This window comes from Colius striatus, chromosome 27, assembly GCF_028858725.1.
Source record: "Colius striatus isolate bColStr4 chromosome 27, bColStr4.1.hap1, whole genome shotgun sequence".
In the NCBI taxonomy this organism is placed as follows: Eukaryota; Metazoa; Chordata; class Aves; order Coliiformes; family Coliidae; genus Colius; species Colius striatus.
In genome coordinates this window covers 636837-707062 of record NC_084785.1, presented here as the reverse complement: position 1 = coordinate 707062, position 70226 = coordinate 636837, and the positions used below count along the sequence as shown (strand labels likewise).

Sequence of the window (70226 nt, the reverse complement as noted above, 5' to 3'; positions counted from 1 at the left end):
GTCCAGCTCTGCAGGTGCTCTTGCAGCAAGGTTTGACTCTGCTCCTGAACATCTGTACTGCAGAATCCCTTGCAGAGCACTTGCTGTCATCACATCCATCCACCAGCAAAACTTCAACATGTTTGGAACCTGATCTGTTCCAAAGCTAAATGCATGATGAACTGAGCAAAGGCGTCAGTGGAGGGGTCTGTAGCCACAGACGTTTTTGCTGCCCAGGGCTTGTATAAAGTGAGCCAATAACCCTTTTATTGTGGGTTATTTTTTTGGCTGCTTCAGCACCTGGAGAGTGAGGGGATAGCTGTCTTTTGTCTTCAGCTGGGCCTCCTTTCAGTCTTGTTTAACCTCTTGAAGCTTAAAATTCAGCGAGCTACAATAAGCATTATTTACAGAGGGGGCTGTATTGGCAAACTGGAGGGGATCTGTGTTTGGCAGCTCTGAAGGATGAAGAGCAACAGACCTCTGCATTTCTTCAAGAGCTCCTCCAGCCCTCTGAAGAGCACCCATTCTGCATTCTGTTGCCATTGCTATAGTAACTTTCTGCCTCCTGATTTTGTTATGAATGGCAATGGGAAAAGCCTCCGTGCAGGCTCCAGCTGATACCCTGCTGTTTCCAACATCCTCAAGGCTTGCTTTCCTTTTTAACCCGTGTGTGGATGGTGCTTTTTAGCTGAGAGTTCCTTTGTGAGCCTGCATTTTCTTCCTTTTGTGTCTGTGCATTCAACAACACACCATATGTCTGTTGCTCACAAAGAGGAGAAATTTGCAGCGAGCAGCTTTATCCAGGCAAAGCTCTTTGGAGGAGGCAGTGCTGGCTGTTTTGGGGAGGTGGCAGTTTATGGTGGTGCTTTAATGAGATGAATGAAAGCCAGTGGGGTTCAGCAGCCACCAGTGCTGGGCTCTGAAGGCTGACTTTGTCTTCTTTATCACGATCCAGGCATCCCCTCTCCAGACACAATACAGCTCTTTTCCTTCTGCCAGCACAGTCTCCCTCTGGGACTTGCTGCTACCATGGCAAACAGCAGAAAGCTGGGGTGAATCTACTCTTTAACCAGTTGTGGGCAGCAGCTCAATGTTGTTGCTGCCATTTACCAAGTGTGTAGGTGAATCCCACGTGTGCTTGCTCAGGTTGAAGGAGGGGAAAGAGCTGAGGAAGCTGGTGTTGCTGGCAAATTAACAAGGTTTGTCCAGAACCATACCAAGATGATGTGACTGACCTTGAGAATGACCTGGTGCTAAAGGCTGTACATACACAGCTAGCTACCAAAAGAAGGAGAATGGGGGGAGACAGAGGTGAGAGACAGACTGAATCATTACCTCCATTGAGGAGATGGGTTTCCAGAGACAAAGTTTCTTGTGTGCTCAATCAGGAGTCAAACCAGCTCCCCAACTTAATTATTGTTCCTAGAGACAGTGGGAACCATTTCTTCCCAGCACCCTGCACTTTATCCTCAGCATCTGTTTATCCCCTTCTGCTGCCCAAGCTGCTGTTGAAATACTTTTCCACATTTGCCTTAACTTGGATTTTGCAGCTGCTTGTTGAAGTTCTGGGCTGTGGATGTATTTTAGGCTCACAGGATCTGTCCTACCTTGAATTAAAAGAGAGGGTTTCTTTAAAACATCATGTGCTTTCAAGTCCTGCTCTTCCCAACTGACTGGACTCCCATGGGTGTCCAGGTGATGAGTGTGCTCTTTGTGCTAAGTTGTGGACACGCTCTTGTTAGAAAATAAGTGTTTTCCTGAGTGGTACCATTTCTCAAAGCTGCTTTTTGAGATGCTGATGGGTGAGTGTGGAATGCAGCTGCTCAAGTTCATTTTGCTACTGTGGGGTTGTTTTTGTTTTTTAATCTCCACATCTGAAATAATTTTCTACTCACTGGGGAATTCATGCATCTATCATCTTTGCAGGTAATTAGTGCTGTTGCCATTTAATAGGCACAGGTGAATGCCCAAGGTCACAAAGGCAGTTGCAGAGCCAAGTGAGGAGCCTGAGTTTCCACCCCCACCCTGGTATAGCAGACAACTGACTGCTGCTCCTCTTGAGGGCAGCTGGAAGAGAGAAGTGAGAGTGCTAAAGCAAGCTGGGTTGCATGTTAAGATTCACTCAAGTAGGTGTATTTGTTTTGCTGTGGTACCTAGCCAGAGAAGCCTTGCAGATTGCAGTCCTCTGCCTCACATTTGCACACATTAGCAAAGCAAACAGGGAATTGCAAAGCAGCCAGTGCATCTTTCACCCTGTAGTGCTAATTTGTTGGCTTCTGTTTGGCAAAGAACATAGGGAGCAATTTGAGGAAGAGTGTTTATTTGGTTTTCCTCTGTAAGACTGGAAAAACTGATCCAGGTTAAAAACTAATGGGGCACTGTTGGGCCTGGGGAGGATTCTGCCACATTCTGAGGCTTAGACTTCCAAGTGTGGAGGATGGAGTCCTGCAAAACACCTGAATGGCAGCTTTAATCTCACTGGGAGAATTGCTCTGATACCCTTGAGCCCATCACATGAGCTGGTTGTTTGCACAGATCAGTCAAGAAGGAGATGTAGATGTGATCCATTTTCTTTTACATATCAGAATTGAAGCTACTGAAGAGTAACATGTTTCTTCCTTAGAGCATTGCTGTCATAGTTTGATACTGAAACCATTCTTGTTGTTTGCAAATGTTCTTCCACTTGCAGCAGGGCAGTGTTGGAATCCCTGGGGCATTCCCTGGCTCTGTGTGTCTTCCTGATGTCAGCTCAGCTGAACTGGCTTGAGTCTGGGCATTGGCCATGCTAGAGGTTTGTAGCAGCTACAGTGTGAGGCCTTTGTGAATATTCTTTGTCCAAGTGTGTGCAGTGAGTACCAACCCCATCTATTGAGCCATGCTTAAGATGGATTTGAACACTTCATTAAAGTACTGGAGAGAGAAATTCTTTCTTTCTTTAAAGGGTTAAAAGACTCCTGCTGTTCCTTGGCAAGCTGCTGCTCTTCATTTTAAAATGTCTTTCCATGCAAACATTTCCTTTGATCCTATGAGAGCCACAACCCAACCTTTAAAAAACCCAACCTGTGCTACATTTTGATTCACTGAAGTTTGCTTAACAAATTGTTTGGTGTTGACCTCAGGATCCCAGCATGCAAGAGGGAGGAAAGGCTGCTTTGCACAGTGTAGCACAGAGCCTGACCTCCTGGTACTGCTCTTTTGGTAGCCTTAGCAGTACCCTGCAGTTTGGCTCCATTCCACCAGTCTGTGTGGATGATTCTCAGTATTTCCCTGCCCATGCTGGAGGGTATGCAACTTGTACTCCTGAAACACCAGAACCAAGTGTATGTGGATGTTCAAGCAGCAGCCCTTACTGCTTAAAGGAGAGAATGTATTTCACTGGTGGGGGAAACACTCAGCTGGTGTGTCACTCCTCATCCTGCCCAGGCCAAGTGGACTGTGACACTGGCATATGTCTCTGGTTGTGCAGGGATACCCTGGCAGAGGAGGATGAGAGGTCTCCCTGTGCTGGTGACACATTACTGTGCCTTTTTAAAGGAGCAGCTGGCAGCCCTCTGATTAGTATGCTACAGATGGCAGCAAGAGGCAAAGGGCCTCTCCCATCCCTTCACTGGAACACCCTCCACGCTGTCACCTCCCTCCCTAATCCAAGGGAACCCACTGCTGCTCGCTGGGGTTTCCCATCCTGACAGCTGAGGCTGCAAAGCCCTGAGCTGCAATGGGGCTGAAATGCAGCCCAAGTGCTCTGAGCCTGCTGCACTCCTGGGGATGATGGTTTTGTCAGGAGTGCCTTCTGCATGCTGTGGGGAGGAAAGGCATAGTCCACTCAGGAGTTAATTCTCTGGGAGGCACACAGATTTATGGAATAAAAGCTTGTAATGCAGTTTAATAAGATTAGATTTATTTAATAAGTGCAAGATGAGGACGTTGGTTCGTGGTAGCAGCAACTGCAGTGCCCCTGGACCTAATGGCTTCTACAGGGCAGCACAGAGAGCTCTGCTTTTTCCACTGCCTTTCTCACCACTGCTGTTATTCCTGCTTTTTGCCTGCCCCTGCCTAGAAAGAAGGGCACAAAAACTATGGAGACAGAGTGAACAGAGCAGTGGTAGTGGCTCAGAGGGCTGAGTACAGCCAGACAAGAGCCTGGACCAGTATATTCCTCCTGCTCCACGTGACAGGCTGCCTGTGCAGTTTTAGGTGGGTCATTTGAATTTCTATGCCTCATTTCCCCTGTGTACAGTGAGGCTGATAATGCTGCCTTTGTCTGTCCTGTCTATTTAAAGTGTAATGAGATGAGATTTTCCCAAATGACAGATGATTTTCGGTGCTTGGTGTGAGTGCTGAGCCCAAGGGGCTGCAGAAGGGACTGAACTCTCTCCTGCTGGGCACTGTGGGTTGGTGAGCTTTGTCAAGCTGTGTCAGCAAAATGAAGACACTGAGCAGTACAGAGACAGGCTGGGGCAGGTTTCTGCTTGAAGCTTTCTTTTCAGTTCAGCAACACCAATGAGTGTTTAACAGTAGTGTTGGTTCTCCCAGACATCACACTGGGGAGAAGAGGAGCCTTGGTGAAGACAAGGAAGAAAAGGGAAGTTTTCTTCTTGCTTCTCAAGTCATGGGGTTTGCTGACCTGATTCAGGTTTTACTGTGATATTTCCAGCATGGATTTTTTTGTTTAACTATTTGTCCTTAACTATTTCTCCTCTTCTTTCTGCCATTGAACCAAACCCCAGTTCAGCCTCTCCCTTGAAGTGCTGATCATCAAGAAAATCTTTGCTTGACACCTTTGGAAGAGACTGTGTCCTTTGTGTGTGTTTGTAATATTACACAGCACATGACAGACCACAATGGTAATCTGGAGCTTTAATCTGCTTCACTTGGAATTGTTGCACTACTTGGAAATGGATTTGTATCCCCTGGTTTTGCAGCTGGAGATGGTGTCAACCTGGCACAATGGCCCAGCTTAGCCATCACATTCATCAGCTTTCTGGTGTAGAGAGTCTCTCCTCTGTACTGTTGTCTCTGGTTGTCACCTTTGTTGCACAATAAAGCACAACAGTCTATTTACTTTTATCAATGGACTTCCCTTTTCTGTCTCCTTGGGTTCACCAGTCCTGCAGCTATTCCCAGGATGAGCATCATGCACACAAGCAGTGGCAGCCTCTCCAAAGGGTTCAGTATTTAAGACAAAAGTTCTAGCACAGCTGCTGATTTCATTAAGATCCACGAGTGTCCTGTGACATTTGGAAGCCTTGCAGTAAGTTGTGCAGCTGGATTAGGGCTGAGCATTGAGGTATGCATGTGTGTGAATGTGATTAACAGTGGATTCAGAGCTATGTTCTGAATGCCTACCTGTGTTTAAAATAGGGTCTAAAACCACCACCAAACACAGAGCCCACGAGGTGAAGCTGCTTAATGCAGATTAAGAGTGAAATGCTTTTATGCTATGAGCTGGCAGAGCTTTCACCCAATGATGCTGATAAACATGGGCACAAGGAGCACCTTCTGAACTCACCTGGGCATTTCCAATCCCCCATCCCTTCTTTACCTGGATGCTGGATGTGCCCTCCCTCTCTTTCAAGTTGTGTAGCTCAGATCTCTGCAGTGAAGAGTCCTGAGTCTCTGCTAAGGGAGAGAGGGAACATTTCTGAAGTTGTAAATAATCTCCAGCCCACCAATCAATAACTATTTCCTATTGAGTCCCAGTTCCATGGAGGTTTTAATGGTAGTAAGCCAACAGCTGCCATATTTTAGAGAGGTGTTCAGAGGAAATGTTAATATTTAATGATGCCTTTTTGTGGTTAGATGGATGAGTTGTCTTAATGACACTGTCTGGAAGAAGCATACCTCAGTGCTCAGCCCTAATCCAGATGCACAACTTACTGCAAGGCTTCCAAATGTCACAAGGCACTTGTGGATCTTAATGAAATCAGCAGCTGTGCTGGAACTTTTGTCTTAAATACTGAACCCTTTGGAGAGGTTGCCACTGCTTGTGTGCATGATGCTCATCCTGGGAATAGCTGCAGGATGTCTGATTCCAGGGCAGGCTGGTGCCTTTCATGTTTTATGAAGACTGAATTAGGAGAGATTTGGAAGGCCACTCCCTCTGCAAGTCAATGGGAGTTGTGTGTCCAATTTCCATTTCTGCCTTTGGAAAATCCCTTTCTAATTGACTAAATATTTGTACTATTGGCTGTGGGGAGAGAGGCACAATGTGGCTTTCAAACCATCTGTTTTCAGGGACTAAAACCTCGACTGGCAGGAATTCACCAGGGCTGGTTTACATTGGTTGAGGTTGCTGAGGACAAAACCATAAAGGGAAAGGGAAGCACAGGATAAGCAGAAATAAAAAGGACCATGGAAATAAATGAGCTTTGTTTCAGCCTTTCACTGGACATGACTCATTTATCAAAAGACTTTCTTCTGGTCTTTAATGTTTCTGAAATAATGTGTCTCATCTTGGAGTGCTCAATGCCAAGACAAGCTGTCAACCACTCCAGCAATTATCATATCCCAAAGGGAACCTGGTTAATGATTTCTCTTTCAGTTTTTGTGCTGTGCCAATTCCAGCCCAATGGAGCATTCCAGGATTTGGCTGGATTCTTAATGGTCAAGGAATATTCTGGAAATGCAGTTATTCACTGCCACCTCTTGATACTGAGCCTGCACCTTAGGAAAGGGAAATGCCAGGGTCAGATGCAGGGATCAGCAATCACTAAGGCAACAACCAGAGAGAGAAAAGATGGCTTTGCTGGCTTGTGATCAGGCAGGGGAATTCACAGGTGACTGGCACATGCAACAAGCTGCTGTTGTTAAGGGCTGCATACTTTTGTAAGCACTGCTGGTTGCTGACATCAGCACAAGCTATCCCAAGCCTGAGCATCACAGGCTATCCCAAGCCTGAGCATCCCAGGCTATCCCAAGCCTGAGTATCACAAGCTATCCCAAGCCTGAGCATCCTTGAAATTTGGTTATGGGTTTGTATTCAGTTTTGTTCAGCTTCTCTTGGAAAATCACTTGGCCAGTGTATGTGTGAGTTGTCACTGGATCTCTGTTCTTAGCCCCATGATCCCAGGCATCATGAAGATTTTCCTCTGCCTTCAGTCACAGCAATTAGCCAACTTCACCATGGAGTCTCCTCTCAGTGGACCCAGCTGAAAACAGGGTGTTGACTTAATTCTGAGGAACAAAACTATTGTGACCCAAAGGGACTTGATTGCCCTTGACTTAAAAGTGTCTGCCATTTCAGTTGAAATGACTCCTGGCTGTCCATGTCAGCTGTGCTGCAGCTACCATAAGCACATGCTTGGGCACCTACTTCATTTCTGTGAGTGACCTGTGCTGTCATTCCTTTTACTAATGGCAATTTAATGGCAGAATATGCTGCTGTGATTTCTTTCTGGGTTCTTAATCTTCAAATAATGAACAAAAATCTGGATTTGCAGCAATTGCCTCGCCTTAGGATGGGTAGGCAAAGAAAGCAACAGAAAGCTTATACTGCATTGCTTCTAATTCAAATCAGGTTTGGTTGTTCAGCCTTAGTCTGCATGTGTAAGGAAGGAGCTGTGGCAATGGAATGTAGTAAAGCATCATTCATCTTTTTATGCATGAGGGCTCAGTTGGCACATCTTGACCTGACAGAACAGGAGTGTTGTAGGAATTTCCAATAGGAGATCAGAAATCACTAGAGCCATTGATGCAGTGCAGCTTAGCAAAGGAGTTCTGTGCTCCAGAGGTGGGTTATTTTAGGCAAGCCACAGATACCAGAGCACTGTAGCACAGAGGGAATATTACTATGTAAGTAGACACACCTGATTTTCCACTTGTTCCATGAGGAGCCTGCCTACTTCACATCTTTGTGCTCACATTTCCCCCCTTATACCCATGGAAAATGGTGGGTTTTTTGCTAAATCATCCCTGTGAAACCCTCGTGCTCTCCATGGGGTCCTTTTTATTGTCTTTGCCAGGGTAAATCCCCAGGCAGGGACTGTCTTTTGTCATGTGGTACTGACTGCAGTGCTTAAGGTAGTGAGTACTTGTGTCACTCAGGACTTTTGTGCAGTAGCATAAAAGAATCTTAAATTAAGCCAGTTCTGCCAGGGCTTTCTCTGCAGTTTCAGGCAGGCTGTGCAAGCTCTCTATTCATCCCTTTCCTTTTTTGCTGTGTTGAGATATTACTACTCAAAGTCACTTGCCCAGAAGTGTCCAGAGTGTGATGATCAGGAAACCTGGTGATGTGATTCCACTCAGTTTCCTCTCTTTATTCTATGGTGTGTGGGTACTATGATCAAATGAGCTAGTTTCTCATGTCTTGCTAAACCTGTGGGTTTATCTGCTGGAAGTGTCCAAGTGAGTTACTCTACTCTGTATCACTGGAATACTGCAAGAACCAAGGAATAGTCATCACAGGAATACGAAATCTGCTGCATGGAGGCTCAAGGTCACCTGTGTGACTCCAGCTGACCTGATTCATTTCTCAGGTTGTCTTATGTGGCTCTTTGCTGTTTGTTGGGCTAAATATGATCTGTTATCTGAGGAATTTTTTGTATCAGTGCTGGGTTTATGCAATCCAGAGGAGGGTCAGTGTCAGAGGAAATACTTGGAGATGGCCATTCAACATGTGATTGTTGTCCATGTTCTGAGGGTTCATTGGCAAAACAGAGACAGATCTGTATGGTGGGAAACCTGGCAGTGACCTTTATCAGGTCTGAAACCTCGGGAAGTTGCAGTCTTGTCTGCAGGACTTCATTCTTGTCCCAGTCACTTCCCAGCCTCAAGGCCAACTTGCTGGCAGATCATTCTCTTTACATCTCTCCACAGAGGCCCATGTCTGTGGCCATCTCAGCATCTTCCAAGGATGTGCCAAGTGATGAAGGAGCTTTAATTGAGGCCGTCCCTGAAAGCCACTGTGTACATTTCTGCACAGTGCAGAACTGTGATTCTATGAACATGTCAACACAATTGCTTCAAGGCTTTTTAGCTTGCTGGAGCCTCTGTCAGCTCTCCCTGCAGCTTCTGGGCACTGCCTGATCAGTAATGCTGGGACTATTAATATTTATAAACCTTAAATAATACAGGACTTCAGTGTACCTGAGAGACCATATGCTGGCCTCCAATCCCCAACAAAACACCTGAGATCAGTGTGGCTACAACCCTGGCTGATCCATGGTTATGGTCCCAGAAGGGGAAGGAGGTGGAGCCTTTCCCCTGGAGGGCTTCTGCCTTGGGATTGCTCCCTCCTTCATTAGTTACCAGAGCACATCATCCTCATCCTTCCAGGGCCAAGCTGCAGCCTTCTTTCTTTCCTTGCAGTCTGGTGTCTTTTATCACTGTGCTGTGCATTTATCACAGGGCTTTGCTTGGTTGTGACCTTGGTTTGGTGTGTTTTTCCACCTTATAGTTAAAAATGCATTGATTTGGGTGTGGTTTGCAGAGAGAGGCCTCTGAGGTTTTATTCATTGCTGATTTCTTTCTTTTGGTGGGTTTTTGGCCTGAATCTTATGAAGGTACTTGGTAACCATTTGAACACAGGTGCCACTAAATTAACACTTAATGTATGCATGTGCAAAGATGCATTTCAATGAATAATGCATACTAATAAGCAGCTTGGCCATTGGGTTTGGTTCAGAGTGATGTTGCATATGGATTAGCCTGAAGGAGCTGGCATGGTGGTGTTAATAACGTGTGGATCAGGTGGAGACAGCCACTCTCACCCTATTGTGTGCCACACCACTTTACCTCTGTGATAGAAACGTCTCTCTTCCCACGTCCACAGCCTCAGCTGGGCTTGCAGAGCCATTCACTGAGTGAAACCTCTTCCTAAAGAGTGACTAAGGCAACCTGCCCTCCTCAGTGCCAGCCGCTGGAGCGGGGCTTTAGCTACAAACCCGAGGGGATAAGTTACAAATCGATGAATGAAATCCTGACACACACAGCCAGGAGGAGCAGGAGGGGATGTTAGAGCCCAGCACCTCATGCACGAGGCAAAAGGAGGCTGAGGAGGAGGGGGGAGTTGTGAGAGATCCCCCCTATTCCCCCCTCAGCCTGGCAGTCGGCCCTGAGACAGCCCCCCTTCAGCTTTGGGGTTGGCTTTAATCCCTGAAGCCTGGCTCTGACCCTCCGGTGGGTGCCGGCAGCCCGTGGTGCTGAAGGGACAGCGGCGGCAGCCGCGGCACGGCCCTGGGGGGCTGGTCCGGCCTCGGACCCTCGGACCCTCTGCACCCCCGGCTCCTGCTCCCCCAGCTCCTGCCCCACCGGCTCCTGCACCCCCGGCTCTTGCACCCCCGGCTCCTGCCCCACCAGCTCCTGCACCCCCGGCTCCTGCACCCCGGCTCCTGCACCCCGGCTCCTGCCCCCCCGGCTCCTGCCCCCCCGGCTCCTGCCCCACCAGCTCCTGCACCCCCGGCTCCTGCCCCCCGGCTCCTGCCCCCCCAGCTCCTGCACCCCCGGCTCCTGCACCCCGGCTCCTGCACCCCGGCTCCTGCCCCCCCGGCTCCTGCACCCCGGTCCCCACCGCAGGGATGCGGTCAGCATCGGCAAGAGCGAGGAGGCAAAGACTCCGTCTCCTCCTCTAGGAGCCCGTCTCCAGCCGCAGCCGCCTTCGGCTGCCTCCCCTGATCCCCCGCAGGGAGGGACTGGGGGCTGCTGGCGTTGCAGAGGCTTAATTGACTTGCAAGGTCACTAATTTCGGCTCCCGGAGGTAAGTCCTGGTTAACGGCTCGTTTTCCTCCCTGCCTTGATTCCCACACCCCTCTCCCATCTGTCCCTCTCTCTCATTCTCTCTCCAGTGCCATCAATCAGCCCTTTTCCCCCCTGCAGAGGGTCTGCCCGAGTCACGGCACCAGCGATGCCCCAAAACCCCAGAAAGATGAGTCAGCACTTTGCCTCCCACTGTCCCCACTGACCCAGCCGCGATCCCGTCTGCTCCCCGCCCTCCGGCTCCGTCGCTTGGAGAAAAGTGAGGAACAATAGGATTCCCGGAGCCCTTCCCGGCTCCACCATTGCGGGGCCAGGGGGGAAGGGGGGGTGGGAGGGAGAAGCAAAGCTCCTTTCTCCCCTGCCTCGGGAACACGCCTCCGGAGCAGCCCGGGGTGAAGGGGGATGCTCGGTCCCCACGAGCCTCCCTGCGACTTGTAGCAGGAGCAGCGTGCTGGGGAAGGGGAGGGGGAAGGGTGTGCGTGAGGTGGGGGCTGCTGCTCCAACCTGATCCAGTCCATTTGCCAATCCAGCACCCGCATCACTTCCGGAGCAGTTTCTCAGCTTCTGCTGCAGAGCGACCACGGAGCTTTTTTTTTTCTTCCCCTGTATTTTTTTTCCCCTCTCCTTTTCCCTCCCTCCCCATCTGGCTGCTGGGAACTTGAAACCTCCTCCCTTGATTGCAGCAGGATCTGCCCCAACCTTCCCTCAACTTTGCACTGCATCAAAGAAATCAGAGCGAGCCACAGGCTATATTGTACTGATGGGGGCAGGGGATCTGCCAGGCACAGCCCCTCGCAATTGATGCTGCCGTGTCTCTAGGACCCAGAGCCTTCTCTCTTTTTTTTCCCCTCTTCTTTCCCCCCCTCCCTTCTCTTTCCGTGTGTGTGCGTGAGTGTGTGTGTGAAGGATCCTCTCGGTTACCGCTGTTACTATTTTCCCCTTAGCAGGGAGACCACACAAGCCATGGCTGAGAAGAAGCAGTCTGGCCGGCAAGGCGAGGAAGAAGAAGTGCCAGCCTTCTTCAAAAACCTGGGCTCAGGCAGTCCCAAGCCACGACAGAAATTCTGTGGCATGTTCTGCCCCGTGGAAGGTTCCCTGGAGAACAAGACCATCGACTTCGACTCCCTGTCAGTGGGCCGTGGATCTAACAAAGTGGTGGCGAAGCAGAAGGACGTTGCCCACCTGGGTCCGGATGCTCAGTCCGTCTATTCCAGGCAGAGCGGGAAGGGAGGGGAACCATCTGTTGATTTTGGGAGAAAGGTGGAGATCAGGAGTGCCACTGGGAAGGAGGCGCTGCAGAACCTGAATGACAAGGTGGGTGCACATTTGTCTGCGCGTGTGTGTGTGTGAGATGCGCCTGGAGCACGCAGCGGGCTGCGGAGGGGATTTATCCTTTCCACCCTGCAGTCCCCTGCTTCTCTGTCACTCGTGTGTGTGTGGCAGCCAATGTCTTCCTCTCAGCAGCAGCATCTCTACTAGAGCCTTCTTGCCAGCCCTCTAATGTTATCCGTGTGCTCTCTGCAGGTGTGTGTGTATGTGCACAGGGAGGAGGGCAGAAGAAGAAAGGAGCCCCCCGCACCCACAAACACCCTCCTTTTGCCCGCCCTGCCTTCCCATTTGGTGATAGAAACCCACTTTTTCCTGTTTCTTAGGCGATTCCCTTCAGCACAACGGTAGCAGAATGCCCCACCCTGCTTGTGAATGCAGCTCATGGGAACAGGAATGCAATTGTTAGCAAAAGAGCATCAGTGAGCCTCCACCTAAGGGGATCAAATCCCTGCAGGCTTCTTCCAAGGAAAACTCTTACCCCTTCCTCCCAGGGGAGGACAGACTCCAGAGTGACCCCTGGGAGCTGTATTTCAGTACCAATTTTGATCAAGGCCTCTGGCTACAGTGGGATTTTTTGCTTCAGGAAGATCTGGGACTTTTACAAGAACGTGGCATTCTCTTAGAAACCCACTGAACTCCTCCCAGTCTTTTAAGACTCCTGAAGCTATTTCCTCACCCTATATAGCTGCCATGGTGTAATAAAGCCTGTCCTTTTCCTGAGGCAAAACCCACTCAGCTCCTAGGTCTGGCTGACCATGCACACTGGCTTTCCTTGGTAAATAGATGTAAGCAGCTTTACTCAGAGCTGAGCCGTGAAATACTCTGTGTTCCTCACACAATGCTGGCTCCTCTGCATGGGCTGGAAGAGCAGAAATGAATGAAGCACCAACCAGCAAACTCATGAACTTCTAGCACACTGGGAAAGAGCTTCTGTGAGCAGTCCTCCAGTGAGTTTACAGAGGAGCTTTTCTTCTGGAAAGTGTTTCTAGGATGTGCCTCCTGATTTTTGCTAGTGGCACAGATTTTATAGATAGAGCAGAAGTCTGCCTGGAATTTCTAATATGGGCTTGTTCAGCACTTTCTCCTGCTTTCAGAAACATGAAATAGCAACTAAGAGCATTACTGGGGGCTCATCCTCCCCAGATCACACCCTGTTCTGCTTCTTCCTCCTTACAGTAACCTAAGGGGTTCATCCAGCTGTGTTTACCTGGGTGAACAACTGCTGTTCATGGTGAGATCACAAAGGCAGGCCTTGATTTTCAGCCTTTAGTTGGGAGTGGGATATGCTCCACGCCACTTCAAACCAGACCTACCAAACCCAAACAGAAGTTTACCACTAGGAATGCCAATGGTTGCATTTGACTGTGTTGAAGTGCCTCTCATGGAGTGACTTCCCATGGTTAATTAGTCTCGTTGGCTTAAGCAAGGTGCATCTGGGGAATAGGGGCTGTGCACCTTTTCAGGTTTGCAGCTCAGGATGTTTTCAGAACTGATTTCAGACAATTGGATGCAGTGATGTCCTGCAGCACATACATACAAACAGGCAAGATATTAGTTGTGAGAAGATGAGTTATTTGGGGATTGAAGGCTGCCAGTGTATTTATAAACTGTGAGTGCAACGTGGTGAAAAGCCCAAAGTCCACACAAAATACCAATCCCATCTTTTTAAAAGTGGTGGCTTTTAGTTCCATGTTTAAAGCTTTGTGCTAACTGTGGGTATGAAATGATGGGGTAGTGCACAAAACAGTTGTTTCTCATCAGCTTTCCATAACACTGATGCCAATGGATTGTGCAGTGAGGGGTTGTGAGCACTTGGGTAAGTGCAGTCTTTTATGATAAATGCCTTGCTGTGGGTTGGCACTTCATTGCAGGAGTGTTTTAGCTTTGATGGTTTCCCATCTGACTGCATCTATGGCTTGGATCAATGGTGAAGTCCTCAGCAGGTGCAATGGGCTGTTACTTCAGTGTAGTTAATAGAAATGCATTTATGATGATAATCAAAGATCAATGTGTTAAAGGACATTGCAGGAAATGGCATTAAAGGAAACAGCATGCAAGTCATGGCAGAGAGGGGCTAAAAGTCTTCTGAAGTTCTGCAACTGGCCCATTATTTTCAAACCTGTGTCTGCAGTGTTGAACACATCTGAAACAGCTTCTCCCTGGCTAGGCTGGGCTCTGCTTCTGTGTTCTAGGAATCTCAGCTCTAGTGGAAAGGAGCAGTGAGCTCATGTATAACTTGCATGAATTACTTCACAATAGGCTACAAATCTTACTCCTCCTTTTCCTTTAGCTTGAGGCTGCCAGTAGTTGCAGTTCTTATCCATGCACATAACAATCTGCATACAGGATGGTCCAGGCTCTGCTTCAGCAACCAAAGGGCCATTGTGGGAGCTGATGGCAATGGCTGCTGATCAACTGGAGGCAATGGAGATAGGTGGAAGTATTTTAGCCAGTGCCTAGATCCAAAGTGGGTTTAAAAATCATCCTTTCTGTACAGAAAGATCTTGTATTAATCTCCAATGAATTAACACAGCAAGACAGACAAGCTCTTTTCTTTCCCTTTTCTGAATTCGTGACTGTCCAGAGGATAAAAAAAGGAATGGAATTATTCCCCATTAAATTGCAATATATTGTTCTGCAGACACAGATAAGGGTAATCAAATGTCTTTGTGTCTGTCCTGTCTGGGGTATTCTATAGGCATCTATCATGGCCTTGCTTTATTGCCTCTGGGCTGTGCTGCCTCATAATTCAGGGCTAAGATCGTCTCTAGAGGCACCAGGAAGGCTCTCTATCTTAGTTTAAGCAGCTCTTTACAGTTATTCCTCTGGAGGCAGTGTGACCTATTCAACAGGTCTGCAACTCAGCAGATCTGAGGAAAGCTGTCAGGCCTTGGACAATCAACTCTGCTTCTATTTCCCATCTTCAACTTTGGCATCCTTCCAATGCAGACTGCTAATGCTTTGTCCTGGTAGCTACTTGTTCAGTGTCTGAGCTCTGCTTTGTGCTTGGGGGCTTTCCTGACCTCAGCTGGGCCATCACTGCAGTCTAACAAGAATATCATGTTCAAACCCAGGATTTCTTGAATGAGACAATAAACACTTGGCCTGGCTTTTGTGAGTTGCTTGTTTGACCTGGGTCATTTCTCTGTGTGTAGTTCCCAGATTTCCCCTGGGTATCATTGGTATTCCTTCTGTCTGTTGACATTCTTTGGGAAAGAAACAATCTTTTAGGGAATATCTCTAGGGAGAAATCTCTAGGGAAAAGCAAGGTTTGGTTGCAAGAAGGATGAGCAAGCCTGGGGCTTGCTTTAATCTAGTTTGCATGGAGAGCCTGAGTTGGAGCTGAGACACTTCACCATGAGTATGAGCCCTGGGATCCCAGATCTCAGCTGAAGTTGCTCACTGAGGTTCCCTTTGTCATCTTGTTGTTACTCCAGTGATTCAGGTGGCTCCCCTGTGCAACAAAATCCCACTTTTTTTTTGCATCCCTTAGAACCAGTTCATGGATCTTTGGCAAGTGGAGTGCCCTGGGTGTAAACCACTGGTCTAAACCAACACATCTATATCCTCTCGTGACAATCATCCCCAACGAGTAAACAGACTGGGAAAATATTTCTCTTTTAGAATGGACAGGATGAGGAACCACTTGCAAAACACAGTGTCAGGGAACTTTGGTCACGACTGGACTTTCTGCTTAAACCTCAAATCTCTCAGGATCATGATGGTTCATTCCTGGAAAGAAACAATGAGTAACGAGACATTGTTGAGAGCTCAAATAATCACAGACTCTGGAACGTAAACAGAACTGTTGTGTGAAACAAAGGAGCTGTTCCAGACAGCTGGAAATGCAGTTCTGAGTTTAATTTGTTGTAATGCTGCCTTTTCTCTAGCCCTCTTTCAACAATCATTGCTTGTAAAACAATCATACAAGAGGATGGATGTTCTTCCAGTGGATTGCAGTGGTTTGTGTGACCTGCTGGAATAAACCACATGTAGAGGAACTACCAATAATGAGCACAAAATGCCATGATTATATGTAGTTCTTCAGGTCTGCCTGATATCTTTTACCTGCAGGACCATGCCTAGCTCCACACATCACTTGTCAGTCCCATGACACATTAAATCTGTGTCTGTCTTTTGTGGTGTTGTTGCAAAGCTGGGAAATGCCATCGGCAGCAAAGCTCCTGTGGATAGATGTGTGTTCTGCAGGAGCTCTCTTACCCTAAAATGGGGCAGCATCTAGCAGCAGCACTGTAGCAAATCTACCAAACCTCAAACTTCTCTACTGTAAGATTCACACAGATGTGCAAAGTCCTGTTCTCTGGCCACCTCTCAGAGTGCTGGAATGAGTCTGAGGAGAAAAAGAGTCAGAATGTCATGTTCTTGTTGTCTGGAGTAATGATTGTCCTGTGCATCAAAGGTGGGCAGAGCTGGCTGACACAAGCAATAACAGCAATTGCTGGGAGCCTGATGCATTGCCCTGTAGGTTTTTGGGGACGAAAGGAGTCTAATGTCAAGAAACAGTGCAAATCACTGTGACAACAGCCATTTCCTAGACCCTACCTATGGTTCCCAGGGGCCTGGAGATGCTAAACTCTTCCCAGTAGAGCAATGACAGCGATACCCAGATGTCCCATGCCTTTGCTCCAGAAATGCTCTACTAACTGGTTCAGGCCACAGCACAAGAGTAGGTTTGTAAGCTGCTCAGAGCCTATTTTTTGCCCTGTATTGTGCTCCCCATGACAGTGACCCTACCTAGAGCCCTGAAGAGGGCTGTCTCTTTCCTTACAACATGATGTGATAGCAAATGAGCTGTGGAGCAGCGTGTTTGAGGACAATTAAGATTGTAGTGCATCTGAGATGCTCAAGACCTTTCCTCTAAGAAACACACTCTAACAGTAACAGTCTTCTTAGAAGGTTATTTCTGAACCTTCTCAAGGTTTCCTGGGACTTTAAAAGGAACAAAATCAATTGGAAAGTTAATTTTAATGTGCAGATCAAATGTACATTTCTATTGACCTGTTTGTGTGGCTACAAAGTGATTCTCCTCCTCATAGCCTAAAACAGCCAGTTCAGGAACAGTGAGACTGTTTCTCTGAGAAGCTGTGTGATTTTTACCTCCTCATAGTAACACTTTTGACCTCTGTGGTTGTTTCCATATCATGACAGTTTATTATCTTACAGGACACAATGAAACAAACCCACTGACAAGAGTAATTCCCCTCTGTAATTTAATGTGCAGTGATTAATAATGGACAGTTCCTTCAGCACCTTTTGGGATGGATAGATGTGCTCCTTCTGCCATGTATCAGCCTCTATTTAATGCCCCTAACACTTCATAAGATGCAGGGGGTTGCTGGATCAGTGGCAAACTCCTTTCAAGTGGCTGAGGCTCAGAGCTGATGCAGTGATTGGCATTAGGGCCTGATCAGTGAACTCATGAAATCTCTTTTGGGCCCTGTCCTGCTGCCTCTGATGGCAGTACCAAGAGCCTCAAGGACTTTGGCAGGGGGTCATTCCTCAACAGGGAGTGGGGATTATTAACATCTAACAAGCCTAAAGGGAAATCTAGAGCTTGTTGATGCTGCAGTGTTAGAGTTTCTGATGCTTCACATCCATCTCTGATCCCTCTTTTCATTACCTTTAAACATTTCTATTTCTACTTGCAAGTTTTATCATTCCATAGTAAAATGTCCCTGTGGATAAACCTCTAAGAATTCAGTAGGAGTAAAAGCAGTGTTGGAGGTCACTGAACTTCTGTGGAGTTTGTTGCAATTACACTAATATTCCATTGAGAAAGAGACTCTTCATGGTTGGGGTTTTCCCCCCCCCCTAGTCATCCAGTAACTCCACAGTGGGAACAAAATGTCTTGCTCAGTGCATTATGGTAGCCCACAGGATCTGTAAAGTTAAGATTCAGAGCTGATGTAAATTGACTTTTTCACTGATGCCTGTGATGATTTACTTCAGCATAGATTATCACTGCACAGAGATTCTTGTGCCATTTTCCCTCTAGACCTTTCCAGAAGACAAATTTAGACATAGGCATTCCTTTAACATGAAATGCTACAGAGCCTGCTGCAAACAGCCTGCACAAGATGTGCTACAGCAGCTGAAATCTGTGCAGAAATGGCTGACAACAGCCTTGTGAATCCACTGGCCCATATAATCCCTGACTAACCTAAGCCTAAAGAAGGGCTGGAGATACTTGGCCAGCGTAGATCACGGCTGGGGTAGAGGCTGGCAGTGCAAATGAGGGTAAATGCTGCATTTGGTGCATTTCCTCCCCTCTTCTGCCACTTGGGGAGTGTTGTCAGGGTCTTCAGAAGTGCTGATGTAGCAGAGTTGAGGATATTTATGTGCTTTTACCGTTCCTCCACTGCTGATGTGGTTTGGCTGCAGCATCTTTGCTGGGCCTATTGTAGTGGCTGCAGGCAGGGAGATGAGTTGGGCTCCTTCATCACTTTCCTTCATTAATGTTTGGCAAGGAAGGTTTGGCAGTGCTTGTTCTCTGTAGCACCTTCTAATTTTAGCCTGCCCAGCTTGCCCTGTGCATTAATGGACCTACAGAAAACAAACTGCATCCCCTCACTTCCCGTAGCAGCTTGGCAGGTAATGGCACTGGAGACAAACCTGCAGGGATTCCAGAAGCAGGTTCAACTCTCCTGTTCTCATCTAGGACCCAACTCCTGCCCCTGACACTTCCTACATAGTTATCTTTCTTCATGTAGCTTACAGGGGGAATTTATGGAGACATTACAGCTCTGCCAGAGGAAGGAACCAGCTCCTGTAAAGAAGAATGCAGGTGTACATCTCGGTGTTTTCTGAGTCTCTTCCCCACTTGTTCTCACCCCAACATTGTGGCCAGCACTAAACCACATCCCTCAGCACCTCAGCTCCACAGCTTTGCAATCTCTCCAGGGATGGGCACTCAGTTCTGATCCTTTGGGGAGACACTAAACCACATGGAAGGTTTTAAAAGCTGGTGCTGTGTAGATGCTGAATATTCAACAGCCATGTTTTTCAGCTCTTTAATATCTTCATTTATTTTATTCTGTACTTACTTAGGTTCTTGCAACATGGTGATGGGAAGGAAAAGCTAAGTGTCATCTGAAGATCCCTTATTCCTTTCTGAACCTAGTCACCCCTGGATGCAAGGTCTGGAATGTATCCCAAGTTCAAGAGCTGCTGTTCTGAATTAGGCCCACGTGCAGGAAGGATTGCCTTTGAACTCTTTGAAATGGCTGTCTTTGAGCAGATGAGAATAGGTTTAGAAAGACTAGCCTGCTGATGACATCATCTCCTTAACCATGATTCTATTTCTTCTAACCAGTACTGCTGGTCCACAATTTTTAGGGGAATGGCCAGAAAGGTGAGGGAGGTGAATGGGTGCTGGAGCTGGATGCTTTCCTGCAGCCCTGTTTGTGGTTGTTGCAGCTGCCAGGGCAGAATCTTGAAGTGATGTGTGGAGTTAACACTCAGCTCAGCTTTGGGTTCTCTCTCTCAAACTCTTAGGTAGTGTTTGCTTCCTCTTTGATCACTGAAGACAGTCTCTTACCTGGCAAGCAAAGGCAAGAAGCCATTTAGATATCAAATTGAGGAGGAAAGCTAGCATTAAAGGGAAAAAGGGAACAGTTGCACTGGCTAAATTTAGAGATCTGATGTAGATGCTTCCTCCCATGTTCTGAGCAAAAATATGCTGAGGTTTCAAAACTTCTTCCAGCACAGATCAGAGAGGGGCAGGAAAACTCATTTAGTGTTGTCTATTCTAATGATTAAATGAAAATAAAACCCTACAGGCTAACAAATTAATCATTTTGCTGCTGTCATAGTGAGCCACTTCTTCATTTGCTCCTAATTGGATACTGATTGGCATATTAGCTGCTTAAATGTTGCCTGATGCCCTACCTGTACACAGGACAAGCTTTTTTACTCTTTTCCTTGGAGCCTCTTGTGAACTAACCCACACCAAAGCTCCTGACAGTCATTTGTTGGGGCAGATGTTGCCTTTAGAATGACTTACTGTTGGAATATCCTCAAGGTTTTCATTTCTTATGGGCTGTGCTCAGTGTGTTGCACAGAACTACACAGGTACGTAAGGATCACCATGTTTTGTGCTAGGAGAAGCTTGCAGCTTGTTTTGTGTGGTGTGAAGTTCACTCATGGTTGAGGGAAGAAGGTAAGTCTTTGTTGGTCATGAATTGTCTGTCCTAGCCTTTGATCAACGAGTGAATTTGTGCTGTTTGAGTTCACCAAAGGGTGATTGGTCCCTTCCCCCAGAGCAACTGGTGCAAGAAGGACTGGTGTAACCAGATGTATTTGGAATGCTTGTCCCACGCTCTGGCCAGGAGTCACATCTGTAAATAACGAGGGAATAATGCTGCCATTGAATGCATTTCTTTCCTGGAAGTACCAGCTTATGGACTTGAGGGACTGTGAATTTGCTGACTCCAGGTGTGACTGAAACATTGCAGTTTGCAACACTGGAAGAGTAAGAACTGGCCAGAGTGACTCGGAGAGGACCACCCTGCCTGTGTGTGCTCTTGAGCCCACATCTCCCTGGCACTAAACCCCCAGGTCAGTGATCCCAGGAGCTGGGGCTCGGAGCCGGGATGTGCTTTCCCCACGGGGACGTGCGGAAGGCACCGGCAGAACGTGCTGCCAAATCCAAGGGCGCCAGGAGTGCCTTCCAACCTTATTTACCCCCTCCTCCGTTTCCTAACGCTTCCGAGCAGCTCTGCGCGGGTGACACCGACAAGGGAGGCTGGGACAAAGAAGACGGAGGGCAGAAAGTTCTTCAGTGCCCAGGGCAGCCTCCCGTTCTCTCTACCCTCTCCCCTGCTGCGGGGCTCGCACCTCGCCGGGGGCAGCCCAGGGCCGGGGGGATGTCGTTTGTCTGAGCCTCAGATCCCGCAGGTGCTGAGCAGGAGGGGTTCATCCACCCTCCTGAGCCCCAGCCCACTGATCCCCCCGCCGGTGCCTCCGCTTTATCCTTCACCCCCTGAACCCCGATTTCCTCCCCGGTGCCTCCGCTTTATCCCTCACCCCCTGAACCCCGATCCCCCCAATCTCCCCGCCGGTGGCTCCGTTTTTCCGCAGCGGGGTGTGTGAGGGGGTGTGTGAGGTATGTGGGGTGTGTGAGGGGGTGTGGGGTGTGTGAGGGGGTGTGGGGGGTGTGAGGGCGTGTGTGGGGTGTGTGAGGGGTTGTGGGGGTGTGTGTGAGGGGGGTGTGGGGGTGTGTGTGGGGTCTGTGGGGGTGTGTGTGGGGGTGTGTGAGTGTGTGAGGGGTGTTTGTGGGGTGTGTGAGGGGGTGTGGGGTCTGTGGGAGTGTGTGAGGAGGTGTGGGGGTGTGTGAGGGGGTGTGGGGGTGTGTGGGGTCTGTGGGGGTGTGTGTGAGGGGATGTGTGGGGTCTGTGGGAGTGTGTGTGAGGGGGTGTGGGGTCTGTGGGGGTGTGTGTGAGGGGGTGTGGGGTCTGTGGGGGTGTGTGAGGGGGTGTGTGGGGTCTGTGGGAGTGTGTGAGGGGGTGTGGAGTCTGTGGGTGTGTGTGAGGAGGTGTGGGGGTGTGTGAGGGGATGTGTGGGGTGTGTGAGGGGGTGTGTGGGGTCTGTGGGAGTGTGTGAGGGGGTCTGTGGGGTGTGTGAGGGGGTGTGGGGTCTGTGGGAGTGTGTGTGGGGTCTGTGGGGGTGTGTGTGAGGGGGTGTGGGGTCTGTGGGAGTGTGTGGGGGTGTGTGGGGTCTGTGGGGATGGGTGGGGGGGTCTGTGGGGGTGTGTGTGAGGGGGTGTGTGGGGTCTGTGGGGATGTGTGGGGTCTGTGGGGGTGTGTGTGGGTGTGTGTGTGGGGGGTGTGGGGGTCTGTGGGGGTGTGTGTGAGGGGGTGTGTGGGGTCTGTGGGTGTGTGTGAGGTGTGTGTGGGGGGTGCCCAGCAGGGCGGTGCCCCCTGTGTGCTCCCACCCCCCCCACTGCAGGACCCGTCGCAGCGCTCCCTGACGTCTCCCCTGCGCCACTTTGCATATCGCCGCCGTCTCCTCTCCCCATTGGCCGGCTCCCTCCGCCTCATTTGCATCCCCGCCAAGCTCTCAGCCAATAGCGCCCCGAGCTTTACCAACCCCCCCCCATCCACCTCCGCCAGCGGGAGCGGGCCGGGAGCGGCTGGTCTGCGCAGGCGCGGCTGGCGCCCGGCTCCGCCGTTGTTGCTGGCGGCGCTGTCCCCGCCCCTGGGCGCGCGCGGGGCTGGGCCGGGGCCGCGCTCAGGGAAGAAAGGGCTGAGGCGCGGGGCGGGAGCTGCTCCCCGCTCCTGCCGACACCAGCGCTCGCCTTCCCCGCCGTGACACCCTTCCCCCTTCCCCGCCCTCCCCCGGCTTCCCCTCCTGCCTCGCGCTCGCATCCCGTTTGGGCTCGGGGAGGGCGATCTTCGTTTTATCCCGTTTTTAATCCTTTGATTTGTTGTTTCCCCCGCGGAGGGGAGGCGGGGGGAAGACAATAGCGATCCGCCAAGCACACGCGCGCACACAAAGAGCGTTTGTTACATTAACCCGTCGGGGGAGTGATTTCCCAAGATGTCTTATCAGGGGAAGAAAAATATCCCGCGGATCACGGTGAGTGGGGTGCGGGGGAACGAGGAGCGGGGAAGGGGGAGGGGAGCGCGGGGATGGAGCCCTTTGTGTGGCGGGAGGGCGATGGCAGAGGTTTGTGGCAGGATAATCAGATCAGGGGCTAATGCAGCGCTTCCTGTGCTGCAGCGCGACGGGGCGGCGCGGGGGGGAGCGGGGACGGGGGGGTCGGGATGCGGGAGTGGGGTTCAGCGGGTGTCACCGGCCCCCGGAGAGCACCGGGGTTCGGCGGTGCCTCCGACGCAGGGGTTCCCCCTGCCCGACCCCGAGATGGGGCTGGGGATAGGGATGGAGCCCCGTTTCCAGCCAGCACCATCCTGCTGCAGCCCGGCGAAGGGCGGCTCCGGGATGAGGAGGGGTCGGCCCGAGCGCCCTGCCCCGGCGGCTGGCGCTGGGGATGGAGCCCGGGTTCCTTTTCTTCTCTAAGAAGCTTCTCGCAACGCGGGCGTTTGGGTCCGCTCCTCGATGCAGTCCTGGGGGAAAACGGGCAGGAGCCGTTATATAAACCCATCCCTCGGTTTCCTTATTGTGGGAGCGGATTTAGGGCAGGTACGGCAGATGCGAGGATGCTAACTTTTCGTTACGTAAGGCAGGGTATTCTTCGCATCTAACGGGGCTGTTGCAGCCATTAATTCTTTTGACAGGGAGTTTTTCATTACTGGCAGCGGTTCCTTGTCCCAGACACACCCATCCGAGCTCTCCTTCCTCAGCCTGGGAGGCAGAAAAGTGAGCTGTGAAACGGAGCTGTGAAGCGTGACATTTGTGCGGGGCTGTGCTGGATGTTTAGGGAACGCAGGGGATGCACAAGATTGTTGTGTGATACATGGAGCATCCTCTCTTTTTTGGGAGGGGGTGAAGTAGTTTGCCTCCCACAGTGTGATGGTAGAGAGTTGAGAAGATGCCCGTGTCTAAAGAGCGATGGAGGCTGCAGCTGAATCGCTGTCACGGGCCAGTGGTGTGACGCATTTTTCTTATGACTGAATGCTCTGATTTATGTTGGGTGCACCCAATGCAATTCCCTTGTAAAGACAAGGGACAGAAAAAAACCCCAAACCTCAGATTCAGGTCTTATTAGCTGTTATATAAACCCAGAATCGATCTACAGAGGTGAATGCTTGAAGAGGAAGGATAATCAATGTCCAGCTGCCCTGTTTTGACAACACCCATAGGGTAAATATACACAGATTTAGCTACAAGGTTGCAAACTGCGTGTGCTTTTGTCTCCAAGGTGCTTGAAAGGAGCGAGAGGGATTCACACAGCTTTCAGTCTACCCTGCAGCCGCAGCAGGAGATGTGTTTACTCCAGAAGCAGTCAGAGCAGCATTAAAATGGTCCAGGCTGCATCTTTTTCTTGCTTGCCTATATATATTTTTGTTTGTCTATTTGTTTCTTTCCTAATTGGTGCCTGCTGCATTAGGACTTGGGCTGTCAGCGACCTCGATGGCCAAACTAGCTGATTTCAGTTGTAGCTGGCCTGTTTAATTGCACAAGGAGCCTGCACTAGAGGTGGGCATAAATACTGCAGTGTTTCTGGAAATGGTAAACACGTAGGAAAGTTTGCTGTAGAGGCTGGCATTGAAGCACAAGTGGGTTTTTCAAGCCCCAAGTTAATTCATTCTGGCTCTTTGGCATTCTCAGCAGATCCTAAATGTAAATCTTGGGGGTTTCTTCCTTTGTTTTTGACATTGGTGGCATTATTCAGGGAAACTCTCCATTGCATAGGTAGGAGGAGGGGGAAGGGGGGAAAAAAAGGAGGGGCAAGGACAACATTTCATAGGTGTTTAGCAGTTACATGGTGTAAATCAGTATCTGATGCAATTCGTGTAGCCCCTTCGGTGTTCAAAGCGCCTTGTCAGCTTGTGTCAGATGAGAATCGGCTGCTCCAACTCTTTGACTTGATCCTGAGCTCTTTGGGGAAATGCCTGGTTCTTCTGGTGCACCACTGGGACCCCAGCTCCAAATAAGAGCTCAGAGCACCACTGTCACTGTCCCATATAGTTCAGGTCCTGCGTTCTGCCCCTTCTTGCCTTCAACATTTAGCTTCGCCAGCCTGGCTCTGTGGTTCTGCTGGAGCTTTGTTCTCTTGCAAAGACCTTTTTGTGAGGAGGAAGGACAATCAGAGCAAGTGCAGATGTGAGGGCCAAGGTATAGTTTAAACTGCACCCTGCATAATGTATGTGTGCTTTGCTTTCATAGATGCATCTGTAGGTAGGGAATGAAGGAGCCAGAGGAGCATAGCGGTCAGTTGTAACTCTCCTCCTCATCCAGAGCTCTGCAGTATGTTTCACTGCTGCAAGAAAAGACGTGGGGTTGACCTAAAATCTTGCAAAAGCGAGATGTAACCTGGGCTGCAATGAAAGCACATTGCCTGATGGCTGCCTGGCTCTAATTACCTTTCTGTTCCTGCCAAATTGCCTTCTAATGGGAGGAAATGTTCATAGCCGTTTTGGAGATCCTTCTCTCCATTTGCTACTACGTGCTGCTTTCAGTCTCATTATGCAGTAGTGCTCTGGAAGGGCAGTAAAACTATCCACCGCATCAAAACATCACAAAGTTGGACAAAATGAGTTTGTTTGTGTTGTGTAACCCGTGGCAACAGACTTCTGGTCCATTTCCCTGACAGCACTTGACTCACAGTTGGCCAAGTAGTGGCTCCAGTGTGGGGGTGCGTATAGGAAAGAGGCAGAAGAAATAGAGGTGACGGTTATTGTACATCCCTGAAAGCATTACTGAATGCTTTGGCTGGAGGTGATGGTGGCAAACTGCAGGGCTGAGTGAAGCTGCCAAGTAGACAAGCCATCCCCCTTTTCCTTTCTGACTGTTTTTGTGGATCATTAACGTGATGAAAGGACTTGCAGATGAAATAAAAAGACGTTCTCTTTCCAGTTGGAAGTGCAGCGCTTGACTTGTGTCTTCTGAATAATGCAGAGGTAGCTTCCATCTCTGCTCTCTCCTCTCTGAAGTGACACTGCAGACTGTCAGCTTTCTCACAGAGTAATTCTGCATTGTTGTGTTCTTCTCTGTTGCAGAGTGATCGTCTTTTGATCAAAGGTGGCAAAATAGTTAATGACGACCAGTCTTTTTATGCAGACATTTACATGGAAGATGGGTTGATAAAGTAAGTGGAGCCTAATGCTGTTTTGTGATTGCAAATGTACTGCAGGTTAGCCAAGGGATAACTGGGGTCTCAGTCAGCTGTATTAAATTGCAATGGAAAGATGAAGATTTCACATATACCCTGATGTTTGATGGAAGGACCTTGAAAGCAAAGTGTTGGGTTAAAGAAATGGATGGACCAAAACCTCAGTGTTACTAAAGGATGGGTCAGAGGAGATGCTTACATGTGCTTAATTTCAGCCATGTGACTAGCCCCACGCTGAGATGACACATGTGTTTGAAGTTATCTGTCTTGTAACATGTACTGAGTTATGACTTAAGATATTCTAGTCCAGATTTCAACATCCTGATAAAGTTAATTCTGGTTTAGGGCAGGAGGGTGGGCTTAGGGGACCTCTTCATGCCTCTTGCAGCACTGTCTTCTGTGATGCAGAGCTCAAAACGATCCTGTAGTTTAGAGATTAAGGTTCAGACCTCTTTCCAGCATGCTTCTGTGTTTTTAATCCTGAAACATGCATGTCTGGCATGTTAAATATATTACAGATTTATTTGGAAAATTACCCTTTGGAAAAAGAAAACGGATGAGCCAAAGGTTACAAACAAGGAATTTTCCTGTTCTGGCTAAATGGTCAGCACATGTGCTTTGCTAATCAGGGTTAAAAGTGAAAGGAGCCAGCCAAAGACAGCTAATTAATTGCAATGTGCAATCCACTATTGCACTTTTCAAAAGCCATCTGTGAAGATCCAGACTGGAGAGACCTTTGAGGGTCTCATCAGGAGCCTGGTAACCGGTACGTGCATGGGTTTGTTCCTGTGCAAGGGTTGCATAATATTTATGCATGGAAGGACAAGTAGCCACTAGAGAGGCAAAAATTCTTCCAGTGCTCCCAAAACAATCCTTCAAACATCTGAATTGCTGTTGGATATCTGGAATCAAGTGTTGAACTGCCACTTGGCAGCCCCAGTAAAGCTGCTCACCAGGCTCTTGGTGTGTTTGGTGCAGCCATCATCTAATGACCTACATTGGTCCCTTCTCCAGCTTCCTGCCTGTGTGGCTCCTTCTTTTTCCTTCCTCTTAAGTCTAATATTGCCCCAAGGTCCTGAAGTAATTGCACACTTTGCTCTCAATTATGCAACTGTAACTGCTTCAAGGGGAAGAATACAATATTATCAGCTATCTAATGATCTTGTAGGTTGCTTTATATGGAAAGAAGAAAACACTAGCCTGGTTAAGTAGCACAAGGGTGTATGTTTACAGGCTGTTTAACTTGTTTGTGTCTGACTTGCTGTTTGAAACCTATTTACCCAGGCAAATAGGAGAGAACCTGATTGTGCCAGGGGGAGTGAAAACTATCGAAGCCCACGGCAGGATGGTCATTCCTGGGGGGATCGACGTGCACACCCGCTTCCAGATGCCCGAGCAGGGGATGACGTCTGCTGATGACTTCTTCCAAGGGACCAAGGCTGCACTGGCTGGAGGCACCACCATGATCAGTAAGCTGGTTGTTTTTTCTCTTCCAAGACAGTTTTATTTTCCTTTTTCTCTGATAAATGCAGAGCTGTGCGAGCCACGTGATGCTTGGGAGCAGGTACCAGCAGCGGGAGGCTTCTGATACCTGTCCAGGTTACTGAGAGCAGCTTGTGTAGGGGTGGGAAAAGGAGTGGAAAAGCAAGACCTCAGGATTTCCACATCTTGCAGCTGTCAGTCATTTCACTCTCATCATCTCTGTTGGCAGTGTTTACCTTGCTACTTTGTCAGATTCTTGAGTCTTTGACCTCTGACTGCAGTATGAGTACCAGATTCTCCACATTCCTGTGCCTCAATTCCTTACTCCACGATGTCTGTGGGTCTGTGTCCATCATGTAATTCCCCCTCAGAAGCCTGATGCTGGTGTACTTAATGTGTCTTTGAAAACTGGGCCACTTCTTTAAGGATTTGCCCATGCCCAGTTGCATACTCAGCTTCAGTGCCAGGATTTCTGTCAGCATTCTTCCTTTTCAGCTCATATCCTCTTTTGGAGGAAGAGAGAAATTGGGAAATGAAAGTATCTCAAAATAACAGGACAGACAGACTGACTGTTCTGCTGACACCAGGATTAGACACTCATCTTTGTGTCTGGCTCTAAAATGCCTCCTGAATGACTCCCAGGCTATCTGTCCCAGCTTGTGTTGGCTACAGATGCTTGGCCTGTCAGAGCCAGGATCTCAAAACTTCGTAAGTGAGACATTGTTAACCTTGTTTGAGCTAGAGAAAAAGCAAAAACCCTCTGCTGCAGTGCAGCTGATCATGTGTGAAGTGTAACACGGCGTCCTGGAGTCTGTTGCCACTTATGGAATCAGAGATAAAGGTGTAAAGTGAGACAGCAGCTGAGCATCTTGCATTCTTTGATGTACTGTGAGGTGCTGCTGCCTCATGGGAGGGGGGTTAAGGTGCAGAGAAATCAAAGAGCCCAGTTCAGAACGGGTGACTAGTGTCTATTGTCCAACTCATGGATATAAGGAGATCTTAGGCACAGCCAGGAATCAGCCTGACTCTCCACAGTTCAAACTCCTTAAGGACTAGAACATCCTCATCTCATGGCTATGAGCAGTCTTTGGTCCCTGCCCTGGTGGGCAGACTCAGATTGATTGGCACGAGCAGGAGCCAATGGTCCAGGCACAGCTAGACTGTGTTTCAGAAACAAGTCTTTCTGCACCTTGACCTTGTAAAGAGACTGTGTCTGGCCTATGAACTTGGCCTAGTGCTACAAATAAATAACTTTACAATAACCCAGAAGATTATTTTGCACTGTTGCCACTCCAGAGTGTGAAGTTTGGGTGTGAAGGTAACCTCACACATACGGAGAACGTGAAGTGGGAGCGTGGCTGTGGCTGGGCTCACTGTGCATACCAGTACCCAGTTTGTCTTCACATCTTAGCTGTCAGTATAAATTAATAACACTGAGATGGTATTTTCTTTCCAGCTTCAGTTCATTGACTTTATTTCATTCCTTTGTTATTAGTACACCTGGTTCTCACTTGAATTATCATTTTGTTCTTCCTTGTTAAGTCGAATTAGATCAAAGTAACATTCTCTGTCATCTGCACCTGACCTTGCAGCAGCATTATTTACCCCAGTGGCCCTTTATAATTTAAGCAGGAGTTGCTTTGGTAAAATTTTCCAAAGCAGCCCTTTATTTGGTTGCCCAATTTCAACTCTGCAGAGCCTCATACTTGAGAAGTGCTCGGGCCTCCCTGTATATGTGTGCACATCTGTTACCTTTCTGACTTACAGTATCTGCACACCTCATTAATACTGTTTGTAACACATCTCTGAGTTAGGGAAGCTGGAGGAGAGTCACCCACTTTCTAAACTTCTCATTTTACAGCTGAGAAAAAATGAGCACAATGTAGATTATGACCTTGGGCAAACCATGTAGAGGAGACTGGGGGCTAAACTGGAACCTTCCCAAGTGTCTTGGATTGGGATATGAAAACACACGACTATCTCTGCAAAACCCATCTGCTGAAGTGTAGCAGCGAGGATTGCACAGCTTAGGATGATGGAGAGACATTTCTGATGGGTGGCTATCAGCAACTGCAGCTGATCTGGGGAAAGCAGGATAAAGAATCCAAGACTTCAAAGCTTCAGAGGCTCTGCTGTGTGTCAGCTCAGCTGTTCCCCTCTTAGCAAAAGTGTACCATTTGCAGAAGTGTTTTTGCACAGTGAAGCACACAGAGCTGCCCTGGTGAACGTGCCCCTGGTGGGTGGCCTTTGGTTTTGCCCAGAGCAGGTGGGAGTTGTGGTTGATGGCAGCATTTTAGCTTTCATGATAAATCAGACAACATTTAGTGAACTGGATTCATACTATCAAAACCAAATAGCTTCTGATTTATTTGCCTTTTTTACAGGCTGCAAATGTTTCTGCTGGTCTGTGTTTTAAATAATGTGCCTGGGACTTTGCAAAAGAGAATATGCTCCTCTCATGGAAATGTGTCTAGTTTTAGGCCTCCATTCTTTGGGCTTTTGTGGAAAAGCCAGCCCCATGGATGTGAGCTTTGTGGGGGAGGGGGAAAAAAGAAAGCCAGCCATGATTCCTCAGTTGTGCTTTAAGCAACCTTTGTGTTATTTATTTACAAATACCTTTATCTGTCTTTCCCTTTTATACATAACCCTCATTTTGGGCAGGACAACAAGTTAGTTGGCTTCATGCTTCAATTTGTTTCATGTTTTCATGCAGCAGGGGACCTGAGGGCTGTTTACTTTATAATCATTGTAGGCACATATTTGTTTCATGTACATTTTTCAGTGAGATGAAATCAAGGCCCTTGGATAGGTTGCTATGGATTGCTGGCTTTCTGAAAGCTATGGGTGAAATGCTGGCTTTGCTGAGGTATGGGAGAGGTTTATCACTGACCCCAGCTGTGCCAGGGCTTCACCTCGTGTGCCTGGTTTGGTTTGTGAACTTCATTTTTCAGCTCGGATCAAATTCAACGTTGCTGCTTTAATTCTCATGGCAAACACCTCCAAGGGAAGCACCCAGGAGTTCAAGGATGTAACCTATTGTTTCCAAGCCCTGTTCTCATTGATTTCTGTTACTCTTTAAAGTAAATTCATTAGTGTCAGAGACAGGAGAATCTGACTCTCAACTGGTATCACACAAAGCAGCCTCATTGTCAGTGGAGATTTATCCTAGTGGGAAGCAGATCTGCCTCCAATCCAGTGCTTCCCAACTCATCCCCTGGCCAGCAGGAATGAGATGATGATGTGAATTAGCCCTTTTCTGCTCTGCATCACCCATGTTCCCACAGTGCTCTCCAGCCCTTGCTTTCCTGAGCCCTCCTCTCAGTTGCTTCACTCAGGAGTTAGGGCTGATTGCTTTTTCTAGCTGCTCATTGCACAGAAGCCATCTGAACAGGAATTCCAGCTATGATCCTTCTGTCTCTACCCTCTTCAGTGCCAAAAGCAAGACTCCAGCTGACTTTGCTAACATGTGAAACAATACAGTTGGATTTGGTGTGCAGAGTCCTGGAGAGGTGAAATGGCATCTTGGGATGTGATTGTTTGGATTTCTGAAAGAGCAGTTTGCACTGTGCTTTCTCTGTCCCTACCTTAGAGCAGTGTTAGTGTGGGGATGAACAGCACCATGTATGACATTACTTGGGGAAAAGACTTGGATTAGTGCCCTAATCTCCCCTCTCTTCCATGGAAAGAGAAGAGTCCTTCCAGAGTTTTGGAAAAGGACCCTGAAGTTGCTCTTTACAAGAAGCTCTTTCTTATCCATGGGGTCTATGAGCTGAAGATGGGGTATTTTGAGCCCCTCTTGTCCTAACTTCAGGTAGTTTGATGCCCTGGGATATCAGTCAGTCCCTGGAGCTGTTAAGGAAGACATTACTGCTCAGAACAGGGTGGTCTCTCCAAATCTTGTGATGGTTTGGTTGCTTATAAACAGTGACGGGTGAAGTCTTCATCAAAATCAACGGTAACACTCCTCCTGGTTTCAGCAGAGCCAAGATTGCCTTTCTCTGCTCCTAACCCTTCTGAAGGGATGAAGCTAAGCTGTCTATATTTACTGGCTCTTTGATCCTCTGGCCTGTTTAATGTCCTAGTGAGAACTGCATCTATCCAGGCCAGCTCCCACACACGTTTCAGCCCCCCCTCTCCCCAAGACTCTGCTTCTTCCTGGGTATCTGCTGTCCTTGAGTGAAATCACTTGCTGACATTGCCTGTGTTGACTCAGTCAACCACTGTTATAATCATAGAGAGAAATTACAGTGTGAGAAATTATAGCTCTTTCTGGCTTGCTGACTTGGAAGCCTTTTGAACTCAACTAGCAGTTATCCTAATAACATGCAGAATGTACACTAGGGATGTGAGCCTTTGTATCTTGGGAGGCTCAGAACATGAAGGGGACTTCACATGGGCTGCAGTCTGCTTCCTAATGCTTTACCCTGCTATTAAAGACAGAGCTCATGTGCAAGGATGGCAGAGGTTTTCAGGAGCTTGTCAGCTGCTCAGCTACCACTACATTTGTAGTGAGTTGACACCAGGTCATGCTGAAGATCACCACCTTGCTCAAAGGGTTTCCAGTCTAGCATACTTGCTCACCTCTTGGTTTTTGAACTGGATGTGACTTGAGAGAATGGAATTACCTCAAAGGAGATCAGAGACTGAAATTGCAATGGTGTGAGCTTAGAGTAGGGTTTAGAAAAGGGCAAGGACAGCTTGGCATGGGATGGTATTTAGACCCACCTGTGAAGACTAGATCATATTCTGCCCTACTAGGTGCTGCTGTTTTATATTATCAGGGTTAATCTTACCCTGGTAGAGAGCAAGAGTCGAAATGGTGTGTGAAGGAGGAGGATGGAAACAGAGGCACAGAAGGAGGTGACAACAGTGGTCATGCAGTAACTTGTGGCTGAGCTGGAAGTATAAACCCAAGTGTTTTGAGTCCAAGGGCTGTGACCACAGAGCTGCAGTGTCTCATCAAGCCTCTGTGGCTGTGTGTACACAGCACTGCATTGTTCTGCAGACACCAGCCTGGATTTTGTTTCTTGTTGCACCCAGTAGCAGAGATAAAAGAGGAACTGTGCAGCTGGGGATTGGCACTGCAGACAGGCTGCCTTGGGGTGGATGGGGGTGTCTGTTTTGCTTTCTGGCAGCTGCTGGTGGTTCTTCTGCAGCAAAGAAGTGTTTCATTTTCTGTAAATATAATGAAGATGTCCACTTGCTTGTGTAAAAGATGGGTAGAAGCTTCCTTCAGCTCTGTTACTAAGATTGTGACATCACCACACAGGAGTGGAGAGCCCCTCCAGCCTTTTCTCTCCCCAGCTCCCCTTGGTGCCTTTTGTAGCCCCAGGCTCTCAGCCTCTGCACTGATTCATGCTAAATCTTGTTTGCTTGACTGACTCCCAGCTTCCTGCTGCTGTGTCTGTTGCCTTCATTCAGTAAACCATTAATGAGAAAGTGGGTCCATAAACAGAGATAGGCACTCCCCTGTTGTGAGCTTCTCTTCTCGAGCTTTTAAACCCCTCTAAGTCCATTAGGCATCTCTGCCTGCAGCAGTGTGTGCAGCTGCTGGAGGGATGCAACTTGCCTTGCTGAGGCTGGCCCTGCTTCCAGCCATCCCTGCCATGCTGCCTTTCCCCTGGAGGGGATCACCTCTGTTGTTCTGATGAGGTTTCCAAAGGGATCTGGTTGGAAGGGAGTGGAGTGAATCTGCAAGCCCTTGATGTCTCTGGTCAGTTAGCACAGAAGGAAACAGCTGTTGAGTCCTTGGCATATGTTGTATGTTATTGTGTGCATTTCCCCCCCAACCCCCCCACCCTTTGGGCTGCAACTGTTGTTTGTCAACTGCTTGCCACTGAGAGAATGGGCTCCTGTGAGGAACAGATGAGGATTTCAGGAGGTGTGTAGCTTTGCCTGAGGTTCTGCAGGAGGCTGGTGGTTGTGACAGTGTCTTTAGCCCTGGCTGTCAGATATTCAGGCTGCTGACTGCCCACCAGCTGGGCCATCTTTCCTTCTCAGTGCTTAGGAGTAAAATCAGCAGTGTCTGGTTTTGGGCTGCAGCCCTGTGAAATCACTGCAGTGATTTCACTTGTATGTAAGCCAATCAGTAGATTTTGCCCTGTTTTCCCATCTTCTGCTTCCCCAGAGCTCTGGCTCCTGGCTCTCACTCCTCTCCCAGCCTTCTGCCTCTTTGGCAATACTGATTTTTTTTGAAGAGCAGGTGAGCAGGGCCTTTGCTCCCCTTCTGTTTTGCCCCATTTTGCTCTGGACCCTTTCCACCCCTGTGCCTGTGAAGGAAGGAGTGGATGAAGGCTGCCCCACACATGCTGGAGCCTGGAGACTCTGGCTTAGTTGTGAGCAAATGAGTGTTGAAATGGCAACACCACTGACAGTGCCTCAGTCTTCCTGCAGATGTGACTGACCTAGATTTTTCCATGCATCCAGAAACAGGGATTTAGCCCTCACTCAGGAGAAATAACTATTGCTCTCTGTGTATGCAATAGCACTTAATACCTCTTATTCCATGGGATGGTTGGGATGAGGAGTGCTGCTTTCCCCCTGCATGGACAGGAGCTCATATTCTTTGGTTTGAAGAGCTGCTGTTCAGTGCTTTCTTTCACGTGTCCAATGCTCATCCCCAAGTCCCATGGACCACACACAGGAGAAGTAAAGAGCTAATAAATCTCACCAGTGTGTTGTGTCTTATGGCCCCTTACATCAATGGAAAGCACATTTGAAGGGTACAGGTGTAACTGTTGGATCCTCCAGCTGAATCCTGTCTACTGTAGATGGAAAAGCAATCTTCAAAGTGCCATTACCCAGCTCCATGAGTGTAACTGTTAATAACATCATTAACTGTCTGGGATAGGTTTGCAGGGCACATGTATTAGACCTTGCTAGATAGCCTGTCTTAATCACCTTCAAGTTGAGACAAGGTCTTAAAGGAAAGAGCAGCAAACAGTGCCTCCAGCTCTTTCCTTGGCTTGTTTTTCTGGGCATAGCTTTTTCCCTTCCTATCCGTGTTCAATCCCTTGGCTTCTTTTAACTTGCTGTGAGCTTGACTCAGCAGAAACTGTCCTTGTCAGACAGGAACTTTTCACTTTCCACATTAGGAATTAGCTTTGCATGTCAGGGGAAGGAAGCAAGTGATACCTGTAAGAAGTGATGGCCAAATGCAATGTTTCTCACTTGGGGTGGATTTGGGCAAGCGCTGTCTGTAGAGTGGATTTTGACATCTTGTGTCAGTGGAGCCCTTTCCATCTGCAGCCACTCAGTTCCCAGACCCCATCTGTTTCTTAGAAGCTGAATCTTTTTTAAAGATCTTTCTGGTGAGAGGGAGAAATGTTGAAGGAATACAAATTAGCTTGTCCTGTCTGGTGTACTTCAATCATGCTTATAAATTGCCAGTTGTTACCAGCTTGTGGCTGTGCCTTCCTCTTTGCACAACCATGGAGGCCATGTGCATTTGAAAGGAATGCAGGGATGGGCATTTAAAGAGTTATGGCTTCTGGGAAAGCTCTTTTCTTCCCTTGATACACTACACTTAGTGTTAAGACTACCTCTGTGACAATGAGGATGTCATTTAATTTCTCCATGCTAGTTGCTAGCTGTCTGTAAAGGGAGGTGCCTTTGTTGCTAAGAGGTTGTGAGCTTTAACTGTAATTGGTGAAGTTTGTCTAGACCCTCATTGAGTACAAAGTGATGACTTTTATGTCGAGCTGCCTGAGATCCTGCTGTGTGAAACCCTGGGTGACACCTAGCAATGAGATGGCCTCTGTCCCTCCAAGCTGGGCTCTGTGCAGGTGCAGACATCCAGCCTCACACCCCTGTGTGAGAGAGACACAAAGTGAAACCTGTGTGCATCGAGTGCTTTTGGCTTCCAGGATCCTTCAAGCATATTTTCAGCAATAGGAGGAACCATCAGACTTAGACATACAAATATGAACTGGGAAACCTCTGGATGAGTTTTAAAGCCCATCAAAGGAGGCCATGCTTTTGGAAGTTCCCCTTCCTGACTGCTTGGAGGGCAGATTCTCACCAGATTGCTTTGTTCCTGAAAGCAGTTACATATGTGCAGGGTGGATATTTTTGGAATCTGGAAGACTTGTTGGTGTTTTACATATGAATGAAATCCCCTGGCACAGCCCACAGGCAAGTGAGCTGGTAAAGGAGTTCCTTGGGATTGAGCCTGTATTATTACACAGCACTGCTTTTGTGCAGAGGAGGAGGAAGGTTCCCAAAAGCATAGCCCAGCAAGAGAGTGTAACCCAATATTGCTTCAAAAATCTCATTTCAGAAATGCTTCTCAGTTGAAGATACTTCCCAGCAGACTCCTCTTTATTTCAGATAGACTTTCTCAGGGATCAGTGTCCAAAGGGAAATGTTGGTGTCTAAAGAACTTCTCAGGCTGATGTCCAGAGGCTCTTTATCCATTGTGAACTGAACAAGTTGAGAGGCCAGGCAGAGCTGTTTCAGACCTGAGGGAAAGAAATTCAGCAGTTAGGTGCTGTGTCACAGAGTTCTCCATTTAAACTGAGGATGATCTACTTTGGGCCTCCTACAGATTATTATTATAGCAATCTCAGTAGCTATTTTTGCAGGCAGTATTAGTCTTACAAAGTTGATAGGAAGCTAGCAGATGGCTCAGTGTAGTCAGAAAATTGAGCACTTGATCTCAGTCCTACAGTAGGTTCATGAGCAAATGGATTCTGCTCCACCTCCACATCAGATCCCACCAGTTTCTCTACGAACACATGGACATTTAAGTCTGATTGAGCCTTTGCTTTCTTGTCTCTAGTTCTGTTTGATAAGACATGAGTGGTTTAACTGAGAAGAGACTGGGGACTCAGTGGCTTAACCAGAAGTGGAGGTGGTTTGATGGTGGTTGATGGCTCTGGCAGCCTGAGGTGACTGGTTGGGTCTTTTCCAACTGGAATGATTCCATGATGAAGACCCTTTTCCTCAAACCATGATGTCATTTTGTCACAGCTACAAGAAGAGGAAGTGTCTGGTCCTTGTCCAGTGAGGGGAGATGTTTATATGGAAAAGAGATGGAAGGAAAGGACAGCTTCACCAAGCAGAGGGGTTTTTTTTCCCCTCATCATTTCCCTCACAAGCTATTAAAGGTGAAAAAAAAAAGCCATTCTCCTTGCACTTGGTTTATTTTGTTGGGGAAAAAATGTATCTTTCTAGTCCTGGAAGCACAAAGCACTCTCAGAACCATCACAAATTCCCACTGTAAAAATTGCTCTTCTGCAGTTGTGTTCCTCTTCATCTCCAGTGGCCCCCTGAGACAACCACGGGCAGCGAAAGGAAGCTGAGGAGCCAAAATCTGCTCTTGGCGACAGTGAAGCAACTCCAGAATTGTTCCAGCTTCCTGGCTAGTGGAAAAAGCCCTTTGGGCAGGGTATCTCTCCAGTGACCTGGGAGGGACAGAACTGCCTTATAGCACTTGCTCCTTTGTCCTCTTGTTTCTGATCAAACGTTTGCCCCTTGCATGTGTCATTTCAGTTGTGTTTCGCCTTGACTTGAAATCCATGGCTACAAACAGAGGTTTTCTCATTCCCTCAAGGTTTACAGGCCAATTTATATGGGAGTCTTTGAAGTCCTATGTAGTTTTTCTTTTCTGTGGGCTTCAAGTGTGGAGGATGCCTAAAAGAAAGAATAAATCTTGGAATCACTTAAATAGCTCTTTTGAACTTGACTCTCAGTCTCCTTTTTCATGGTGACCTCCTGAGATAGAAGCATGGATTGGATATATAATAAACCTGTACTGGAAAGAAGCCCTTTTTTGATCTTAATATGTAGCCATCCCAGCTGTTGAAGAGAGTTATTAATTACTGTTTGGCCACACAGACCCCTATTCTTTACATTTGTGTCCAGCTGGCATTAAATTATTCATCATATTTTGGATCTAAAAGGCTACAAAGACAAGTGAAGTATCTGTATGACATCAGTGAGGGAATAACAGAACATTGCAGTCTGAAAATGTAATCAGTGTAGCAGGGATATGTCCCATTCTTCTGAGCCTGGGCCAGCTTCTGATTCCCTGCATGGAGTGTAATAAACTGGATCAAACCTGACAGCCAACACCATACGATGTCATTTAGCCTGCCCTTCCTTCTGCCAGTTTGGCAGAGACAGCCAAGTGAACAGTCCCTGTGCAGTTGTGTTAGCACAGTAAATGCTGTTCTGGGCAGTGGTGATACTCTTTAGAATCACCCCTTTAGTTCACTGTCTTAGGGGGAAAAAAACCCCCCACAACAGCAATAAAATGAGGTGCAAATAAATGCCCAGTGGTGTGCAGAGCTGCAGTCTGCTTGCTGCATCCCAGGATGTTAAGAACATTCTTCATTTGACTTTGCATTCCCTTCCAGTGTACCAACCTCAGTATGTCAGGGAGGTGGGATGGCAACCTTCAAAGCCAGCTTGTAGTTATCCTTTCTTGTCCCAGATCAAAGATATGACCTGGGGCGTGGTTTAGAGGAAGAACTATGTATGAAATCAGAATGTAGGAGATGTGGGGCTCTTTCAGGTTGCTTGATTTGGGGTGTTTATGTTCAGAAGAAGTGCTGAGATCTCTTCCTAGCCTAAGCTGACACAGCACTGGTGAGCTGGCAGTTATGGTTCAGTACTTCAAGCAGAAGTCTTGTTGCTGGGAGGCTTGAACAACTTTGTTACTGGACAAGGCTGCTTTTGGTAGCTCAATATCTTGACACATAAGGATTATAATGATACATAACCCATAGTAGAAGGAATGATGGTATTTTACTAGCTGAGAGTTTGAAGTCTCTGGATGAAATAAGGTCTATGACTATGGGATAATCCTCTGTGAAGCTTCTTGGGTCAGACAAGGGCTTGACTTCCAGTTCCCGTGTATTGATTTTCTTCCAGTGGCTTTCATTGCACTGCTCCCAGTTCACACCAGTGCCAGGAGAATACTCCAGCAGCCTTAGACTAGCAACAACCTCAGCCTTCTAAGCAGGAAGCTGTGCAATTACCAGGGCTGAATTGAATTACAACCTCTCAATAAAATGGCTTGTGACAGAACACACGAGTCTATAAAGTCACCAGATTTCATCCCAGGCAGTTACTGTGAAGATTAAGCAGTATTAAAAAGACAGATGTGTTTATAGTGATCAGGCTGCTATTTCAAGTTTTGGGTAGGGGAAATCAGCTTGCTAACAGCTAAGGATAAATGTGAAGGATTTTCACCTTATAAACTCCTCTTCAACAATAGGCACATTGAATGCTGGTGGGAGCAGGACACAATGTGTAAAGCTGCACTTTATAACAGCAACTGGGAAGCTGCATTCATGGCTTTATTACATACACAGTTTTTGTAACATCTGACCCAAATCCACGTTTATATGGCCTGTATCAAGTAGTTTTTCTCTCTCCTGGTAGTGGTGTTCATTAGCTGAAGACCAAGAAGAATTTCTTGCATGCTTTAGATGACACGTAATTAAACCAGCTGGAAAAAAAACCCCTTTACAGGGGAAAGCTGGAACTGAGGGCTATTAATAGAAGCTCCAGGAAGCCAAAGCTTGCTCAAATGAGGCAGGATGCAAAAAAGGAAAAAATGGAGCATGCCACAATAGCAGGAAGCTGTAAAACCCATTAATCCCCACCCATCCAGAGAGGAGAGTGGAGTTTGCAAGGCAAGGCTAATAGCTGGATTCAGCTCTCCCACTGAAGCAATAATTTCTCCTGAGCTTAGTCAGAGGTCAAAAATATGAAGGCATGCCTCTTCAGCTGCATGGTTTTTTGAGAACTTCAAAGTGCCAGAGAGAGGTTGGATGGGATCTGTTATGGCTTCAACCTCCAAGCATCCTGCAGGCTGGTGGTTAAGTTCCCTGTCTTCTGTGTGATCCCTGTGCCCATGCAGAACAGCCACTGCCCTTCTCAAACTGGGCACTTGTTCAGGGCCTGAATGGGAGCTGCAGTTACCCCCCCTGCTTCAGAAGAGCTCTTAAGGATCAGAAAGCCACAGTGTATCCAAGTGGGTAAAAGGAAGCCAAGATGTGATGCAACATTTCATAAAGCCACTGTCCAAAGCCCAGATGAGCCCTGTTTCATATGTGCTGTGCCACTGCTCAGTTCTCTACCCTGCTTAGATTTTTTCATGCTTATATTCAAACAATACTACTTTCTTTTCACCATACTTGGAAAGTTCCCTTTAAATCAGTTCCTCTTAAGTTTTTGCCTTCCCCTTTGGTTTAATGCCCAGTGCCTGATGCACTGGTGGTTGTTCTCTCTCCCCCACAGCACTCAGCCATTTCAGCTCACTGGACACACAACATTTCAGTGTGGCTGAATGCCAGCTCTGCTATATTAAAGCTTCACAGATAAGCTAACGGGGGTTAGTGTTGCTGTCTCACTTCAGCTTATTGTCTGCCTTTAATCTTGAGCTGATTAATCTGTCCAAAGAGGAACGAAGGATCATGAGCAAGACAGGCAGAGAAACATGGCTGATGGGTGAGTGGGAGCTGAGATACTTGGAAGTGAGAGCAGATGCACCTTGTGAGCAATGTGAAACTGTGTATGATGACAGGAGAGCAAAACCAGACACATTGCAGAGGTCATTAAGAGTCTTAGTGATTGTGATGGTGGTGTGTGGGGATGCAGGTGCTCAAATCCTTCTGAAGAGAGGTGAGCACTTGGTTTGTCTGGGGAAAAAGATAAACAGACCATTGAGTTAATCTGGAGTCTCATCAGTGTTTTACCAAGCATCTGTTTTTTCCCTTGGCAATACACAGAGTCCTTTAAATGGATTGTTTTGTAGAAAGCAGTGCCTTTGCTGATGTAAATGGACTTGCTTGCTTCCAAGCCACAGGCTGCAGCACTTTGGATTCTGCATCTCAGAAGGTTAAAAGGTAAATGACAGAATGTTTTCTGTTCATAGCTGAGAAACCACTGCAATCCCAACCTTGGCTTTGCCATGGAGCTTGCTGAGAGTGTTATGTTAAAGAAAGAGAAACAGTAGGGTTAGGCCTGAAATTCACTGTGATTCAGGGAGCTACTACAAGGACCACAAGCTATGTACTTCCTCCTCTGAAGCTTTCAGTACTGATGAAGTGATACTTACATGATCTTTTCTTTCTCACTCTTCCGTTTGGTTTCTGTTTTTGGAGCCAGCTTTGAGCTTCACTGAGCTGGCAACTTCCTTTTCAGACCTCAGCAGCTGACATCACTTGTACAGCCATAACTGACAACAGGAAGAAAACATCTGGGCTTGGAAGCAAGAAGAGATCAAGGCTGTAGTGGTCTAAGAGAATAAAGGGGTGACAACAGTCTGTGTTGCAACAGTTTGTCTTGAGTGCGTCCTGCAGACGTGAGGCTGCTCCGGGCATTAAACATTCCTGGGTTCTGAGATGAAGGAATGAAAGATGGGACAGTAAGCTGTTGGCTTCCCCAGAGAGCACTGGTTCAGGGAGGTCAGGACAGCACACTGCTTTTCTCATGGGAAGGCTCCAGGGTCATGTCCCCAGCTGGGTTTGCTGCGTGCTCCACTGCGGCAGGAGACCTTGTGTCTGAGGTCGTGTAGCGGGTGGTACCCAAGGGTCATCTTGGGAACCTGGGAACACAGTGGATGGAGCTTCCATCAGCTGCTTTGTACTGCTCTGAAGCACAGGAACCCTAAAGAAAAAGCTTTTTGTTTGACTCAGTTCTTGAGCTGTGCCTGAGGACTAGCAGGAGAACTTCCTCTGAGCTATGTGTGGGCGATTTCTGTCCATCCCAACAGGCAGAAGTGGTTGCAACACTCAGTTCTTCAGCAGGCAAAGAATCAACCTTGCCCTGCTCCAACCCCTCAGTGTCCCTGTGGCAGTGAGTGAGGGGCCCAGCACTGAGCACAGCCCTGGAGCTGCAGCCTCCCCAGGGCCCAGCACAGGGGCACAATCCTGCCCTGGGGCTGCTGCCACCCCACTGCTGAGCCCAGCCAGGCTGCCACTGCCCTTCTTGCCCCCCTGGGCATGCTGCTGGCTCCTGTTCAGCTGCTGTTAATCAACAGCCCCAAGTCCTTGGTCCCCAGGAATATAACAAAGCAGTTGATCAGTAATTTTTGCCTGTCAGGAAGCTGCCATGGAAACAAGCTCTGTTGTGTTTTGATGGGGTTGATGGGTGATTTGGCTATTGGTGAGCTCAAGGGAGCTGCTCTGAGGTATGTCAGCAGCACAGCTTCCATATGAGATACTCCTAATGCCTAGAACTGACTTTCATGCACATATGCACCACTACCTTCATCCCTTATCCTTATTGTAACCAGCTGTGGTTTGACTTTGTCAGAGATCTGATAGAGCTCCCTTACCCCCTCTCCCACTCCCTCCACAAACTCCCATTAGTCATATTTGGGCAGTGCATGAAATAAATTGGTGATAAAGCTCTGATCCCAGACCCCAGAGTCATTCCTGGGGGCTCTGTGTTGGGAAGACTCCACTCTCTTAACCCCTTGGTGCCTTCAGGCAGGTTTTCCTAATGCCCATGAGCCCTGTGACATCTTGGGGTTGACAAAGCTCTTAGGTAGAGGTGGATTTATTAATTACAGTGATGTGTTAGAGATTAAATGGGCTTTTTTTTTGCTGCTTAATTAATCAGTGGGCTGAGGATGACAGCTCTTGTGTTGAGGCACTGGCCAGTGGTGAAAACCTGGGTTTTCTCTGTATCCCATTGGTAATGCTGAGAGAATGTTATTTTCCCCCTTGTTGTTCATACTACTTAAGCTAAAGATTAACTTTGGCAGAGAGACAAAGGGCTATGCACTGGCCAAGGAACAATTCAGTCTGGAAGTTAGTGGAAGATTTCTGACCACTGGGGAGGAGGAGATCATGGAACAGAAATGGGTTGATTTTTGAACAGAGCAGGACTTGCATCATCTGGTTAAATTTGGGTTGCTTTTCCCAAGGGTGCTGAAAAGCACATCTTTGTTCCGAATGGCAGTCACCAGGCAAGTTTCAGAGCTTTCAGTCATAGCATGGATTTCTCTGATGGGCAGGACACTGCTGCCTGAGCAGATGAATGCCACCAGCCACTCCTGAAGCCCTCAAGCCACTGCTGATCAAAGCTGCAGCTGCACTGCCCCTGTATCAGCAAAGAGCTGCACATCACAGTCCTGACTCGTTACCCCATCTCTGGAAGGTGCTCTGAGTTGGGATGAGTAGCCCAAAGCAGCTGGGATCCATGTGTGGGGTCCTGGCTTGTCACTGCCTAGGTGCCAGCAGTAATACATCTTTGCACTCTTTGGACACCTCTCCTGGCACATCCAGAGGCACAGACAAAGGCCTGAAGGAGGTGCTGAGCACTGAAAGCTGCTGACTGATGCTCACAGTGGGTCTGGCCTGTGTCATTGTTTATTTGCCACCAAACAGGGCAGTGAGGTTTATAGAGCTCTGGGCAGTGGTTTGTGTTTGCTGCCCCAGGAGTTTCATTTACTCTATTCACAAACAATTGCAGTAAACAGGCTGCAGTAATCCAACTGTTCCCTTCAGCTTCTGCTCCATAATCAGCTTCCTGGACATGGAGCTTTAGAAACCAAACATTTCAGAGGAAGGCAAGTGTCTTGTGGTTTTTTTGCAGCCTCTGCAAAGCATGCTTTCTGTCTTGGACATGCAGGAAAGCTGCTGCACCAGCCATTTACCAATGCTTTGGTTGTCTTTCCCAGTTGACCATGTGGTTCCTGAGCCAGGGACCAGTTTGCTGACAGCGTTTGACCAGTGGAGAGAATGGGCAGACAGCAAATCCTGCTGTGACTACTCTCTGCACGTGGATATCACCGAGTGGCATAAAGGTGTCCAGGAGGAGATGGAAGCTCTGGTTAAAGACCATGGTAAGTTCACTTACTGAAAGTTCAGGGAAGCCTTTCCCCTCTTTGTTTCCTTAGACTGGCTTTTGTGATGTATTTTACTGTTACATCCCCATGTAGCTGTTTTGGGCCCACTGTTAACTTGGCCCATCTGTCTCCTCGTGAAGGTTTGGACAGTCACTGCTGTAGGGGGCTGAAAGAGTTGGCACATGCTGGTGTCACTGCAATGGGTTAGGTGGGTGAGCACTGGTCTTGCAGAGATGAATCTCTCCTGCTGCCATGCAGAGGAGCACGTTTGCTCAGTGCAGCCCATTTGGTTTTCATCAGTGCAGGTAGGTGATAGCTTCAGCCATTGTAAACAGGGGGAGAGTATGGGCCAGAAGGAACAATCCAGCCCTGGCTGCTAAAAGAAGAGCTGAATAAAATGACCTCATAGGTTTATCCCCCTTTTTAATTTCCTTGACTGGAGTGATTCCTGTAGTTCAAAAGACCAACCTTTTACATCCTGAGTGCTTTCCCACACCTGCTGGCTAAGAGCTTTTACTGGTTCAGAAGGCAGGAGAGCAAAAGCTGAGGAGCACTCTCTGTGCCTTGCTCAGTGCAAACAAGGTGGAGTGTGCTTACAGACACAGGTTTCCCATCACCCTGGCAGGAGGGAGTTGGGGGATCAGGCAGCCAGTCTCTGCTTTTGTATGTGAGATGCATTTTGCTTGTTTGTTCTTTTTTACTTAACCTCCTACAGTGCTGAATGCACAGAATTATCCTTACTTCAGCATTAAGTGGAAGCCTAAGGGTTTAGCTGTCCCCATGGCTGGAGGGCAGACTCCTCAGTTCTCATCACTGTGCTAATAAATGCCACATGGCTGGGGGTGTGTGGGAGTGTGTGTGTGTGTGTGTGTGTACACATTTCACAGCAGCTCCAAGGAGGTTGTCTGCCCATCATTACTGCTTGCTTGGGGGGCTGATTGAGGGGGACCTCTTCTCTCTACAAGAAACACATAGAGTGTTCTGCAGCTTTATCTGTGGCTGCAATTGATATGTGAATGATAACTCCTTTGCTCTCTTTCTACCAGGTGTGAACTCCTTCCTGGTTTACATGGCTTTCAAAGATCGTTTTCAGCTCACTGATTCTCAGGTAGGAAGGCTTGATGTTCACTGCCTCTGGCCCTGCAAGCTGGCCATTAGTCACACAGAAGGGTTTCAGTGCACTACATTGGGATCTGACATTCTCTTCTGGGTTCAGTCTTTATGTGTGTAACACTACCTACAATTTGCAACAATCCCCAAGAGCTCTGGGCTGAAGGTTATTTTTTAAGTAAGAAAAACCCAACCAACAGCAAACCCTGAAAGGCTTGGCTGGGGAAAGCAATGGCAAACCCCTCATTTGGAGACATCTGAGGTTTTCTCCCAGCTCCTTTGGTGTGGATGCAGTGGCAGTTTTATAAATCACTGCTTCATGCACAGGGCAGGACAGTTAGATCCCTGGCACAACCACTCTCAGTGTTTGGGAGCTGAAACTGAGCCTGGTGCAGGAGTGGGTTTCTGGATGAGGGGTGAGTGACTTACAAAGGAATTGCCCTTCTGGTTGTTATTCTGGTGCTACATTTGGGTGCATTTAATTGTTGAGATGGGCACTTTGTATTTCTAAATGTGGTGGGAGGAGAGGAATGCCTGGGAGTCATCTGGAACAGTGTAGGAGGCAGTGGTGTATGGCACTTATCTCTAATGACTCTGGTCAGCATTTTAATGAGTCCTGGATTGCTCAGCCTGAACCCTCACAGATTTGTTGCTGGAGTGGAGAATCACACTCCTATCCCAGGCAGTAGGAGAAGGGAGTGCAGGTTCTAATCACTCTCCTGTCCCAGGCAGTAGGAGAAGGGAGTGCAGGTTCTAATCACTCTCCTGTCCCAGGCAGTAGGAGGAGGGAGTGCAGGTTCTCCATGAAAATCAAATGTAAGGGTTTTCTTTCTCTGCCAGGCACCAGTAAAAGGGGCATGAAACTGGTACAAATCAGCCCTTTAAAATCACTCCAGCTGTAGGCCTGGGCAGTTGTTTCTTCCTCATATATGGTATAAATGCCAAACCTGACTTGTGAATAGTTCTTTGTACCCAACTGTACAGATCAGGAGATGCAGTTGTAGGCAGGAAAATGGACCATACCCATCCATCAAACCGCATCTTCTGCTTCTGCACTTCCTAATCTCTCACTTCCATTCTGCAAAATGCTGTAGGCTGATTCTGGAGGATGTACTTCAAAACAGGAGTGTACCTGAGTGTACATTCAGGGTGTATTGCATTGTTTTCTGCCTTTCAGATCTATGAGGTGCTGAGTGTAATCCGGGACATCGGTGCCACAGCTCAAGTGCACGCTGAGAACGGTGACATCATTGCTGAGGTATCTGATGTTTACTCTGTGGCTTATTCACTTCTGGGAGTTTGAGGCTTTGAAATTCCAAATTCCTTCTTTGCAAACATCACCAGGACTTCTAAAAGCATGGCATAGCTGTATCAAAGATGCAGGCAGAGCTGTACATCAGATCTTATCCCCTTCACTGCCACTGATAAAACAGCTTCCGTGGCAGCTTTCAGTTTGTGGTGGGTATCAGCCCTCTCAGCCTTTCTCCCCATAAGTGAAAGACCCAGTGTGATGATCACTGGGAACAATTAAATGTTCTGTGGTAACTAAACCCAGAGGGAGCAGGAAGAGAAGAAGCTTCAGCATGTGGGCTGCTGATGTTTGGGATCTGTTCATCCTTCAAACAGCAGTAAAGCAAATAAGTAGATAATGTATTTGGATTTAATCTGATCTCCACATTGGTGTTGCAGAGGATTTCTGCATTGTCTGCCTGGGGAAGAGCCTACCTGAGGCTTTGAGCCCAGTTGCTTGCAGCTGCAGGATGGGTTTTTTTCAGGAGATACTTTTTTGCCACATCTTAGAGAGAATGTTACAGATGCAAATGGTAGTGAAAGTTGAGGGATCATGAACCCAGCCTGGAGCAAATGAAAAGAGAAAGTTTCCCTGACCTCCTGTGAACAAATCAGCAAGGGTTTTGTGAGCTCTGGTTATTCTCAACAGGGGAAGCTGGCTGAGACTCTGGTTGTCAGGCCCTTATGTAAAGCCCCATGTGATCATTAGCACAGATGGCTGGGATGTCACTGGTACCTCTTTCCAACAGCTGTATTTGCTGCAGGGACAAAAAATGCATCTTGCTTTACATTTTTTCCCTGCTCTTTTTTTTCCCTCTGTGCCTCAGGAGCAGCAGAGGATCCTGGAACTGGGGATCACAGGCCCTGAAGGGCACGTGTTGAGCAGACCTGAAGAGGTGAGGCTTTTGCATTTACTCCCTCAGTTTATATCATTCCTGCCTTGCCATTGATTAGTTCAGACTAGGATGGATGTGATGGTTAATTCATGCTGGGGTGACTGTGAGCTTCTGTGGTGGCCACGGCAGTGCTGGGTTAATGGTTGGGCTCAATGATCTTAAAGGTCTTTTCCAACCTCCAAGGATTCTGTGTGGGGCAAGGGAAGAGACTAAGACACTTCCAGGGACTAAGTAGTGACTACTCCCTTCTAGAGACTAATTGTGTACTTGTGAGGTATTGAGGAACCCTCTCAGCTTCTGTACTGGAGGAGACATGTGCATGGAGCAAGTCATCCACATTTGGTTCACCCTCTGGAAAAGCCCATCTCTCTCTTGGTGTTCATTCAGAGGCTCTGCTCACACATCAGCTATCTAAAGTGAAGTGGGATGTGTTTGAAGCACAGAGCCCATGGTAAGCACTCAAAACATGTCCTCTGAATCAGCAGAAACGTTTAGGATATCCCCAACCCCTCTCATTCTGTCTTAGGCACTTCCATGACCATCATATTTGGTCATTGGATGAACAGTTCAGAGATGGTGGGGTTTTTTTACATCAAGGTGTACCAAGCTTACACCAAATGGTTTGCTGAAGGCACAGAAATGATGTACCAGAGAGAGGGGCTCATTTTCAGGTCTTAGCCCAGCACTTCAACATAATGAACCTCCATTCTCCCCCACTGATTTCTCTAGGGCCAAGCACCCCAATCCCTCCAACTCCATCTAAGTCTTTAAATCTCAAGAGTAAGAAAGAACCTTAAAACTTCCCTTTTTGGGTTTGTTCCCACTGCATTCTTTGTTTCCAGTCTTTCAAGTCTCTTTAAGCCAACACCTCACTGTGGCATTCTGGGTTTAAGTCCATCTGTTATGTACAAGCAGTTCTTTCTGTTCCTGCAAGATATTGGGACTTTGCTGACTGCCAGATGTGGCAGCTGGAAGCTGGGGCTGTGAGGTCATCCACACATGCCCCTCGTGCTCCCTCTCTATTTCCTCCCCTCTGTTCAGACAAGCAGCATCCAGGGACATTTCAGTAGGAACATAAATCATTCAGTTGCCTCACGCAGAACAAAGTCTCTCAGCTTGGGCAGAATGTGAATCCTCACAGAATTTGTGTTTGCCTCCAGGAGCTGGGGGGGTTTTTTTTTGCCTTCCTGAAAGCTGTGAGTGGACACTTGCACTGACCTTCCCACCCACCCATCCCCACATAGTTATTTTGTTTTTGTACATAGCTTTTGGCTTGCATCAGGAGAGCAGGAACAGATGCTGATGTGACACTTGGGGGTCATCTGTAGAGCACCCCTGAACTTCTGCTGAATTCAAAGGAGCTGCTCCTTACCTTACAGGAACTGGCCATCAAACTGGCCAAGTCTTGTCTGGCTACTTCAAAGCTCATCCTTGTCAGAGTGGGAGTTTAATGTGTGAGCTGTGTGGTTCCTTGGCTTGGCTGGTCTGTTCCATCTGTGCACGAGTGTGTTCTTTCTCAAGGAAGGCTGCCTGAGGACACGTGTCTGCCTCAAGTGAGGATCACTAAAGCCTCTTAGCAGCCTCACTGGGCAGCCTCTGTGCAGCTGAACTCAGCTGTGCTGTCTGCCCAGACTGGAAGTGTTTGGTCCAAAGTTCTCCACCTTGAAAGTCAGAGGAAACTGAGCAGGAAACGATGTCATCTGCTTCCCTCCCTCCTTTTCTCCAGCACAACAGTAACTTTGTGTGTGCAAAAACATACAACTCCCTTTAAGCTGGCTGATGATGAAGGCCAAATTCTGAGGGTGGCAGCAGATCCATAACCCCTGTTGACTTCAGGAGTGGATGTTTCTTGGGATGCTGGTCAACACTAGAAGTGGCTTTTCACGCTGCCCCTTGCTGTGGGTAAAGCCTGTCCTGAGGACTTTGTGACAGTTCTCATCTTACTGAGAAGCTGCTTAATTCAAACCTCCCATCTACAGCACACTCTCAGGAGTTGCTGAACAAGTCTAAAATATCTGTTACATCAAAACTCCCACCCAAATCAGCGAGTCTTACGTCAGAGTGAAGCATCTGTGGCGTGGCCACGTGTGTTTGTGTCTGTCTCGAGGTCTACACCCCTCCTGAATTCCCAGCTTGAGCAGAAGGCATGAATTAAGGCTTAAGTTTCACTGCTGACTCACAGGTTTAACTTACTCACCTCAATAACCTGAGTTGAGCCAAGGTGATGGTATTCAGCATGTTGTCCCAGCCACCAAAGGTCACCTTAATTAAGGTCAGCATCACCCGTTGCTTGCTGCAAAACTCCCCCCTGCCAGCTCAGATCATTCTGGGAGGACTTTTCGAGGGATCCATCTTTTTCTGGCTCTTTTTTTATGGTTTAGCCACAAAAATGCTGAAAGCTCAGGCAGTCCAAGTGCTCCAGGAAATGTCTATGTCTGTCCTTTTTGTTTTTTTCCAAGAGAACTGCTGTGCTAGGGCTTCTGCTGCATCCTGGTAATTGCAAACATTCCCTTCTGGACTAGTTGTTGGGTTATTGTTATGTGCCTGTCACCATAGCATCTGGGCACAAGGCATGAATTCAGCAGCCTTGTTCTCTTCCATGAAGAAGAATATTCTTCCCCTGAGCAGTTGCTCAAAGGCTTTTTGGTCAAAAGTCTGGAGAGGAGTGTTGTCTTATCCCAGCTTTGCAAGTGGGGAAAGCAAGGCATAGTGTGGAGATGTGGCAGAGCTGTGTGCAGACCTGCTCTAAGTGGGCAGTTTACAAGCTGCTGCCCTTGCCTGGAAGCATTCTGAGTTCTCTCCTTGTCTCTCAGGAGGGACAAGTATGCTTTTCTTGGCTCTTCCTTTCAGCCTCCATCTTCCCTGCAAGTGCTGCTGGCTGTGGCATACTCCAGTCAAATGTCCTGGAGTAAACACCCTCCCTTGCAGCCTTTTCCATTTCTGTGAGGCAGCTGGGATACAAAAATCTCCTCTTCTGTACATCACTGTGCCTGAGGAGTGTTAGTCACAAGCCCTGGCTTGGTGGTGGGCTAAGGCTTTAACCCTTTTGGCACTGGAGACCAACCTACTGGGTCTGGGGGCCTAGTTTTCTTTAAAAACTCCCATTTGTTGTTGTGATGGTGGTTTTGAGCAACCCAGCTGCAAGCAGAGTGCTGTTACAAGTGTGAGCAGGGCTGTTCTGGGCACTTGCACATCAGTCTGGCAAATACACAGTTTCCAAAGCTGATGGGTCCCTAATCTCAGGTACTTCTTTTAGTGGAGCAAGCACAGTGTCAGGAACCAGCAGTCATTGTGTCCTGAGTCTGGGACAAGTGATGCTTTACAGCTCTTGGACCTGCACTAAGTCACTGCAGAGCATTTTCCAAAGTGCTGAGCCTGTGCCAGTCCCACTGGAGAACCTGGGAGGTGCTGGTAACCTCTTGCATTTGGGAATCAGGTGGCTGGTTGCTCTGGGTTTCAGTTTCCTCTGTTGTTCCCTTGGGAAGTGTCTGTGGTGTGAGAGGCTCAGTTCTCCATGGCAGTTGGCACTATGAGCATTACCCTGCTGGTAAATCTGTCATCTGGACTGTGTGATCCCTGAAAGGCTGCAGAGTGATGATGCTCATTCTGAGCCTGTAGTTACAAGGTGACCCTCAGGCTTGCTGAGGTTATCTCTCTACACATACAAGAAAACAAGTAGTTGATTTATGGGGTGCTTCACACTCTTGTCAGTTCCCAAGCCAGATATTGTGGTGGAGGGTACCATTAGGAGGCTTGTTTGCAACCATGGCTTACCAGAGTGTGTGGCTGCAGCGTCTCTTCCACATGGGCTGGGACATGAATAGTTTTGTTGAGTCAGCGTTTAGTTGCTTGTTTTTTTGTCTAGATTAAAGAAGGGGCTTAATCATTCTGGCCTTGAGCAGCTGGGGTGTTGTTTTAGGGCTGTAGTCTGCTTGCAGAGAAACTTTGAAGCAGCCTGGGAGCAAAGGGAGTAATGAGAGGGGGCTGCAGCTTGGTGTCACTTTAATGATCGTGATTACACTGGACATTTTCCTGGCTTGGGCTTGGAGAGGTGGAAAGTCTCTCACAGCCCTGTGAAAGCAGAGGCTGAGACCCTCTGGAGGGGAGAGATGTTGGTGGCATGTGGGATGTTACTAACATGCTGCTGGCTTTGTTTCTCAGGTGGAGGCAGAGGCTGTGAACCGGGCAATCACCATCGCCAACCAAACCAACTGTCCCCTTTATATCACCAAGGTGATGAGCAAAAGCGCTGCCGATGTCATTGCTCAAGCCAGGAAAAAGGGTAAGTTATTTCCCTTGGATGGAAGTGCCCCATTAGCTCATGGAGTTCAACTCCTTGCCAGCATAAGCTTCATCCCTCCTGGTTTCTTTTTCCAGTGTTATCATCCAGGCTCCTTTTTAAAAGGTCCCAAGCAACCGTTTCTGTCTCATCTCCCACAGTGTTCAGTGGCTGTGTCAGTGACAAGAGCTGCTTCTCCTGTTCAGCCCAGAGCCTCTCTTCACATCCTACCACATTGAGCCATGTACCTTCACATTATCACAGAGTAATTCCACACTGTCTCCATTTAATGAGTCCCTCTGGAGACTGCAAGCTGTGTCCTCCTACCGTGGCCTTTCCTTGGTGCTTTCTGCTGAGCTGCTCCCTCTCATCTGAAGTGCTTCCAGGGGTCCTGATGGACATCTTGACTCACAAGCCCTGTTGGACTTAGTTGGAGTAGCCAAAGAGATTACCAGCCCCAGCTATCCACTGTGCTCCTTGCCTGTGAAATAGATCCTACTCATGTGTTGTCACAGCCTGGCATCTGAACAGGAATTGGGATCAACAGCCTGGGGATTGTGATTGCCTCTGGTAACTCTGCCTGAGGATGCTGCAAGAAGCAGGACTCAGATGTCTCATGCTGCTGCCTTGTGTCCTCCCTGAGGGCCTGCCCTGAATGATGCAGTAGCTCCTCCTGAGTCCTCACCCTGCTGTCTTGCCCCTGAGCAGCAAGAGTTACAAAGCACAGTGAGTGCCTGTCTCCCTGCTTGCTTCTGTGACTAAACCCCTTCATTGCTATTTAAAGCAGCTCTGGGTGGGTGAGTAAGCAGGATGGATGGTTTCCCCCTTTCTTTCCTCAGAAGGCTTGGATTTAATTTTTTTGCAGTCTAAATAAGCCTGAGTGGATACACAAATGACATCACTTTCCATCTGGGTGTGTGGTGGGAAGAGCTGATTTCCTACCACACCAACAGATTGGTGTTTGTGTATTGGCTCAGAAGGATTTTGGTCCCATGATTCCTGTTAAATGAGTTTAGAGTTGGTGAGGACTGATTCTCAAGGCATCTCTCTCTGTTCATGGCGTGGAAGCAGTTCAAGCTGTTAGGGATAAACCTTCCTGTGCTAGCTCCATTAGTGGGGATCATACTGAAATGAGAAGATGTGTTGACATGGCAAAGTGGCTGCATGTTGTATTACCCCAGAAAACAACTTGGTGTCATTGTGCAACTCAATCCTTTAAGCCAGGGAAGCATCTGCTCCTTTTTCTAGGCGAAGCACTAGAGTTAGATGCACCACAGAGATGACACATCAACAAAAACACCTTCTTTCTCTGCTCACTGGTCCCTGAGACCACTTGGTGGCAAGCAGAGAGAGGCATTGGGATGAGGGACTGTGCACTTTTATCACAGCATTTATAAGACACAGCCTGACTTGAGTGACTGTTGCTCTGCCTGTGAAAGGTTCTGGGATTGTCTCAGGTGCCTGACCCACAGAAGTCACTTGCCTTTGCCTCCTGAGGGAACTGGCACACACAGTGTTCATTCAGATTGTGTTTTCTCCTTATAAGGAGAGTTTGGGGTGCACATGGCACACCATTCTCTGTTCCTTTATTCCAGTAATGCAGTGGAAGTGCTGTGCAGTTAACCAACAGGGGAACCCAGGAGGGCCACACACACTAGCCTTGCCCTCCCAACCAGCAGAGGAAGCATAACTGAAACACTATCCAAGGCAAAAACTAAAGGGAATTGATTTGCTAGATGGAAAAGAACGAGTGTTGTTTAAAGCCAGATGTTCCCAGTGGCATTTGTATGGAGGAGACTCCCTGGAGACTCTGTCGTTGGCAGATCTGGGAGCTCAAAACATTGCTCCCTGCAGAACAATCCTCCCAATGTCCTGGCCCACAACAGGCCTCCCTTTAATAGCCAGTGTGTGTTTTGCCTTGTTCTGATTTCATAACCCTATTTGTGGCTGTGTTTGGTGAGCAGATCTGTGAGGCTACCAGCTTGCATTGCTTTTGAAGTTGCAGCATCTTGCATGTGCTTGGTGTGCAGATGGTGCTGGTGCATTCCAGCTTGCAAAGCATCGTGGCCATAAGGATCTGCTGTTCCTTCATGTGGTTCCAAAAATGTTAATGAAGAGGAAGGATGCACTGGTGGTTAGTGCCCTGGACAAAGTCAGAAGATCCAATTTCATTTCCTAGTTGTGCCACAGATTTACTCTGTAGCCTTAGGGGAATCACTCAGTTTCCCTGAGCTGCATTTGTGAACCAGAAGCACCGAGGCACCCCGTGGGATGGGCTTGCTCTGGAGGCAGGAAACCTCCCTGCTAGGAGTTTTCTCTGCTTCATGCACAGAGCCTGTTCCATGAAGCCCAGCCTTGCTACATCTTTAATGCACACACATTGGTGAAAGTATTGCACCTTTTTTTTGCTGTTCTGCTTCTTCCACATCCTTTCTAGACCAAGCTGGATCTCCTCACGCTCTTACACTTCCCCTTAAGCCTCTTTCATAAGGTGCTTGGCCCAAGATGCAACACAATGAATCTTTACAGTAACCCTTTCAAGCACAATTAATCTCTGCCATCCTCAGCAGCTGGGTAAAGGCATTGTGCATGTTTTGCTGCTCCAGGCTCTTACCAGTAAGGATATCTTTGTTATTAACTCAGATGTTTAATTGTTTGGACACTTAGTCTGAGGGACTGATGTTTGGAAGATGCTTGGTGTTTGCTTAGGCATTTCAAGCTGGCATGTAGAATTCAGAGCTGGCTTGGGAAAACCTGCCCCATGTAACATAAAGCAGCATATGAGGAGCATGGAAGAGGCTGGGACTTGGATGTGCCTGATCATCTGGTTATGCAGGCCAGTGAATTCAATCCAGTGTTGTGTGTCTGTGATCTGTTCTTAAGAGGAAGCACCAAGTTGCTGGTGTAACTTACCCACCTTGTCCTTTTCCAGAAGGATGCTTTATGCCTGGAAGCCAGGCTGGAGATGCTTATTGCTTGGTGCTCACAGGGGATTCATCTATGTTCCTGTCCTGTAGGCACTGTGGTGTATGGAGAGCCCATCACAGCCAGCTTGGGTACCGATGGGTCTCATTACTGGAGCAAGAACTGGGCTAAAGCAGCAGCTTTTGTTACATCCCCACCACTGAGTCCTGACCCAACCACTCCTGATTTTCTCAACTCACTACTGTCCTGGTGAGTAGAGGTCTTTGTGTTCATACAACATGTGCTTCCTCATGAGACAAGCGGGTGATAAGAGTAGTAGCTGTTGTTGCCAGCAAGCAAAAGGCTGGTTTACCTTTAGGAGTAAACCTGTGACAGTAAAACATCTGACCTGCCTATCATTGTCTTCTCCAGTGGAGACCTCCAAGTTACTGGCAGTGCCCACTGCACCTTCAACACTGCTCAGAAAGCTGTTGGGAAGGACAACTTTACCTTGATCCCTGAAGGAACCAACGGGACTGAAGAGAGGATGTCCATCATCTGGGATAAGGCTGTGGTATGTCACATGTGTCTTAGGATTGGGCTGCAATGAGCCAGGGCTGCAAGAGCTGCAGCAGCGTGTTCCAAACCCTCCAGATGCTCATTATGGTCCTTCCACGTGAGGTTTTTACCCCTGGAAGAGACCACTGGGAATGTGTTGTGCTGTCAGCTGTCTGCTTTTCAGAGCACCTGGTTAACACTGGGACTCCTCTCTTTCCCCAGGTGACTGGTAAGATGGATGAGAACCAGTTTGTGGCTGTGACCAGCACAAATGCAGCTAAAATCTTCAACCTGTACCCACGGAAGGGCCGTATTGCAGTGGGCTCAGATGCTGATCTGGTTATCTGGGATCCTGACAGTGTCAAGACAATCTCTGCCAAGACTCATAACATAGTAAGGATACTTTCTGTGATGTGAGCTCTGCTGCTCATTTCCTCCCCTTTTCCTTCAATGCTAGACTCTGTTGCCAAGATCTAGAGCTTATGACAGTGCAGGGCTTTGTCTTCTCCATGCCTCAAGCCCTCTCTGGCCTTACACCCAGCACAGCTCAGCTGTGTGAACAGAAGGGAAGGCACTTGAGTCTAAGTCTGTAATCACATGAATACCCAGAGATTCCCCTTGGAGCAAAGAGATTGTCTGCTCTGTCTGAGTGTTGGATGCTTAGATCTGAGCACACAGAAAGCTCTTTTAAATCTTCTAAAATACCAAAAGGCCTCTTATCACAGTGTGTCATTTGTGGCTCCCTGGCAGGGGGGAATGTGAACTGCTCCCTTTAAAGTGGAGTCAGTGAAGCTTGTCAGCTCTTGGACACCTTCCCTGGAGATCTGATCCAGATCAGTGGGTCTGAATGGGTTTACACTACCTCCTCTGGCACATGGGTGTGGAGTCAGACATGATTTTACTGGTGACCATCTCAAAGTCAGTTGGCACAGGGAGGCACAAGGCAGCACCCAGGCTAACCAGACCTTCCCCTTATCTCTGCTGTGGCTTTGTGGTGGCACTGTTAGAGACACTGTTTGCTTGTGGCCCAGATTTTATACCTGTCTCCTGCAGTGAAAAAGCTGTTCCACCCTCTGGGAAACTGCAGCATGATCCCACTGCAAAGGGCTGGTTGGAGTCTCCCTGTGACATCTGAGCACTGTCTCAGAGAAAGCAGCCACTGTTTGCCTGTGTGATGACTCCTTTCAGTGCTGGCCATGAACCTATGGAACATTTCCCTGGGAAAAAACCACCCGACCCTCCTTGTTCTTTTTTTCTGTGAATGCTTTCATTCACTCTGGAGCAGAATCTTCTTCCACACTGGGAGCCCTTGGCACATTCACAAAGGAACTTGGGGGTGATTTTTGGAAAGGTTTGGTTCACTTCCCTGTGGCTGTCAGGATTGGTCACAGATGACTTGGGTTCATCCTGCCTCTGCTTAGACTTCTAACAGAGGCATCCAGAGTCAGAAGTCTGGTCACCTCAGTCACCTTAGAGGTGCTTCCAGATTCATCCAAGTCTGGAGAAGAACAACTTAGAGGAAGGACCCCGGGGACATCCCACTGCCAGGTGCCAAATGTAGTGGTCTGAACATGAGTGTGTGCTTATGAGAGAGCTGGAAGTGGTTTGCTGGATGGAGTGTTTAAAGTCAGTGCCATTTCATGGCAGTTCTCTTGAGGAATGGAATGGAATGGAACCCTTTACATTTCCTAGCACAAAACTCAGAGAGTATGTTTTGGGGATATCTTCCAGTACAATCAGGACTGACTCCATGATTTTGCCACAGATCTGGGTTAGGCTGAAGAAGAGCCAGATTCACTGTGGAGCAACCAGTCAAATAGCTTCTATGCTAAGGACTGCAGATCCCCCTGAAGCACTTGCAGCATGTAAGAGGGCTCAGCTCTCAAGGTTCCATTATTGCCAAGGGCTGCATCTTCACCTTGTGCCAAGGTTCTGGAGGGGGAAAGGCTCCCCTTTGCCAGTGGTTTGTTTAAAGCTTGAAGGGCTATCTAAGAAATCACAGTTGTTTTTCTTTCCTACACATCCAGCTCTAACCTCTTCCCCTGGCATTGCATCATCTGGCATTACACCTGCCAGGCTGCTCAGTTTGGGTCTCACACTGCACGTGTGCCTTGTGCCAGAGGAGGAACTGATACGAGGGATGCCTTCAGAGCCAAGGCATCCTGGTTTGGTCAAGTATACAACAAAAGCTCCTTTGAGAGTCAGGCAGAGTGGTTGCTGTGACACAGGGAGATGTGGGGATTGTGTGGCAGCAGAGGATTGGTACTTTTTTAAATGTTAGAGCAACGTACAGATGTTTTCCAAGAATTCACACTGCTCTTACCACTGTCTGGCAAGGAAACACCAGGAGCGGGAGGGGGACAGGGTGTTGTTCTTGGAGCCAGCCTGACTCATAAGCTTCTAACCAAGCCTTCTCCTTTTATTTCTCAGTCTGGACCCAGTTCAGTGTCAGTTTAACCACCATCTGAGCTATTTGTGCATCTGCAGGCAAGCCTACCCCTACTTAGAACACACTTCAAGAGCAAACTCCATTATTAACCCAGGAAAAAAGAGTTGGATTTGTCTCAGAGATGCTCACTAGAGTAACAGTCCCCACATAACACAGTGGTAGTGCATCTCATCCCAGGATGCTTCGTGGGTGGGACATTTACCAGTGATTCCTTTAAAACTTGTCTGTTTTCCATGGTGTAACATTTCCAATCCTGTTAACTGAGGATGAGCAATCCCATTAGAGTGAAACAGGATTGTCCTGATTGCTTGACCCATCACCCAAACCACTGCTCTGAAATAGAGCTTTTCAGAATTGTCATGAAAGATAAACTGAGATAAACTCAGACACTTCATTTGGCTTCTTAACCCACCCCCCTCCCAGCCCAGAAAAGCTGTTTGATACCTTTAAACAGACAGGCTTGGAGTTATTCCCATTGGAAACTGTGTTTCCTCTGGATTCATCTCGTTGCAATGGGAACTTCTGCTGGAGTAAATCTTTACTAGATTTAAGCTGATACTAGAGACCAGCCTCTAAACTCCAGCTCAGGTGCCCAACTTAGGTAGATGCTGTTGATTTTGCCTCCATCTATCCTTAAGGTTTCCGCCAATTAACACTGGTGGTTGCTGATTAAAGCACAGCAGGCTTTAAACTATGTTTACACTCCTGTGTGTCTTTCTGTTTGTTCCAGTCTCTGGAGTACAATATCTTTGAAGGCATGGAGTGCCGTGGGTCTCCCTTGGTGGTGATCAGCCAGGGGAAGATCGTACTGGAGGATGGGAATCTCCACGTGACCGAGGGATCCGGGCGGTACATCCCCAGGAAACCCTTCCCTGACTTCGTTTACAAGCGCATCAAAGCAAGGAGCAGGGTGAGGAGAAATGGTTGGCTGCACATTTGTTCTCTCACTGAAGCTCCTGACTTGCAGTTGGGGTGGGAAACAGATGCTCTCCCCTGGCTCCCAGGCTTCTGCATCAATGTTCCCTGGATTGGAGCCATCTTTATCTCATCCCTCTTTCATTTTTGCTATTCACTCGAGTCATTACAGGAATATGCTTTGGCCTGAGATGGGATTTGCTGCACATTTTAGTTCTCTTTAGTTCTCCCCTGTCTTGGGACACTCTACACAGAGCCTTGTGTCCAGGAACTGTCCAGTTAGGGCACAAGTCAAATCACAGAGGGCATTGATAGCATTTGCATGTCAAACCTTTCAACAGCCATTTCTAGCTTACTGTTAGAGGCATTGTGCTGCTTTCCCTGCTCTCAGATGTGATCAGGTGCTCTTGTCTGGTGACTGATGAGTCACAGGCACGACCCACTAACTGCTTGAAAGTGAGAGTTTTCTATTTTTAAGAGGTTAGAACAGTTGGAAGAGTGGTTTTGTACAACACACCCATTCAAAACAGAAGCTGCCTTTTGAAATGCCTTTAGTTGGTAAAAGCAGAGGAGGCAACACCGAGCTCAGCTGAAAGTGACTTGTAGAGGTTCAGTTCTAGATGAAGTTTCTGAAGAGGAAAGTGTTTTGGTGTTTGAATTGTTGCCCTCTCCTGGACAAACCCAGAGCTGGGTTAGTTCTGCTGGCCAAATGCCATCTTGCAAACCATCTTTCTTTAGTTGTTCTTTTCAAGCAATTGCAAGTTACTGAAACCACAACCTCAGGTCGTTCAGCACCGCAGAGAACAGATCTGTGGCTTCTCTTGGGTGCAGGAATAATGCCTGACCTATAAATCCAATTGGGCAGCCTCTCAACTGGAATAATTGCATTTAACCCAGTCTCAAGCTCCCAGGCTGGCTCTGTGAGGTGAGCCTGGCTCCTCTCTTGCAGACCTGCCTCTGCCTCAGGAGCTTTTTAGGGATCAGTAAGAACTTGTTTCATTTGAGAGCTGTTCAGGAGCCTTCAATACAACAGCAGGTAGGTTGAGATTGTTGAAGGACAGAGCTTGGGGTGCAGGGACAGACTGACTGCCTTCTGCAGGCTGCTGAAGCCCCAGCAGCTCAGAGCAGGTTTCATTTGAGCCGTGGTGCTTCAGAGAGCGGCTCCCAGGCCGGGACGAGCGCGGGGGAGACGTCGGACCCTTTCAAATCCTCTTACCAGAGATAAAGCATGAGATACATGTCTTTGGGCTCAGCCAGCTGTTTAGTTGTGTTTTGAAGGCTGCTTTGACCCTGAAGGCTGCCTGCTTGTGTGTCTGCAGCTGGCTGAGCTGCGGGGTGTGCCTCGAGGGCTCTACGACGGCCCCGTCTGCGAAGTGTCGGTGACACCCAAGACCGTCACGCCAGCGTCCTCAGCCAAGACATCTCCTGCCAAACAGCAGGCCCCACCTGTGAGGAACCTGCACCAGTCTGGATTCAGCTTGTCTGGTACATACTTTTATGGGGCTCACATTATCATATGGCTTTGAAATCGTGCCTTGTTTGTACTCCCATGGCTCTGAATGCATTCTGCTGGAATTGGAAGGCAGTGAGAGGCTGGGGGGTGCTTTTAGCTTGGAGGTTATCCCTTTAGGAAAGGAGAAGGGCAGTAGGGGAGCTGTCAGAAAGTCCTGCTGATTTTCATGCCATGACATGAATGCTGAACACTCCCCTTGCCTTCTGGGCTCGGTCCTCAGGCAGGTGCCTGAAGAAGGCAGATGGCACCAGCTTTGCCAGCTGAGACCAGCTGTGGCAGATTGGATTTCTCACCTTTCTGTTGCAGTGCAATAAGAGTGAAACTATAAAAGGGAATGAAAGGCTCACTGAGGGGGAAAACCATTTATGCAGCTCTTCTCTGTGCAGGGCTGGGTGCCTCAGGTGCTCACTGCAGAGATACTAATGCAGAATTAAGGGCCTTTCCTCCAAGGACGCTGCATTTTTGGGCACACAGTTGGAGCCTGGCCTGAGGACCAGTGCTCTCCTGATTCCTTTGCCCTGCAGCTCTCTCATCTCCCACTCTGGCTGGTTTGGGGTGACCTGACGCTGTTTCTCTCCTCGGCAGGGGCACAGATCGATGACAACATCCCGCGTCGCACGACCCAGCGCATCGTGGCACCGCCCGGGGGCCGCGCCAACATCACCAGCTTGGGCTAAGGACCGACCCCCTTCCGTGCCTGCCTGGCACACCCGGGCACAGGGCACCTGGAGACCCTTTTTTGATTCTTTTAGAGCCTGTGACAGTTACTGCGGGCAACCAGTGAGTGGGGGGCTGAAGTAAGTCCCCTCAGGTTCCCTCCTCATCTTCACCAAACCCCTCTCACTTCCCCTCCCTCACATTTAAAGGAATAAACCCTGTTTTTGACACCTCTGACATGCAAAAGTAAATGTAAAGAGGATGTTTGAGGTATGTGGCCTCTTGTCCCATTCAGCATCTTTCTTTTAATAAAGGAAGGATCAAGTGAATCTCCCGGGAGCTGCCTTTAAGACACACACAAAATAAGGAATGAAGACATTGTAAATGCTTTCTTGGTTTTTGTTTGGTTGATTGTTTTTGATGTCAAGCAGAAGAGTAGTTCAAGGGTTTGCAACTGGATACCCTGTAGGGTTCTGTGTTCCAGCAGAATAGGTAGGCAAGCACGGAGGGACACGAATCCCAGCCTGTCTGTAACCATTCCCCACCACCACCTTTGAGGTCACTCAGTGGTTGTCTGCTGTCAAGAGAGAGAAACAGAACCCAGCAGTAGGGATTGACAGAGCACATCACACCCAGCTGTGGGGTGAGTTAGAGTCCTTGGGGACTTGGGTTCTGTTGGTTTGTTTTCTCTTTTGGGTTTCATTGTTTGTTTCCTTCTGGATTTTGCTGCAAATTAGGTCCTTGAGGAGCCTTGGTTGGGTTGTTTTTAGATGTGTGTGTGTGTGTTTAATATGTTTTATCATTGTGTTTATGAAGCCTTATCTGAGAACTCGGGGTCACCCTCTACTTCCTGATCCTTCCTGAACCTCATTCAAGTTACAGACTCCTGCTGGTGTCACTGCCAAGGCCACCCTGGTACTCCAGGTCTTCCTTGGTTCCATCATTCCAGCCAGCTGCTTGCCACTCAGCTGCAAGAGGAGGTCGAGGAGCAGCTTCATGAGCTGTTATGTAGAGGTCTTGAACTGGTGCAAAGAAAGGGGCTGGAGACCAGCTGAGGAGCTGGGACTGAGGCTCTTGAGAAGTTTTTAGCAGTTAGTTTGTCTTCTATTGCTAGAGGTGGAAACTGATAAGCAGAGGGGCATAGGCAAAGCTTTCTGCAGCAGCCACATCTCCCCCTTCCTGGCCAGTGATGAGTGGTTATTTAAAACTTGATGAGAGTTTATCTTTAGGGTGGTCAGTTGAGTGTGTGTGAGAGCATGTGTGGCAATTCCAACTCCAGATGCCCAGCTGTTGGAACTAGGAGCCTCAGAGCAGCTCAGCAGGTCAACAGCAGCTGAGAATCTCTCATACATGGTGCAAATTTTACACTCATCCATTCATTCCTTCAGGAATCTGCCTTTGTGCAAATATTGCTGAGGAGGCCTGGTGTCCCCCCCTCCTCCTCAGACACCTGCTGCCTCAGATGGGAGAAACCTGAGGCCACGAGTGGCCCTTCAGTGAAATTAGGAGCCCCAACTCCTGTGGCAGTCAGCAGGATCTGGGCATTTATCTTCTGGGATTGAAGGTCCTTCAGGCCTGATGATGGAGGCTCGTTGTTTTCGAGTCATGGAGAATAAATGTGCACCCTTAGAAGGTCACTCAGTGGTCCCAAGGACCTGGCCTGTCCCTCAGCACAGAGAGCTCTTCTCCCTGCAGTTAACACAGCATTACCTCCACTCTCTGTGTGCCCTGGCACTTGGCTACATCTTCTGCTTTCTCTTCTATTTATGCATTGCCACGTCCACTGACCTTGTGTTGCTGTGAGTATCCCCTTCAGTGGTGGTTACAGGTTCTTGTAGGGGGGAATTAACTACAGAGATAAGCAGGCTTTGAAGAAACAAGTCCCACATTTGTTGGTATGAAATATCAATGCTGGGATTTACAAAGGATCTGGATGCTGCTTAGGTACCCAAAGCCTCCCAGCTTCAGCACCTAATTCCTTCAGGCCCCTCTGAACACAAGAGTGAAGAAAAACCCACCCGTTAGGTCAGGACTCCCGAGTCTTTTCCTTTCCCATCAAAGCACTTTGTGAAGTGGTTGAGTTCCATCACTTTAAGTAATCCCTGACCTTCAGATGTACTGCAGCTATTCTCATGGGGTTTGTTTCTTTTTCTTGTTCACCTGGATGTTAAAAACCAACGTGAAGGAGTTGGGGAGAGGAAAAACAAGGCATGGTGTCAGTGCTACGGGCTCTTCAGTATTCACTTCGGTCTTCCTTTGGGTTTATTGTTTCTTTTCCTTCACTTAACTCCTGAGGACTTTTCAGTCTTAATTTGTGCTTCAAAAGGCAGAGATAAAAAGGAGAAACCCCCTCCCTCCCCCCCCCCACCCCCTTAAAAAAGAGCAGATTTTGCAGGCTGTGTAAGCATGTTTTTCCCTGTGAGAGCTCTGTGTCCGCTTTGTGTCTGTTTAATGAATGTCATATGTAAATGCTTAAAAGGAGAAACACAAACGAGCTGATGGCTTAATTAATGAGCAAACCGCAGTGACTTGAAGCTCTAAAAATAAAGAAAGGTAAAAAAAAACCCAAGTAGGATTTAATACTAGCTGGATTTAACCCTTGGATTTGTGATTGTGAACCATGAGTGGAGGAGCTGTAAGTGCTAAAGCTGTGTGTAGACAAAAAGAAGTCCTGATATTTGACCATTGTCTCAATGGCAAAAGAAAAACCCCTCCCACCCCCAAGTCTTGTGTTTTATTCCCTGAGAACTCTGTGTTATATTACCATGGGAACTCCTAATAAAGACAAAATGTTGTTGTTTCACTAGGTGCGTCTGTGTCTCGAGGCGATGCGTGTTGTGTGAACTCTGTACCTCGGCTGGTGCCTTCAGCACATAAAAACTGTCTGAGCTCTGAGCTTGGTGATGGTGTGGGCTGGTGGTGATCCTGTGTGGGAGTGAGAGGGACAGTAGCAGAGCTGAAGATAAGGTCCCATTGTTCCTTGGAAGATGGTGAAGGTAAAAGAATGAAAGCCAAGCCTCTTTTTGGGGTGCTTGTCTGCTTAAAACAGTTTGGCAAAGCAGACATTTGCCTGAAAACTGGCTTCACAGTGCAGAGATCACTGCTGGAATATGAGCAGAGGATGCTCTGAGTGTTGGCATAACCCTCAGCCCTCCAATGTGTTGCTCCTTGGACCCTCCTCAGAGTGCTGAAGGAGGGGAGGACAAGGACAGCTGTAAACAGAAGCCACACACAGATAACTGAATGGGGAGTGTTAGAGCTGGCTGGAAGGACACCAGTGAAGCTTCTGGTGGTGGTGGTTGGGTTTTACTGGTGGTTTTTACTATGAGGGAGATGGCAATGGATGGTGGGAATGGCTCAGGACAGCATCAGCTGAGCCAACGTCACTGTCAGCTGCTCGAGCTGTTGGTTGCTGCCTCCCTGCATCCACCAGATCAGCTCCCTTGCTGCTCTTCCCCCAAAGCCAAGCAGAGATGGAGTGTGCAGCAGACTTTGTGAGGATCTTTGAGCTCTTGTTCCTCATCTGAACAAAACCAAATGTTGAAGTAGTCTGTGCAATGCAGTGGACTTTCTCCACACAGTGTTAAGCCTGGCAGCCCTCTCCAGTGGGAAGCTTGAAGAGAGTTTCCTTTCTGTCTGCCCAGAAGGAGCAGTGGTCACTCAGACTTCTGGCTGATGTGGAGATCCTGGCCCTGACATGTAATTATTTAGCTACTGGCAGCTTAAATTAGCTATTGGCATAAATGCAATCCAGTCCCATAGAGCAGGGCTGGTGGGGAGCTGTGGATATGATTTATTAGCTTGTCCCAATGGTGATACCCCAGAGAAAGACTCATTCAGCCTCAAGCACTGCTGCTTAGTTCACACACATCTGCTGAGCTTCCATTGTATCTTTTTCCAGCAGCTCAATTGGAAAGAAGGAAATGTTTTCCTCAGGAAATCAGTTCCAGGGACTCTGAACCTGGTCCATGTTGGAACTGAAGCACACAGGAGGCTTTGAGGTGAGAAAGAAGCCACAGGCAGCCCTAAAGCTGATGTATCCCGAGGAACCAAGGCAGTGAGAAACCCCAGGAAGATATCCAAGTCGGTGAGGCAGTTCTGCTTTGCTGCAGAAGAGCACAGAAACAGCCATGTTTTGTCAACCCATCTGATCTTAACATTGCTGCAGAGGTGGTGCCTAAAAGCCGCTGCCACCAACCCCCCCAGGCCCTTTCCCTCCAGCAGCTTTGCAGCCCCTCTGCCCCAGCCTGGAACATGGCCTGGCATTGCTGGCATACATATGCACCTCTGTCCAACCCAACCAGTTTTGCAGCAAAGTTAATTTGCACTGTTTTGCATTTCCTGCAGGCTGAACCCTGTGCTTCTGCACCTTAGAACCTCCCAGCACAGCAAGCTGGGAGTGACTGGGAGCATCAGGCCCTCAAGGCTCCTTGGCAATATGGACCTGGGTACTTTGCACTTCCAAAAACCCCTGTGCTGGGTAACCCTTAGTGTGGCTTGGCATGCCTGGCACCTTCCCTGTGGGCTGGGAACACATTGTCACTCCCCTAAGTTACTGTTTGTGACTCTAGATAGCTTGTGCAGGACATACTGTGAATTAATACTGTGTTTAATCAGCTTCAACTTGCCAAGGTCTTTGTGCCTTCTAAGATGAAAGCATTTAGTTCTTTTAGCTGCTTGCTTGACACAGATGGAAGCTTCAGGGCTGGATTTTCTCCCCTTTTTTAGCACAAAGGGTGAAGGCTGAGCTCACAGCCTTTAGGTGGCAGCAGGACCCGCAGAAATGCCAAACTCCCTTGAGGCTCATGGATCATCCCTGCAATGATGTAGGATGTAATAAATGTAGACTGTGCACAGGGCTTATGATTACTGTGACAGAGAGCTGACATATACATATATCCTCTCTGTTATATTCATATATGAGGTCGTATTTCAATGCTAAAAAGATCTGAATCATCTGAGTGTGTCCTGGTGTAGTTTAAGCCTAACAAGACACCCTCCCAGAATGAAACACAGAGCAAGCCATAAACTTCAGCCCTTCAGTTACAGGGAAAAAGGAAACAACTCGAAACACTGTTTGTTTAACCAGGGTTTGGCTTTTCTCCACCAAAGTTTGGTGTCCAAGAGCAGAGGAAAGGTAGATTGAAAGCAATGGCAGGGATTTCCTTCCTCTGAAAGGCTTCTGTTTCTTCCCTACCACGTGCAGTCCCCCCTTCTTTGGTTAACAAACCTTTTGGCTTTGAGCAGCTGTTCCCTGCAGAAGAAGCTGCTGCTGGAGGGGGAAAAGGGGGACAACAATTGTTCAGTTTATCCTATCAGTTATTCCACTCAGGCAAAACCCCAGGCAATTCCTCATCTCTAACCTGGAACACAGGCAGATTTCCTTTGCTCTGTGTTTTTCCCAGTAGCAGGAAACGTTTTCCCTTAATAAAACATCCCCCAAAGCAACCCCTCAGAGAAAAACAAATCACTTTGCTCCTTGAAAAGAATCCAAGCTAACTGTGTTGAGCACTAAGCTGTGCCACCATGGCTTTCCAGGAGCTGGCTGCTGCCTAATATCTGCAGGAGCATCATTTCTCTCTTTGCTGTTGCTCCTCCCATTCCTCTTTGTTCTTGTAAACCCACAAACTTTGCCAACTGACTGCTCTCCAATGAGAGGAGATTATCTGCTATTTCTCCCATGTAACACAGGCCAGAGCCACTGCCCTCTGCTCACTCCAGTGAGTTGTGGTTGACTTACAGCCTTGGCACCCTCACTGTGGATTTACCACTGTGATACTTGAGTGTCTTCTTCTTTCCACAAGCATTTTTTTTCCAACCATCAACCAATGAAACTTGGCAGATGCCTCAGAGTGAGTCTTCCAGTGCTGACTTGTGAAGCCTCAAATGGTAGAAAATCCCTTGGCTGTTTCTTTCCTGGATTAATTGTCTTCATGGTTAATTTTTTCCCCTCCTCCTGATGTGCATCAGCCTGCCTTTCACTTCTCACCACTGCTGCTTGTTCTGCCTTCTCACAGTAGAGGAAAGATCCCCCTAAAGCTGGTGTGGGACTGTTCTCTGGGGGAGTAGCACTGTTAGAACCTGGGTGGCTCAGCTGCTGAGCTGGACACACAGCTCCTGTCATTGTCCCCCCCACAGCCCGTTCTCATCGTGCTGCCAGCCAGTGAGATCCTGACCAGCTTGAGAGTTGGGCACAGAGGAACCTGCTGAGGGGCACCAAGGGCAGAGTCCTGCAGCTGGGGAGGAACAAGCCCAGCAGCAGCACAGGCTGGGGGTGAGCTGCTGGAGAGCAGCTCCAGGAGAGGGACCTGGCAGTGCTGCTGGGCACCAAAGAACCATGAGCAGCACCGTGGGCTCGTGGGCAAGAAGCCAATGGCAGCCTGGGGGCAGCAAGAGAGTGTGGGCAGCAGGGCCAGGGAGCTTGTGCTGCCCCTCTGCTGTGCCAGAGCTGGGGAGGCCTCAGCTGGAGTCCTGTGGCCAGTGCTGGGCTCCCCAGCTGCAGAGAGACAGGGAAGTGCTGCAGAGAGGCCAGGGCAGGGCCAGCAAGATGCTGAGGGGCTGCAACATGTGTGTGAGGAGGAAAGGCTGTGGGCCCTGGGGCTGCTGAGGCTGGAGAAGAGAAGGCTGAGCTCAGGGGCACCTCAGCAATGCTGCTCAGTCCCTGCAGGGTGGGTGTCAGGAGGCTGGGGCCAGGGTTTGGTGTGTGGGGGCCAGTGGCAGGACAAAGGGTGATGGGCACAGGCTGGCACACAGGCAGTGCCCCTGGCCCAGGAGGAGGAAGCCCTTTGGGGTTTGTGTGGGAAGAGCTGGCCTGATGAGCCTGCAGTCCTCAGGTCTTGGCTCTGGATGTGGATTCCTGTTGCTGGGGTATGGAAGTGCACCCAGAAAACAAAGAGCCTCTTTTTGCAGCAGCCCATCTTTTTCTCAGTTGCAGACAAGGCCAATGTTTGCTCCTCAGCTGCAGTTTCAAAAGCAGCACTGCTCCTGGGTAAAACCCATGTCATTTCATTGCTTGTTTTTCCTGTGTAAACTGTGAGTAGAAGAGTCATCAAATGTAACTGATGGTGCTGAATCAGGACTGGAATGCAGAGGATGACAAGAAGTTTGTGCTTCAGTGGGCAAGCCAGACCCCAGCCAGCAACTCAGGGCATTTGTATTTAATGTCTGTCATACAAAAACATTCCTAAGCCACACGGCAGTGCAAATGCAAGAATAAATGGTGTAGATCCCACCTCAGTGTTGTATCCAAGCACAGCTTGCTCTGCCTTCTGAATTGCACTCCTAAAGCTGATGACTGTTGCCTTTCCCCTGCTTTGTTTCATTCAGATTCCTCAGATGAGTATTCAGAAGCTTCCACTAAAAAGACACTCACACCCTTCAGTTCCATTTGTGCCACATCTCATCCTAAAGCAGGAGCAGGCAGAGCACAGCATGGCAACCCAAACCCTTTGCCAGCAGAGTGCCAGGGGAAGGGAGGGGGTGACTGTTCCAGCTCCTCGAATAACATGTGAAATGATCTCAGTGGTTGGCTCAGAAATCACACCGCGGGTTTTGGGGAGCGGTTAGTTAAATTGCTAACTGAGCCCTAGTTCCCATCGGTCTCATTCGAAGTCCAAAGGGTAATAATCGCTACTCCAGAGACTTTGCTGCTCATTCAGAGCAGCGGCTCTTTGCTCCATTCCTCCGAAGCGGCTCCTTTCCACACGAGGGCACCAGATACACGCGTTGAAGCCTCATTTCTGTCGCTTTCTTGAGTCTCCCTCTTACTCCCATCACTTCTCCCACAAACAAATCTGGATCTACACAGACACAAAGTACAGGGGCCTTGGCGTTTGTGTATCTGTCATACAAGACCAAAGCCTGCCGTGTTTTGTTGTGTATTGGAGAGATGCTGCTTCACACACAAAGGAAGGAAACTCTTGTTTTCCAAACCAAACTTGCCTGTGCCATTGGGAGTCATCTGCTTCTCACTGCAGCTCTCAATCCACACACGAAATTCTGCACCAAAGCTCCAGTTTGACTGGGGATTCTCAAGGAGCTCCATCAGCAGTCGCCTCATGAGGCTTCTTCTACAGCTTCTTGCAAGAGTTTTGTTACAAGACAGTCAAAGGGTGATGAAAGCTGCTGCATCTCTCTGCCTTAATGACACCCACTCACCAAGGAAACGGCCTGTTTTCACTTAGGCTTCTCTTTGTACTTCTTTTCCTCCTGTGGGACAAAGACAAGCATAGCCTGGGAGAGGCAGAGGCAGGTCAGGAGGTGGATGGCACCTTGGGGGAGAGTTACATCACTGGGGCAGGGAGGGGAAAGTCAGTTGCCAAGTCCAACAGGAGTTGGGAGTTGGCCATTCCAATGGCACAGCCCTTCAGCTACACTCAGGCTTCTGGTTCCCAGGGTGAGGCTAAAGAGCAGGTACATCCTGTGACCTTCCTTTCTGAGCTGTTTCATGTTACCTGAGAGAAACATGAAGCCTGGGAAGACTCAACCCAACTGGACCTGTCAAGGCTGAGACCTGAATTAGCTGTGGATTGACCAAATCTCTATAGGAAACCCTGTGGTTTGCTTCCCTTTGCTCTCCTACACTGTCTAAAGCTTGTCTGGGGATAGCACCAAGCTGTCCCAGGCTCTGGGCTAATTCTGCAATGAACTATCATCCCATTTTTGCTTTAAACCAGTTGCATTTTGTCCTTTCTTCTACACAGCTGCACTGCTGAGTGCAACAAAGACCCTGCAGAGGCCAAGGGGGCTTTGCAGCTTGCTTGAACTCTCCTTCTCAGAGGGTATCAGGGTAGGCATGGAAGGGAATCCCCCCTGCCTCGGCCACCAAGGAGGCTTGGAGAAATCAGCATTAATTTCCCAGCCTCCTGGAAACCTCACCCCTATAATCAGATCCACACCTTGTGCCTACATAGAAAGTTAGCTGGGGCTGGAAGGTTTCTTCTGCTTGTCTCCAGATGTGTCTCCTGCCTCAGCTGAGGTAAATGCTGGGATTAACACCTCCTAACAAGCGAGGTCATTCAAGACATCCACTGCCCCAAACAGCCACTGCAACTGTACAATTGCTTTCCCTCATTTGTGGGTATCACTGAGGTTGTGTTTGTGCACATGACCTTCTTTATCCTTCCAAAGGGGAATGTGTTTGTTTGCAGCAGGCTATTTTCACTGCACCTGAATTCATTGATCTCTCCAAAAGTAACACTGGAGGCCCATGCAAATAAAAGCATGCTTCAGCTTGCAATGGCCAGGGCTGGGCACCTCCAGTGAGCACTCATGGAAAATCAAAGGCCAGGGAAGCACAAGTGAGTAAACTTTATCTGAAAAGGAGAGGGGAGGGAAAAGACCTTTTTCCCCCCCTGAGCTACCATTGATTTACTGTGATGAGAGTTTTAATCAAGCCCTTGTACCCTTAAGCTATAAGTCACCAGAGGAGAGCAGGAACAGTTTCTGAGGACTTGCTGACACTCTGAGCTTTCAAGATGATTAATCAAACAGTGGAGGATTGGGAGAGGGGTTTTTCTTTTGAGTTTGGGGCATTTTTTTTTGCAGGCACTGCCAAATAGTGTCAGATGGTAGAGAACAATGTGAATCCCCCCCAGAGATCTATAAATGGCAGCTATAAACGTGCCTCATAAATGACTCAAAGGGTTATTTTCTCCCACCCTCATGTTCAAATTCAGTTTTATTCATCCCTGGGCTGCTGGGTGGGAAGCTTGGGTAGAAATGTTTAAATGGACAGGGCTGAAGCTCTGTAGGGCAGATTTCCACTGGCACAGGCAGAAACCAGTGCTGCAGAGACTCCCAGCACAATGCTGGAGCTGGTCCCCTTGTCATATGTCTCCCAAACGTGCCACACAGCCTCTTGGTTTGCCCACTCTGAGTACCTGCAATGAAACACAAACCATAATGGGCCTGAGGTTTCTTTTCCCTCTGAACCATTGGTTTAATGATGCTCCTGAAGGGAGGGAATGTTTCTACTTAAGGCTTTGGAGAAGGGCAGGCAGAAAGTTTAAAGCAAGCAAGACACAAGCTAAACAGTGACAGTGGAGGGGAAAGGTCTTACCCAGCATCCCAAAAGAACTCAGTGGGACAGCCAGAGAGGCTGTCTTTGTTAAACTGTTGTTTCCAGAGGCATAAAGCAGCCCAAGGAGAGGAGCAGGACACAGATGGCAGATGCTGCATGAGCTCCTGTGTGTGTGTGTTTGCATAACACCACCCCAGGAAGGGCAGCTCCTGCCCACTCGTGCCTCAGCCAAGGTAACCAGTGGCCCAGCCATCCCTGCCTTAGCCTGGTCTCTGCTCCTGTGTAAACATTTGCCACGTATGAACATGACTAATTGGCAGAGTAGAAGTGTGACCCCAAAAGGTATTGTTCTCTGCGATGAAAGATGAGCCTGGCCAAGGATTTACAGCCCAAGAGTCTTATTGCCATAGTAGGGCTGTGCTTGCAGGAGAGGTTATTATGGGGAATGTTAATGATGACTGCATCTGGGTAAAAGCCTCTCCATCACCTCTGGCTGTCGATGCCTCTCCTGTAGCTATGGAAATGGCACCTTCTGTTCAGCTGCTGCTTCTGATTACAATTCAAGTGGAGAGGGATGGGGAAAGAAAAGCC

General features: G+C 48.3%; 1 protein-coding gene across 1 annotated transcript; it reads left to right on the top strand.

Annotated features, from left to right (window-relative positions):
* Positions 1–22234: 22234 nt before the first annotated feature.
* Positions 22235–62417, top strand: DPYSL2 (dihydropyrimidinase like 2). Its single transcript, XM_062015770.1, has 14 exons — positions 22235–22596; positions 25641–25729; positions 27038–27222; positions 42876–43040; positions 44090–44151; positions 45331–45411; positions 46271–46339; positions 50501–50621; positions 53636–53792; positions 53955–54096; positions 54303–54473; positions 57260–57439; positions 58764–58929; positions 59543–62417. The coding sequence occupies exons 1-14, from the start codon at positions 22558–22560 to the stop codon at positions 59632–59634; spliced, it is 1719 nt and encodes a 572-aa protein (XP_061871754.1). The 5' UTR covers positions 22235–22557; the 3' UTR covers positions 59635–62417.
* Positions 62418–70226: the final 7809 nt, after the last annotated feature.

Coding starts and splice junctions, on each gene's coding strand:
- DPYSL2 (XM_062015770.1), top strand. CDS start 22,558: ATGTCTTATCAGGGGAAGAAAAATATCCCGCGGATCACG. Junction 43,041..44,089: donor AGCTCTGGTTAAAGACCATG/GTAAGTTCACTT, acceptor TCTTTCTACCAG/GTGTGAACTCCTTCCTGGTT. Junction 54,097..54,302: donor TCATCTGGGATAAGGCTGTG/GTATGTCACATG, acceptor CTCTTTCCCCAG/GTGACTGGTAAGATGGATGA.